Source organism: Gordionus sp. m RMFG-2023, chromosome 1 (assembly GCF_954871325.1).
Source record: "Gordionus sp. m RMFG-2023 chromosome 1, tfGorSpeb1-WG-v2, whole genome shotgun sequence".
Lineage (NCBI taxonomy): Eukaryota > Metazoa > Nematomorpha > Gordioida > Chordodea > Parachordodidae > Gordionus > Gordionus sp. m RMFG-2023.
In genome coordinates, this window is record NC_088775.1 from 27,545,166 (window position 1) to 27,617,254 (window position 72,089).

The 72,089-nt window shown below is 27.7% G+C and overlaps 2 protein-coding genes and 1 pseudogene across 2 annotated transcripts; 2 read left to right on the forward strand and 1 right to left on the reverse strand.

The window, feature by feature from the left end:
- Positions 1 to 5,594: 5,594 nt before the first annotated feature.
- LOC135931831 (N-alpha-acetyltransferase 20-like) lies at positions 5,595 to 14,013 on the forward strand. The gene is made up of 7 exons (XM_065469136.1): positions 5,595 to 5,739; positions 5,780 to 5,804; positions 5,847 to 5,937; positions 6,014 to 6,143; positions 6,294 to 6,430; positions 13,724 to 13,858; positions 13,906 to 14,013. Exons 1-6 carry the CDS (start codon positions 5,687 to 5,689, stop codon positions 13,807 to 13,809), a joined length of 522 nt encoding a protein of 173 aa, XP_065325208.1. The 5' UTR covers positions 5,595 to 5,686; the 3' UTR covers positions 13,810 to 13,858; positions 13,906 to 14,013.
- Positions 14,014 to 14,501: 488 nt separating this feature from the next.
- LOC135923728 (EH domain-containing protein 3-like) lies at positions 14,502 to 23,816 on the reverse strand (annotated as a pseudogene).
- A 1,525-nt stretch (positions 23,817 to 25,341) lies between these two features.
- LOC135923736 (uncharacterized) lies at positions 25,342 to 26,943 on the forward strand. The gene is made up of 2 exons (XM_065458652.1): positions 25,342 to 25,458; positions 25,969 to 26,943. The coding sequence occupies exons 1-2, from the start codon at positions 25,342 to 25,344 to the stop codon at positions 26,941 to 26,943; spliced, it is 1,092 nt and encodes a 363-aa protein (XP_065314724.1).
- The last annotated feature ends 45,146 nt before the right edge of the window (positions 26,944 to 72,089 follow it).

A 72,089-nucleotide genomic window follows, 5' to 3' on the forward strand; every position in this document is an offset into this window, starting at 1 on the left:
ACTTATATGCAAATTATTTATTTATTTTTTAAGATATTTTTTTTTATTGACATATAAATTTAGGATAATTTTTTTAAAAAATAATGAGGAATATTTATTATGTATTTGATAAAATTAAGAGCAAATCCTTGTTGACATTTTAATTTTTGATGGAAAAAGTGACAAAATAAATCTGGGCGGTCGTCTGGAGAGGAAATAATTAATGTATAATTTTATATCATTTAGGGTTATAGACAGAGTTGTACATTTGCTCAAAATAAAAAGATCTTCAAAGATCTAGATCTTCGAAGATCGTAAAATTTGAAGATCTTTTATTTTTTAAAAATTTTGTGTAACGATCTTCAAAGATCTTCATGATATTTATTTTTTTACCCCTTTATTAAAAGCCCAGATGTTTTTCAATTTTATTAATATAATATTTCTTTTATGTTTTATACCTCTCCTCCTGCCTTGATGAAAATTGAAAAACATCTGGGCTTTTAATAAAGGGGTAAAAAAATAAATATCATGAAGATCTTTGAAGATCGTTATACAAAATTTTTAAAAAATAAAAGATCTTCAAATTTTACGATCTTCAAAGATCTTGCTCAAATTTTTGAGCTAGATCTCGCTCAAAAATCTTCAAAGAAGATCTTTTGTACAACTCTGGTTGTAGATGAAAGTAATGACGGATTATCAAAGCAGTGTACAAAACACAATACGTCCTGATAAAGATGTTATGCATATGAACGCAAAACGATATTTCTGTCAATGTCAGCATTAGTACCCCCCCCCTCTAAAATAGAATCATGAACGACAATTTTAACTAAATCATAAAACGGTCGTAAGTATTTTTATAAAGGCCACGACAGAACTACTGCATCATTAATAAAGTTGATGAAATTGGCTGTACTGTACATTCAAGTTTAAACAGGCAAAATGATTATTTCTGTCAATGTCAGAATTGGTATCCCCTTCTAAAATAAAATCATGAACGACAATGTTAACTCAACCATAAAACGGTCATAAGTATTGTTATAAAGGCCATGACAGAAATACTGCATATTTTCCCATTAATAAAGTTGATAAATTGGCTGTACTGTACATTCAAGTTTGAACATTCCTCTAAATATTCATGAAAGTTTCTCAGAGAATCGGATAAAGTAATATTTATATTAACTCCTAGTGAAGCGAATGATAGTACAGAATTAAATGTTTATATTTGTTAAAAAATAGGCGGAGGTGGCATAGGGATTGTGGTACTATTATGATATTCTAAAAGTAAAAAAATAAGATGATGAATTTAATGTTATTAAGTATAAATAGGTTAGGATAAGAATATTTAAATATTTGAATATACTTGGTTATCTTCTTAATTATTGGTTATGAAAGAAAAATATGATTATAAAAAGATTTCATTAATGTGTAATTGATAATATGAGTTTAAAATTGATAAGGTAATCTAAAAAATAAAGAAAGGATTAAGTGAAATAAAAAGTTTCATTTATATTTACAAATTTGAGGGAAAATTGTTTTTATCAATTCATCCATGTTAGGTACGTTTACACCATCAATTCCATTCATCTGTATGAATAAAATAACAAATTAGTTGGAGGGCTATCATCAAAAAAATTTTTTGGGGGACTTATCAAGCCTATTATGATATTCTAAAAGTTAAAAAATAACATGATGAATGTAATGTTATTAAGATTAAGGTTAATTAATTGTAAGGTAATTAAAAAATAAGATTAAAAAAGGGGGGAAAAGAAGGTATAAATTATTATATTATAAAAATAATAAAAATTAAATTAATGGAATTGATAAGGTTTGGCTATCATCAGAAAAATTTTTTGGGGACTTATCAAGCCTATTATGATATTCTAAAAGTTAAAAAATAATATGATGAATGTAATGTTATTAAGTATAAATAGGTTAGGATAAGAATATTAAAATATTTGAATATACTTGGTTATCTTCTTAATTATTGGTTATGAAAGAAAAATATGAGTATAAAAAGATTTCATTAATGTGTAATTGATAATATGAGATGAAAATTGATAAGGTAATCTAAAAAATAAAGAAAGGATTAAGTGAAATAAAAAGTTACATTCTTATTTACAAATTTGAGGGAATAAATTCATCCATGGTAGGTACGTGTACACCATCAATTCCATTCATCTGTATGAATAAAATAAAATGAATAAAATCAACAAATAAAAAAAATAAAAATAAATACGTACCGATTACATGACGTAGCGATGATATGACGTAGCGATGACATGACGTCACGATGACGTAGTGAGGACATCGGAAAATTATAATATAGATTTTTACTAAGTTAAAAAAAAATATACATGAGGGAAGCAAATTTAATATTGCTTATTTTTTTAATAAATAAAGGAAAAATCATGCCATGGTATTGTATAATTTTACCATTAAAAAATAAGCATTGGGGAAGTAAATAAAAAAATGATTATTTTTTTAATAAATAAAAGAGAAAGAAATTTTTTTATATAATATTTTTTTCCTTACTTTTTGAAAATAAAAAATTTTTCGTTTTTAAAATCCTTTATTAATGTTTAATAATTGTAATTGTATTATTGAAAATTTATTAACATTATCATTTAGCTCAAGAAAGTTTGATGCTTAAAAATTGATTATTGAAATAGGAAGACCAAAACCAATTTTACAAAACTTAAAAAAGAAATCAAAACTTGCATCCGTAATTTTTCTATCGATAAATATGAAAAATATGAATGGCTCACTGGATGTAAATTTTCTAATTCTCTATATTGTTGGTCATGCCTATTATTCCCAAAAGAAAAATATGTTTGGTATAATAAAAGATTTTCGGATATGAATAATTTTTCAAAGCAGTTAAATGGCATGAAGAATCAACCGCTCATTTGCAGTCGATGATACAATTTAAAACATTTGGCAAAAATCATATTGAAAATATGATAGATTCGATGCGCAAAATATCAATCGAACAGCATAATTCTATAGTCAAATTAAATAGAGAAATATTGAAAATATTGATCAACTCTAGAAGTTTTCTTGGAATACAGGAGCTCGTATTCCGTGGTGATGATGAATCTTCCAATTCAGTAAATAGAGGAAATTATATTGAATTAATTTATTTGCTCGCGGAAGATAATTTACTATTGATACATCATTTAGAAATAGTGCAGTTTTTATTGGACTATCAAGCTATATTTAAAATGATTTGATTAATTCTATTTCATATGTATTACACAAAATATTAAATTCGTCGAATTGTTAGATATTAGTAAATTCCAAATAATCAAAATTTCCCAAAATATTTATGAGATAATGTAAACGACACTTATTCTCAATTTTTCGACATATACAAGCTGGAAACCGAATTAAAGGTAGTGTATCGGGATGTTGAATTTAGAAAGAAAAAGAATGTTAAGGAAAAACTTGAATTTTAATATGCACCGATTTGATGAAAAGTTTTAAATAGTTTTTTAAATTATGCAAATTCTTCTTAACTTTGGCTTCAACAGCAGCAAGTGCAGAACGGAGTTTTTCATCTTTAAAAAGAATCAAATCTTATTGCAGAAACAGGATGAGCCAAAATCGATTATCAAATCTATCTTTGATTTCGATTGAAAAAAAATTATTAAAAAATTTAATCTAGCAATAACTTTTATAATGCAATACTATCATTTTACTCAAAAACAAAGACGAATACCATTTATTTATAAATCTTAATGTTTTTATGGTTTGAGTTTGACCAAAATAAAAATAAAATTTTTTTATTGATTGCTTCCCTAGTAATGAACTTGACGCTTCGTCACTGATTTAATTTAAGATTATTATTACAGCTGCTGAGAGCAGATGATTGCATATTTTATAAGCACTAATGATCAACTGTGTAGTTGTTTACAGAGTTGTACATTTGCTCAAAATAAAAAGATCTTCAAAGATCTAGATCTTCGAAGATCGTAAAATTTGAAGATCTTTTATTTTTTAAAAATTTTGTGTAACGATCTTCAAAGATCTTCATGATATTTATTTTTTTACCCCTTTGTTAAAAGCCCAGATGTTTTTCAATTTTATTAATATAATATTTCTTTTATGTTTTATACCTCTCCTCCTGCCTTGATGAAAATTGAAAAACATCTGGGCTTTTAATAAAGGGGTAAAAAAAATAAATATCATGAAGATTTTTGAAGATCGTTGATCGCAGCGATAAGATCTTCAAATTTTACGATCTTCAAAGATCTTGCTCAAATTTTTGAGCTAGATCTCGCTCAAAAATCTTCAAAGAAGATCTTTTGTACAACTCTGGTTTTTTATATATCATTAAAAATGAAAGATAATATTTTAGAAATTATCTCACAATTTTTTTCTCAATTACTTATCTAGCTTTCATCATGTCATTTAAGAGGAAACTGTAACCACCATATAGTTTTATGATTTGGATTGGTCGTTTATATTATCTTCTCCGAGAATTGTTGATTTGGTTAGGCCTATAAACTTTTCTTTATTAATCCATTCTATAAAACATTGTCTAAAAATGGTAAAAGAGTGTTATATTAGTTTCTTGACCTTTTTTCAATGTAAGTTGCTAATTTTATAATATGTAGATTTTAAAAACCATTATCAATTAAGGCATATGTATGAATTAATTAACTTTTTTTATATCACCAAACGAAAATATTTTTTACTTTAATAAATAGATTTTGTATTAAAAATAATAATTTTAGAAATGTCTTATATTGTTTTAATTATTTATATGCTAATTTATTTTGTATGCATAATATAATAAATGTTAAAATATGAAATTCAGAATAATTATTCAGAGGTAGCAAATTTTTAAAAAATATAATATATTAATATAAAACCAGGCCGAAGGCCGGCAAAAGGGCAAAAGCTTCAATTTTTTTTTAGTTGAGCCCCCTGAGATTGTAAAGGCTAGTGACACCCCTGCTTAAAATGATACTCACTTTCCCCTTGTCAAAAATTTGCTATTATTGAGGCCAAAAATTTGTGTTCAAATAGAGAAGATTTCATCTTTCAGATGCACGAATTTGATGATGTATTTATGTATTCGTTTATTTATAAGCAATGTTATCCCGCACCAGCTGTTAGAAGTAATAGCCGAGCAATAAATTTTATATTCATTAAAGTTTGTAGTGTTATACCATAAAGTACGTTATACGTGATAAAAGCGTTTTCGCCCTCTGGTTGTGGATTGGATACAATAGAGCTACGCTAGTTTTTCCACAAGAACCCATCAAACTGCATAATTAATTAGAGGGGAATAAACAATGACATTGGGAATAAATGAGGAGCCCTTCACACGTTTGCGGGAAAGCCGCACGTACTTGTACTCACAACAGTCCGAGAACTGTTGTTTAAACGTATATAGGCTAATAATATAAAGAGTTAAGCAAAACAAAAGCCTATACCCGAGAACTGCAAAAATAATTTAATTAGTTTAAGGGTGGGTGGTGGCTGATTCTACGTTTAACATCTTTATTGTAAGCCTTAATGATTACTATCTATATTCCATATAATATAATTACTTGCTAAATTGATGATGATGGACGGCAACGCCTTTTAAGATTTTAGGTATTCAAAAAGCTTACCTAAATGAATTACATCAATTATTTCAAACAATCTATTTGTACTCCTCTCAGCTCACCTTCAATTTTATGAGTTGTGGAAACAAAATATGTCATACATAAGAAATTTTAGACTCGAGGATTTGTTTAAGATTAATCAAGTGTAAGCTTATTTATATTCCATGCATCTATGTATTATTTAGCAATCTAGATCCTTTGACAGAGACAGTAATGATTTATTTTTAAAGTAATGTAATGTATTTTTCATAGTATGGCTTATGTTTTTATATGAAATATATGATTCACTGGCCAAGTCTTTTCAAAGTTTCTGAACATCCTAATGGGAGAATCATGGGATATAGTAATATATTTAAATGTCATAATATATTTATTTTTATTCAAACAATCTATTTTAATCATGAAATATGAATGCTAAGTTATGGGGAAAACAGAAGGGCAAAATGAAAATTTACATGGGCATGTTACAGCATTATCAATTGCTCCAGATTATAGAAGATTAGGATTAGCGGAGTCTTTGATGAAACATTTAGAAGATTATTCTGATAGGTATATTTACCAAAATTCTTTTGATTGGGTGGTTTAATATTTTTGCTTAAAAAAAATGCCTGTTTTAATTACATTTTCATAATAGTTCGATATTTTATTGTCAAACATAAATAAACTAAAATTTAAATAATAAAAATATTTTGTTTACAGACAAAATTGCTATTTTGTTGACTTATTTGTAAGGGTGTCTAATACAGTAGCCATAACAATGTATAAGAAGCTAGGTTATACAATATATAGAAGAGTTTTGAATTATTATGCTGGAGATTTTTCTGAAGATGCCTTTGGTAATTTATTTATAAATAATATAATTTAATATTGAGGGGTTTCAATGGAAAACAGCAAAATAAACAATTTAAGAGGTGAAAACAGATCCAATCTTAACTCATATGAGTTTAGGCTTAGATTAAAATAAAGTTCCCATTCATTTTATAAAAGATAATTATATTGGTTTAGTTTGAACTTTTAAAAATTGGTTCATATCTTTTTACACACAAACTTATTAAAATTTTGTATAATTTTAATATTAATTAATTTCATTACACCAGAATTTAAAAAAAATCATCAAAAATCTTTGAAGATTTTTTTTAAGGAAGAAAGATTTTATTGAAATGCAAAATATTTTTTCTAAAAAATTTTTTATATAACTAATCAGTAAATATTCAAATAAAGTAACCCATGACCGGAAAAAAAACAAAATATTTTGTAATTTTTATTTTATGCATAAAAAAAATGTTCTATTAAATCTGATTTTTTTCAAACTCTGTCTAAAACCCATAAAGGCAACTAACCTTTACTTTAGTCTTATTTCACCTAATATTTCTTATAATTTATTAACTATATAATATAATCTCCTTAAAAATATTTTTACATAGTATACATTTAAATTATTTTCAAGATTCTTTTATGTCAATTATATTAGGAGAAGGTTAAATTTTAGGACTGTGTTTATATTATATGGGATTGAGTTCAATATTTACCATTTAAATAATATAAGATTTGACTACTTTTTAAAAGACTGATCTGATGTTTACATTGTTTTTATTATTTTATAATTGTATGTCTACATATATTTTTTTAAATATAATGTGATATATTATTTGCAACAACAGATTTAAAAATATACAAGTCACATTCATGAACATTCAGGATTGCTTTTGCCCTTTACATAAGTATGCAATGTGCCAGAGTTGGGCAGGCCCTCCAGAATAAGAATCTAGATACAGATTCTTTATTAAAAAAAGAATCTTAGATGCAGATACTAGTATCTTTTTCAAAATATCAAAAAGATATACTTGTATCTTTTTGTTAAATTAGAGTATCTTAAATACAATATACTTTTAAATTATCATTATTAATAAAATTAGAATTTTTTCTAAAATACAGTTTTATTATTTATTTGTGAAGAATATAACAAAAAATGAATATTTACTAAATGGAAGGTGATAAAAATTAAAAATTATATTTTATTAATACTTTATTAACACTTTTAACACTAAAATATTTAACATTTTGTGCTCTATATATACATTTTAAATTTACATTTTTACATATTAAAATAATAAGTTTTTTTAAAAGGTTATATAAAAAAAGAATTTCGACAAGTTCATCCTTATATTTTATAAAAAGTAAAAGAAAATTTACGAAAAGGTCTTTTAATTTAAAAAGAAAAAAAATATAAAGTTTATTCAAAATTTATATATTAACATTTCCCTCTTTTTTTAAATGTCTTCTTTCCTCAGTTTCTTATCTTCACTTCCAGTCATTCGTTTCTCAATTTCTCCATTAGCTACTTGTTCGTATATCTTGAGATTGTTTGTTTGACCATCTGATTATCGTTTGATGAATCGATTATTGAACATCTTTTGTAAACATCGTTGGTCGAACATTGCTTGTTGATTTGCTGTTTGTATTGATCATCCCATTTCTCTTTCAAAATTTTATATATATATTTTTTACAAAATTTTTATTTATTTATAACAATCATTTCTATGTCGTAAGTCATATTCTCGCTTTTGAACTTGACTTTGAATTTTGAACTTGACTTTGAATTTTCGAATTTTGATCTTGAACCTGAACTTGTTCACTTCTTCCCCCTCTAAAAATTTTTTCAGTATTATCTTTTGTTACATTCGTTGCTCTTTTCTTTATTATCCGATATTTAAAGTCCTCTAATACAGGGTTTATCGTATTTTTGAAATCAGCATATAGTTTTAGTGATCCATCACTTTTATAAACTGGAGTGAGTGGACTTGCTTATCGTACTTCATCTACTGGTTCTATTATCTTATCATCAATCCATTTTTGTAATTCTTTTATCAAGTCTTTTATATGTAACGCGTCTTGGTGGTATAATTTTTGGTTTTGCATCTTGTTTTAAATGTAATTTAACATCACTACGATATATAGGTTTTTTATTAATTTTTGAATTGCATTCTTTTATCAAATTTTCTATCATATCATTATTACTTTCCTCGATTAGATTCACAAATTTATTAAGTATGTTTCCGAAAACTTTTATCCACGTCTTTCTCCGAAGTGCAATCTTTTCACTTTGGACTACATACGCATTTAAGTTTTGAGTTTTGTCTTCATATCTCGCTTTTATTTGAACAATTCCTAACATCTATTCTTTTCCCATCATAGCCAGTGAGTCTCGTATCCGATTTATTTAAGACTTTAATTCCTTGCAATATTAATCGGCAATATTGAAAACCTCGACCCGGTGTCGATCTGCATGACTATCAGTATCTCATTAAGGTATATCATAACTTTATAAGCATCATTTGCCTTGTCATCATCTTCCATATTATTCACATCAACTTTAAATAAACTGTGTTCCTTTTTATCATTATTATCCTCTTTTATTTCTTCTATATCGACGGTATTTATATTATTCGAATATCTGGATAGATTATTATTATTGTCTCTATATCTGTTGTTGTATGACTGATTATTGTTTCGATTATTATTGTATCTTGGTATGTATCTTGATTCGTTTTGATGTCTACAATATCTATAATTATTTTCATTATATTTATAATTATCATCATTATTATATCAATAGTTATTGTAGTTGTTATTATAATTATTTTTATTGTTAAATCTTGTAAAATTATTATACGGTCCTGGCCCATTATACCCCCTATCATTATCGTAAACTCCAGGATTATAATTGTTTCGATATCTTGGTTCATAATTATTTGAATGTCTCGAATTAAAATTGTTTTGATATCGTGGATTGAAATTGTTTTGAAAACGCGGATTAAAATTATTCCCTTGATAATTATTTCTTTGATAATTGTCGTATCTAGGCTTCCATTGACTTCTGTATACGTTATTCGTTTGCGCATCTATTCCTCTATTGCGATCATCGTATTTTATAATCCTTCTATCCGTATTCGCTTGATTATCTTTCTGCATTTCTATTTGTTTTATTTCCGTTATGTCTCCTTCTATTTTTATGTTATCAATTTTATTAATTCTTTTATCATATGCTTCTTCTTCCTCAATCTCCTTTTCTATTTTCATTATCTCTGATATATCTATACTTTCTATATGTGAAATTTTCTGACGTATCTCTTTATTAGTTGAAAATATTTTTATTCTCTCGATTGTTCTACTATAATTACTGAATCTGCATTTATTACTTAATATACATAATCTACCCAATTACTGAATGTTTCATTTTTATCTTGTACCACTTCACTAAATTCTTTTAGATACGTTATATACGATTTGTCTGGGTGTAATAGTTTGAATCTTTCAAGAACGATTGGCGGATTGCAAAATTCTATTGAAGTACATATTGCTTCTAGCTTAAAATATTGATCTTCAGGTAATTTTTGCGCAAATGCGTAAGCTTTTTCTGCATCAGAATATTGTGGATCCTTTAAAATATTATCAAATTTTTTTTAAAAAGCTTCAACATTATTATTATAATTTGGACATTCAATAATAGTATTTTTACTAAAGGTTTCATTATGCTTTTATTATATCACATCAATATTTTATAACTATAATTTATTATATATATATTTATTTAAATACAATACGATTAATATTGATAATTTCTTTAACGTCTCTGATATCGTTTGGCCTTCAGTATAAACAATCTCCCGTTGACATCAATATATTCCTTTCCATTTATAAGTCCATAGGCCTGTTGCATGTCGTCAAGTCTATCATATCGTATTAGAATTATAGTTTTGCTTTCATGTAATTTATATGTCCAATCTCTTTTGTTATTATCAAAAATTCTTTTTATGCTTATTTCAATTGGTAGCGTAATGATTATCAAGTATACTGTCACCATAGAAAACAGAATAATAATACCGATGAACATGAAAGGAGATCTTATATGAATTACACAAGGGACATCATATTATTAGGAGACATTTGGATCAAATAAAGAAAAGAGCAACGAATGTAACAAAAGATAATACTGAAAAAATTTCTAGAGGGGGGAGAAGTGAACAAGTTCAGGTTCAAGTTCAAAATTCAAAGTCAAGTTCAAAAGCGAGAATATGACTTACGACATAGAAATGATTGTTATAAATAAATAAAAATTTTGTAAAAAATACATATATAAAATTTTGAAAGAGAAATGGGATGATCAATACAAATAGCAAATCAACAAGCAATGTTCGACCAACGATGTTTCACAAAAGAATTACAAAAATGAATTGATGATAAGGTAATAGAACTAGTAGATGAAGTACGATGGGCAGGTCCACTCACTCCAGTTTATAAAAGTGATGGATCACTAAGGCTATGTGCTGATTTTAAAAATACGATAAACCCTGTATTAGAGGACTTTAAATATCCAATACCACTATGATTTAATTTCAAAATTATCGAAAGGAGAAAAATTTACAAAAATTGACTTCAAAAACGCGTTTCTTCAAATACCAATACATAAAGAATCTAGAGATTTACTTACAATATCAACGCACAAAGGTTATTATAGATTTACGAGACTACCTTTTGGTTTAAAAACGTCATCAGCAATTTCCCAATGTACCATGGATAAAATTTTTGGAGATATGAAAGATGTCATATTTTACATAGATGATTTATTGATAACTGGTGATAATGATACAATACATCTGAACAACATAAAAAAAGTCTTCGACAAAATAACAAATATGGACTTACACCAAACTTTAACAAGAGTGTGTTTATGAAGAAGGAGATAAGATTTTTGGGACATGATATAAACGAAAAAGGCATACATCCGAATGAAGATAAAATCAAAGCTATTACAAACATGCCAAAACCAACAACAAAAGAGGAGTTAGCAACATTTTTAGGCATGGCCAGTTATTACAGAAAATTTTTGTGTAACCTTGCAGACAACAGACCAGCTGAACAAAATTGTTAGCAAGAGATTAAGAGATTGGACATATTAATTACATGAAAGCAAAACTATAATTCTAATACGATATGATAGACTTGACGACATGCAACAGGCCTATGGAATTATAAATGGAAAGGAATATATTGATGCCAATGGGAGATTGTTTATACTGAAGGCAAAACGATATCAGAGACGTTAAAGAAATTATCAATATTAATCGTATTGTATTTAAAGAAATATATATATATAATAAATTATCATGGTGGCAGCGGTGTTTATAAAAAGTAAGAGAAAATTTACGAAAAGGTCATTTAATTTAAAAAGAAAAAAATATAAACTTTATTCAAAATTTATATATTAACATTTACAATAATTAATAAAATATTTAATGATGATTTAATTATAATAATCAGGCATTTTAATATAAGTATTAGCCTATTCTTAGCATAAATAGAAAAGGGAGACTAGTATTATTAATGAGTTAAAATATTAATTAGCAAAAGATTATTTAAAATAGAATAAATATTTTTCAAATAATTTATCAGACCTTTGCCTTTGGGCATACTTAACATTGTGCCAAAACTAAATAACCTTTCAATTATAGCTGATTAAGGTATTGAATTATTATATTTTAAAAAATTCCTTAATGGAAGGATAATAATTAAGCGTTTATAATGTATTTCGACTTTCTTTTTAAAACCTCCAGTTTAATTTTATTTGTATTATTTAACTCCCCAACATTTGTTTCACCAAAATTACATTTTCTTTATTAGATGTGAAATCTATTAATGTTATATTATAGTTTGAGCTTGATTATATACTCTGGTACTACATTTAGGGCTTCTTTTAATAATATATTTTGAAAGTATTTTTTTTTACTATCTGACTCAATATAATTTCTTAAAATTGGATGTGATTTGATGCCAAAAAGCCTCATTATATTCATATTATAGGAAAATATTTTCTTTTGCCCATACCATCTGGGCAGTTTTTAATTTAATGTAGATAATATTGTAAACTTGAATTTTTAAAATAACCTATGTCTCTTTTAACCACATATAATATGTTTAACAAAATTTATGTTGAACCCTTTATCATTTTTTTGTTTATACAGGTTTTACATTCAGCCTGTGCATTGTCTTTTTTAACTTTTATTTAAAAAAAATTTCCTACTGAAAATTTTAAGATTGGGATTATTCAGGGGAACTTAATTCCATAATTTAAATTTCACTACCTTATTCTTCACTACCATGAGTGTTAATCATCCTATGAATTAAAAAATATTAGAAAAAATTGGTAATTATATTATATCGAATTACATTTATATATAAAATATAATCTTTACTTATTTTGTTTGGTGTTATTATTTTTTTATTCATCTATCTTAATATGAGTTGTAAATTTTCAGCTAATTTTGATTGTCAATATATTAAAATAGCGGAAAAAAATAAGGAAATTAATACAAGATTTCAGATGAAAATAAGATGTATACTGTGATATGTAAATTTTGAACATTAATATTAAAAAGAATCTGTATCTATCTTGTCAAGAAAATGAAAAAGATACAGGATTCTTTTCAGAATAAAGGATCTTAGATACAGATACTAGTATTTTATTAAAAATGTCTAAAAGTTACTAATTACAAGATATAAAAGGATCTTGTATCTTAGATACAAGTATACGAGGTACTGCCCAACTATGCAGTGTGCATATTGGCATCAAAATCTGATTTTTAAGGGCTTCCGAAAATAATTTTTGTTTAAAAATTATTATTTAAAACCATTTTCTAATAATTTTCTAGGAATGACTATCTATCAACTCCAAAAACTACATATTCGTTTTTATGTTAAATTATTAAACTTAATTTTTAAAATATTTTTTCTCCATATTATCATTAGAAGTTAAGTTTCTGGTGTCACAATTTTTGACCCTTCAGGTTTGGTTCTATAAAATACATGTTTAAGGGCTTGGCTTGGATCTCTGGCTAAAAATACTTTTAACCAAAGGATGGGCAAGTTGATACAAGATGTTAATCAATGGGTGGGCAGGTTAGTAAAAATATTAATCAATGGGTGTGGCAAGTTGGTGCAAAATATTAATCAATGGATGGGCATGAGAAATTTGTTTCCAGGAACATAAGGGGTCTTATTTATAAAATTTTAAACAATGTAGTGTCAGACTTATTATAAACCTTTACTAATGCTTTGATAATATTACTTAGATATGAGGAAAGCATTATCAAGAGATGTTGAAAAGAAGTCTATTATACCCTTACCACATCCGGTTACCCCTGATGAAGTTGATTAAACAAATTCTTATGAATGAATGCCTTTTAAAAATTATTTGTTGAGTAAAAGTAAATTTATTTGATGATTATAGAAATTACTATTTCATAACTTATAGATTACATGGGAAATATAATGAATGGTTATTTTAGGTGAATATAAATAATTGAACTTGCCACATTATCTGTGATATATATTATATGAAATAATATGATTTAAATTTGCATAAAAAATAGAAATAAATAGTTATATTTTTATTTGTTCATTTGTTTATCTGTATAATAATAGCTAATATATATTATTATGAAAAGGTGATGGCATTTAACTATTTTTTGCGACAAAATTAATAAAAGCGATAAATATAAAAATAGAATTAATGGGATAAGGAATTGAAAGAGGATGTCTAAAAAAGAAAATATAAGAGAAACTAGTAAGAAAAAGGAAAGAATGTTTGAGGAGACATGGAAGAGATAAAACTTAGAACAAATAATGGTGGTAGTAGGACATTGTTGTTAGAAAAGGGATTCCATAGGCTGATCGGTCTTTTCGCGAATCCATCTCCAATTCTTTAAAAAAACATTGAGCTTTGCTACCAAAGGGAGTAAGAATGGAACAGGAATGGGTATAAATAAGTAGAGGACGAGAGCATGGACTTTATGGTTGAATGATGCTTTCAATTCAGTTATAGTCCCAATCCAGGAGCTGACCTTTTGATCAAGGAATTAAGGACATTCTATTAAAACTTTTTCCATTAGTTCCAAACATGCCGGTTGGTTCAAATCTGGATGAAATACCTGCGGATTTAAGTGCACACAAAATGATGTCATTACATTTTATGTGTAATGGGAAACGGCCTCGACAAAAGCGGCAGTGTCTACCCTTGCTATCAACTCTGATTTCGCAATGTTTACATTGGTACGGTAGAACAATTGAGCTGTCCAATAATCTTAGCTTGTCGGCGGAAAGCAGAAAATCGAGGTTGTTGGAAGGTATGGTTTCCAGAAACTTGTAACCTGTTCCTTGGTTCAATTTATGAAAATCTGTGAAATCACCATTGTGAAGACTCAATTTTATAAGTGACGGAGCCTTTTTTAAGTGAATGTCTCAATCTTTCTGTGAACACTAGGAGGGTCATTAGTTTGGGACAATGGAATTTGTTAAATTCCTTATTTGTTGAATTTCTAAGTCGCCGAATTTCTAAGTCGAGATTTACGTAATCTTAAATAATGTTAGATTTCCTTAATGCTAAATGGATTTTCTTTTTTCAATTTTATTATTTTTCATACAACTTTTTTATTTTTCATACAACTTTTTTATTTTCATTTTCCAAGGAAAAAACAAAATCTTTTTTCAAAAAAATACAATAGTCACAATTCAAAAAAATCGATAAAAGAAAATAAAAAATAATAACAATCCAAAAAATCGATAAAAGAAATAAAAATAATAATATCTCCCTAAGATTTCATAACATCTCCCTTTTTTAAAAAGATTTTCTAATTTGATCCTTATGTCTCTTCCACTGGCCCTTAGCGGTATCCACAGTATATATGAACTTCCCCGATCGGCCCACTATAGCCCCCTTGATCCACTTTACTTTGTCACTATAAGTTTTCGTCCATACTGATTGTCCTATCTTGAAAAATATACCTCTTTGATCTGCGTGCGTATCGTCTTGTTTGCTCTCATGGGTTTCTTTAATCATTTCAAGATGATTCCGAGCATTCCGTCCAAACATCATATGTACTGGGGTTTGTCACGTAGTCGTAGGCTGGGTGTTTCTATAAGCTAATAAGAATTCATTTAGTATTTTTTTTTATTTTCGTATCCTGCTTCCATTTCCTTCCTCTTCCGAAGTTGTTGATCTTGGATGTGAGTTTAGTCTTGTTGGAATTCGTAAATTTTCCCCTCTTCGGTAGCTCTGTTTGTTGAATTCTTTTGATCGTGAGTCTCTTAATCTTTTTGTTGCCGATTTCTTTTAATTTTATCTGAGGTGCTGATACATTGTCGTCCCAGATGTTATATTGAAATATTTTTAATTTACATATATCGAATTTGTATTTTTTGATTTTGGGTGAATATTTTACCTTATTTTTGTCCTTTGAAATATTTTTCACTTTTATATTGTCATTATTTGATTTGATTTTTTTCACTATTTTTATCTTTTAAAATATTTTAAATTTTTATATCTTGATAATGTCTAGTTGAAGACTTGGGTGTTACATCAATTTTATTACACTCATGTAAAATTTTAGTGGTTTTAACGTATAATTTATCCTTTAATAAATACTTTGAACATTTCTTTCTTTTTGACGTGACTTGCTCTTTTTTCTCTTTACTTGAAAGTGCTAAACTGTAAGAATTTACAGAATCGTTAATGGAAGTCATATGATAAGGCATAAAATCTGGTAATTTTTTTGAGTGGGGTGCTTTATCCCTGAATTTTTTGTTTCCTTTATCCATTTCGTTGACATTATCCTTTTTGTATTCGTGTTTTATTTTATCAATAATTTTGTTTTCTTCAAATTTTTGAGAATAAATTTCTTGGTCTATCGCGGGAATATAACATGCTTCCTTCCCCTTTAAAATATTTAACATATAATAGTTTAGATCCATCATATTTTTCGGCACAGCTTTTTGGGCTAGAATATATATATCGCTGGATTGTAATGAGAGAATAATTATCGCTTTTTTCTTTTTTTCATCTGTAATATTGTTCAATATGAAATATGCCTTTAATTTAATAAGAAATGTTGAGAAAGAATCACTGTTTTTTTTAATGGGAATCGAAGGGGTCATCTTATTTACTTTTATATCGAATTTTAGTTTTTCCCATCGTCGCCACTGATCGATTTACGTTAATCTTAAATAATGTTAGATTTCCTTAATGCTGAATTGATTTTCTTTTTTCAACTTTATTATTTTTCATACAACTTTTTTATTTTCATTTTCCAAGAAAAAAACAAAATTTTCAAAAAAATACAATTTTTTTTTTTATTTTCTAAGAAAAAAAACAAAAATCTTTTTATAAAAATACAATAGGCGGGTTCGGTTCGATTTAGGGAAACTTCTCTTCTCTTTTGAACCAGGGCTTGGTTACGGGTTCAGCTCAGGTTTAAGAATTTTTGAATTGATAAAATAAAATCTATATTTAAATCATAATTAAAAAACTAGGCATAAATTTGGTATAAAAAATAAATTTCTTATTTTATTTATAATATACTTAAAAAATGCAAAGCATACTCATGTATCAATTTTTAGAATTTTATTTATACGTATTAACATAATACAACCGTTGTTCACTCATCCTCGATCTTTGAGGTGAAAGAATGAATTTCAAATGTGAAAAGATTTTTCAACGTTAACCTATATTAAATATATTCGTGAAAATATGATGAATTAACTTGGATTGCAAAGAGCAGCAAATATGATTTTGGATAAAATATATAAATCAGGGTGCTCCAGCTAGCAGACTCCCAAAAATGCAAAGTATTTTATTTATCTAATATTTTAAAATCGCTAAATCCGGCAATTATAGTTAATACTTTTCTCTGCAATCGTTGGCCCTCTTTTAAGTATTTTCTCCTGCCTTTCCTTAGTTGTATCAATTTTAAAAACGGCTAACTCAATATTTTATTCAGAAAAATATTACGAAATCATGAAGATTTTGTTCATGGAAGTAACAAAGGTTAGACATATATTACCGAAATCTCGAGGCTTAGAAATTTTTCTGGCTAAAATATTGAGTTAGTTTTTAGAAATCGGCTCAAAACAAGCCTAACGTTAGAAAGGCAAACGTTCTTTCCAACTCAGCCCCCTTCTATCTTAAATTTTGTAATAAAATTCTTCTTATATATGAAAATATATTTTGATAAAGTAATTTAATTATATCATTGTTTATTTTTTTTGGAAAAAAATTTCCAAATTATTATCGGCCAGGTTTGAGAAAAATTTTATAAAATTATAATGGGTCGGGTTGGGCTTGGAAAATATTTTTATAAATTGGCTTGGGGAAAATTTTTTCAAATTATTATCACTTGGACGGTTGGGAATTTTTTTATTATTAACTATGGATCAGATATTGACCTAAAACAAATTATTTTTGCAGGCCTGGGCTCGGCCTGATCAAAAAACCAAGGCCAATTCATTTTACAACTACCAAAATTATTATGATCTTTGGTTGGGGTTGGGGAAATTTTTTCTTAATTATGTAGGACTTGGACCTTGCTTAGGAATTTTTTCAATATTAAATATTAGTAGGGGATCAGTATAATAATGATATGGGTATCAAGTTAAAGCTTTAAATATATTTTGACTCGAAACATAGTATTTAAACTTGGTTTTAATGGATTCTGGCCTGAAGGGGGGAGTGGGTTATAAAGAATAAAAATTGATATTATTTTCAAATAACAGGTAACAACTATCATAGGAGTAAGGAGAAAATTCTCATTCCCCGTCAATGCTGACTAACTGGAGCTCTGGTACTCTTAGTTATATATTTTTCGTTTTGCCCATCAAGAAAGATGGGTCATCATCATACTTTAAATTAGGAATATCTTATGAGGTGTGATTCACAAGTTTACCCTATTTTCTCCTAAATTTTAATATTTTTATAAAATATATTAATAAAGTATATTTAGTACTATATACATAAACTAATTACCCCTCAACCCCGTCATTCTTGAAGGGTTATTAGCCAATATATAAATAAATAGCAATTCCATAAAATAACAATTTTAATATAAATTAAATCCAAAATAATTAATTTACTAAGCTTTTAATTAACCTTGTATCTTGTGTCCAAGAGTCATTCTTTATAAACCTTTCTTCTCTGTTCTTAAGACAAATATAGTAATTGAAAATGGCTTAATTTTTTTCTAGTTAAATGCAGTATCTTAACCATTCTGCATAAAAATCTATCAGTATTTACTGTTCAGATTGGAATCGGTTGGTTGTGATTTTTAGTGGTTTTGAAATTTCAAATATCGTTATTATCTCTTTCCAATTTTCAGTCAATAAATAATCAAATTGTTCTGAAAAGAAATCTTCGATATTGGGTTTGAGTAAAATCAGCCTTTCTAACATATCATGGGTTGAATGCCATCGGTGGCAATCTAACATAGGCTTAGGTAGTTTCATATTTTTCATTAACATTTGATAAGTGTGATGTCTTAATTTTAGATGTAAGCTCTTAGTCTTTGAAAGAGTATCCCCAATGGGTGATAATTTTATTGCATCTTGAAGTACAAGCTGAAATGTATTATTCTGTATGTCATCGATTTCAAATTTATATACATTCACATTCATATTTTCATCATCTGTTGATTCACTCCTTATATAATAATCAATTTCAGGCTGCAAGAGCTTTATAGCTTTGATACAGAAGTAATTGTTTATATTTGTTTAATATTAATTTTAAATTTTTGTAAAGTTTTTAGTATTCGTTCATAAATTCTTCTGTACTTTTTTCGTTCAGCTCTACAATTCCAAGAGTTCTCAAAATTATATTGGACTTTGATACAATTTGAATATTTATACCAAGAATTTATTGTCGTTGAACTGCATTAACGTTTAAACTTATTAGTTTTCCTTCTATCTCTCTTGATATTTTGTCTCTAATAGATTGGGCTGTTCTATTAATAGTTCATGATAAATTTTTTTTGTTAATAACTAAATTGAATCCAGATAAAAATGGATTTAAAATTCTTTGAAATCCTGAACTTCAATAATTGATAGAGGCTGATCATTTATAGTAACAAGTTCTATGTTAGAACTCTTCGAATCATTAGATGTTAGATTTATATTTATAGATGCTTTTGGAAAAAGGTTTCTATATTAATTTTGGGTATTTTTGCAAATAACACTTCCTGATATTTTGTTTTTTCATTCAAATAATTTAGATATTCATAGTTGTGATTTCTTTCCAGATGTCTTTCTAAATTTGACAAATGATTACCAGACATTTTTAATTTGCAATATGAGCATGCTGATTTATTTTCTATTTTATCAGAGTAAAATGCTTCTTAAATATGATTTTATCTTTGATCTTAAATCTATATAAAAAATTGATCCATTGAGGAACATTTATTAAACTTTCAAATAAAAGAGTTAAATAGAATAAATTTTTTAAATAGCGATGATTTCATAGAATTAAAAAACAGATATATAAATTCAATTATTTATAATATGCACTTCATTAATATAAGGTAAAAATTAATCTGAACAAAAAATAAATGATTAGCATAATTTTATAAGTTTAACTGCCCTACATCTTTGTTTAACAAATTTTACGTTAGATTTTGAGAATTCTTTAAATTGCCAATATCCAATTTAATAATTTATACTTTGACTTGTTCACTTTCATTTTCCTCTAATTCATCTTTAAGAATAAGTTAAAAATTAAAAATATATGGCGTAAATGAATTTAGTTATTTAAAATTAACACTCCAATAGGAATCTTTGAGAATGAATTTAAAAAATGGCGTAAATTAATTAAGGTGTTTAAAATTTATTAACACTTCACTTAATTTGAAATTAAAAAATATTATAAAATCTCAATTAATTATTATTTGTATTTACAATTATGCTTAATATCTTAATATATGATTTTAAACAATAAGTGAACCCGGTTGAACCCCGGTTCAAAAAAATTCCTGGGTTCGGTTCTAGGTTATGAAAATTTTATAAACGGGGTACAGATTCGGTTCGGGCTAAGATTTTTTTTCAAAAACCAGGGTTCGGTTCTAGGTTTTGAAAATTTTATAAACGGGGTACAGATTCGGTTCGGGCTCAGATTTTTTTCAAAAATCAGGGTTTTCTTTTCCCGGTTCGGTTCAAATTCCTGGTTTCAAATGATTTTAATGAATCAGAAAATTTGAAAATTGATATGGATCGAAGATGTAAGGAATTTTAGGAATGTAATAAAAGTTCTTGAGAAGTAAAAAAGCTAGATGAGGAGGTAAATGTTTTTAAAAGGATGTAAGTTATGCGTCAGTGAAGAATTGATTGATGGATTCCAAACCGCAAACTATGGGGACGAAACGGTTGTATGAAAGTTATGGGTGAATGAGATGGAACAATATATTGGGTAGATCTCAATTTTTTTCTAGCAAATAAAAGTCCAATTCTGAAAGTGTTCTAATGATGGCCAGTGCCTTTGCGGATCCCTTTTAGGGGCTCGTAGAATATTCTTTCATCAATGTACCAATTGTGCAATGGAAGATTACAATCGGCTGAAATGTTTTTGACCAATTTATTGATATTTAAATTAGTATATAGATATTGCTTACGTGCATCCTCTCACTTTCTCTTCTCACCCCTGGAGGCGGTTGCCTCTTTTTGCTGGGTTTTTGGACCTCTAAAAGTGAACTTACCTCGTGTGGCACGTCTTTTCTCCCGAAAGGGTCGGTCTGGGATGATCTTAATCTCTTCTGCCAACATGTAATGTTATTGGTAGGATAAATCTATGGCTTTCGCGGTTTGCTAGTTTCAGTTAATCGTGAGCGTTAGTATTCTAACTCGTTCTGTAATGCGCATGTCGCATGTCCGCTCCTTCATGCATGCGTTTTACTATCATTTGTAGGTGTTTCATTTCGTATCTGTATCTTTCATTTGCACGTTCGCTGACTTGTTTGGGGTGCCGATACGGGACCCATGATGGACCGTGCGATTGAGACTGATCGTAGGGGCCCTAGCGCACCTTGTAGTTGTCTCCGGGGGGACGGTTATTTTATTGATTTGTAAGGATAAAATGACGTTATTGCCGTCATTGGCATGACATGTCTATTCGATCAGATGGTCCTGCCGGTTGGTTTTCCATTTGTATTTCACTCACGGAAGGGCCCGTACCTGATACATCTGCCGGGAGTGATTAATTGTGAAGGGGAGCTTACATTGGTTGGTTCCCTTCCAGTGGGTGACTCTTCCTCGACGTCTGGACTTTTGTGGATGTTGATTTGACTATTAAAAATTCATGAATTTTTAAAGTGTTCACAAGATTTGTTAAAAAAAGGATGGAGCATATTGCTATAATATTTTCATCTTCAAATATTGTCCCAATAAACCAAGAATTATTAAATATTGATGTGGTAAACAAAATCTCATGTTCATTTGTTTAAAATTCTTCAATTTGATAATCAGCTGTAAAATGGTTGAATAGTAATAAGCTGTGTACATATGTTTATCTTCCTGCAAAATATCAAGCAACAATTGAAAATGCCTGAATGCCAGCTATAATAAAATCAATTATTAAATCATCTAAAGTGGTTGAGGTTAAAGTCTGAGGTCTCTTGGCAAAAATATCAGTAGGCGATGAGCCTAGTTTAATATTTTCTTTAATAGTTTTATTCCCCTTCCCCTATTTTATTTTCATTAACAGTGTTAAATTACAATAGTAAATATTTATATAGTATCTATACCCTTAAATTTTTTACAATGTTGCAAGTTGGGGTAATGCTAACTGAAATTTTTGTATTTTTTGGTAGACATGGCAAACATTTTACTATCAAAGATTTGTTTTCTTTATTTTGAGACATATTTAAAAATATGCTTTATAAATTGACCATGGAGAAACAATGTCTGAACTTGTTCATTGATTATTACTTCTTCCTCTTCATCACTATTATGTAAAATAAAATTTTAAAATAGGTATAATAAAATAAAATTAACCAATTCCATTGAAAATAAAAATGGCAAATTCCTTGGATTGTAATATCAAAATTTATCTGGTTTATTGAAAACTCGGACATAATATTTAATGAATATTTATATATATTTTTGTTTTATATAAGTTTTAATATTATATATATATATATATATTTAATTTTTAATCATAGTAGTCTTAATATTTTTTAATATATATATATTTAAATTATATGCTCATATGAAATAAAATAAATTTTGCATTCAAGTATTTTTATTTATAATATAAAAGAGCGTTGAATATAAGTATATCAAAATGTATCTTAAAAAGTATCTAAAAATAGATACAGATAAAATAATATCTAGATACAGATACTTAACAAAAAATCGATCTAAATACTGATAACACATTTTTATATCTAGATACATTAACAACTCTTTAATAATGTTTAAAAAATCAAAATATAGCTACACAAATATGAATGTAAAATGATTTATTAAACTATATTTTTTTAACCAGGTCATTCAATTTCCTGACTGCAGCCGTTTTTGACAAATTTTGAAGATCAGCAAATAAATCATATGCTTCAGCATCAAATAATGGTCTATTAACATGAATCAAGGGTTGATCCCAAAATGATCCAATATATACTCTGGGAAGTTCTGGTGTGTTAAGAACTTTACCCATACTCCACATCAAAGCTCTATTCCATAAACTCTCATTAATTGTTGTGCATCTACTCCATCTACTTTATTTAAAACTATTTGATTTTATCACCATAAGCCCATATAGACTCAATTCCACGTTTAGACTCATCTGATATATCTAATTTATGAGCATCAAATAAAAGAATAATGTGATCATAACATTCAGCAAACTATTCCCAAAATACCAGTAAAGTCTTAACCTCTGTCTACCCTTTTTTTACCTAATAATATACCAGGTGTAAATAATTGTTAAGGCTCTTAAGTACAGAATTATCAACAAGTGAACGAAATCGATTAAGAAATCCATTTCCAAACTTTGATAAAGGGCGAAATTGACGTTTAGAATCAACAACCAGGGCATTACCTGAGATAAGTCTGAAATTCTCCATGCATTATGGCGATAAAAGAATCTGTTGTAGTTTCTGAACCTATTCTAATACCAGGAAAATCCTGCTCTAGAATGTACCTGATAAATGTTGTTTTACCAGTTGAGTATTGTCCAACTAATAAGACTATAGGTATAGCGTCAAAATCTGCATCTTCTGATGCCGACGAATGGAATTCATTAAATTGATATTCCTTCTCGAGTGGGAAAATTTTTTGTTTATATAATAATTTTAAACCTTCTGAGATACTTTCAAAAACTTCAGTATTCTTTTTCTTCTTTTCATCACGGGGCAAATATTTGTTAAAACATTTATAAAGTAAAAAATATTTATTATTTACAATAAAATAGAGGGATAAAAATATGGTTTGAATTTTTTGAAATTAATCAATAAGTGGGATAATATTAGAAAATAAATTTTATTTAAATGATTTTTTTGAAATAAATTTATTTCACTTATATAACCGAATTTAATTGGCCCATTTAATTGGCGATTGCACAACTTCCAACCCAGGAAGATGGTTTATCTTAATTTAGTTTCTTTATCATAAAAAAATATCCCACTTAGTTCGCTCTCCACACCCTGTTCCTCAAAAATATATGCGTATAACTTAAAAAATAATTTGAAAAAAAGAATGTAAAAGTTAATAATTTTTTTAACTAAAACTATTGACTATAATCCACATTTTTTTGGAAAAAAACCACAAATGTTTTCCAAAAATGAAATATAATCCAAAGTCTTAAAACAGAAGTGAAATTTTATATAATTACTATTAACAGATCCATAAAATTACTAAATAATATAATATATTAAATAATTTTATAAAGTGAATTACTTTCATTTATTCTTCTTAATAAAAGTAAAATTTAATTATATAAATATTAATAAAAGTAAAATTTTTAATAAAATTAAGTTATAAATTTAATAAAATATAAATTGAACACACAACTACAAACAGTGGAATATTATGTGTTGTTATATCTAATTTTATATAATAATGTATAACAATCAAATAATTTTATCAAATAGTAAATATATATTGATATAAACATTAGAAAGTATTTTTTAAGTATTATAAATGAAAAAGATAATATTTGTTAAATTACTAAACATATCTATTAATATTTAATTTTCTATTGAGATCATCCTAAAAAAATTGATTCAATATCAAGTGAAAATAGAATATTAGAAATAGTAAGTAACAATCATGAAAATTTATCAAAAGGGAAGGAAATTAGAAATAATTTGAAAAGAATTTATGAAGGTACAATCTATATTTATAATGGGTTTAATATTTATCTATAAAGGTTAGCAGGGATCAAGGCAAGATTAAACAAAATTGTTTTATTATATAAATGTATTTAAAAATATTAAACTATAATTTAACTAAAAAACTATAATAAATTTATTCTTTATATATACAAAAAATCTATTAAACAATTAAATGAAAAATGGTGTTAATTTAATGAATGTAAGATACAAAAATTTGCGCTAAATAGACACCATTATAATAAAATATTAATCCATGTTCAACATTATCTTTAGTGGATAAAAAACTTTTCGTCTCTTTCTGAAAAAATATTATATACTCTCTCAATCACATTTTAATATGAAAATAGTTGATACCATTATATTCATTGAATTAAATATATATCTCTATAAAATCTATTTATTTTTATAATTTTTATAACACGTATATATTCAATTTAACATCGTGTGTGTTCTCTATTCTTATAAGGCGGATTCTCTGTAAGATAGAGAATCTCACGATAATCATAAGAAATAAGAAATATTTTTTACAATGAAAAGACCATAGTATTAGAATGATTTCTTTAAATATAAGATCGCTAAGTGACAAATTGACTATTCTTAGGCAAACTATAAATGATCAAAGATACGACATCCTCCTTTTACAAGAAACTCCTCTGAAAGAGACGGAAGTACGAAATCTTTAATGATACACCTTATACTGCAGCTCGAATGCTGGACATTTATGGGCAGGCGTGGCAATTTTAATCCATAACAAACTAATTAAATTTGTAAGCTTTAATCTAATTTCCAGTTGCATTTGCTGCCTTACCTTGAATATAGGTTACAAGAAAATTCATCTATTCAATATTTATGCACCGCACAATGGTAAAGTATTTTACATTGAGCTGGAAAATATCTTAAAAGAACTGCCTCATCGAGAGAGTATTATATTTTCAGGCGATTTCAATGCCTCGGTTGGAAGGCCTAACAATTCTACTTGCCTCGGGAACGCCACACTAATACAAAGTACAAACACTAATGACAAGAAATTAATAGAAATCTGTGAACACTTCAATTTGAAAATAGTAAATACGTTCTTCAATCATCCTAGCCATCACACCATGACCTACAGAAGTCCTTCCTTTGGCACTACCTCACAAATTGATTTCTTTGTAATTTCCACCAATATCTTCAAGTAGGTGAAAGACATCAAAGTCGTCAGCAAATTCAACTTCACTTTATTTACGGACCATTATCCACTAAGATGCGAGCTAAGGATAATCAATAGCATTTTTCCGAACCATAATCAACAGAACCACCTTAACGCTACACGCTTCATAGCGAGGAAAGACTTGGCACAGCTGAACGATCCGGATATAAAAGAAGAGTTCATCACAAAGCTAACAACATGGAGAAACACCCTAAATGGCATGATCAACCCTAATATAACCTGGAAAGATATGAAACTAAATTTATCAAGCTGTATGACTTCATGCTTAAGACCGCGAATTAAATGTAAAGAGTGGCTCTCCCCTTCAACAATACAGATAATTAAAAAAACAACTAATATCTCCTATAACCAATATACTATACACCACAGAAGGTTCATAACTCGCTGCATAAGTACAGACAAAATATATTTTATTGCCAACATATCTAGATCCATACAATATAATTTTGACAACAATAATATTTACAAAGCTTTCCAATCTCTCAAATTTCTCACAACCTTTAAATCAAATCCTCTTCCAAGATTACACATTGAAAACAATAAAATTATAACGGACCCCAAGGAACAATTAGCTATATGGACAGACCATTACATGAATCTTTACAGGACGAGGCGGCCTAAACCAACGTGTGATTATCCTTTCCAACCACCCAATCGGAACCTGAACAAAATAGATATAATCAATGCCATTAAAAGACTAAAAACCCATAAATCTGCAGGAATCGATGGGATCTTTGCGGAACTATGGAAGATAGATGCGGATCTAAGTTCAGGTCTACTGCTTCCCCTCTTGAATGAAATATGGAATACGGGCAACTTACCAGAGGAATGGATGACCTCGATAATACTGAATTTTCCCAAAAATAAGAACCCGACTACCCTGAAGGACTACAGAGGGATTGCACTGATCCCAGTTACCCTAAAAATGTTCACGATATTATAGCAGTCAGGATCAAACCAATCATCGATAGGAACCTCTCAAACGCCATCACATCGTATAGGAAGGGTAGAACACGACGGAACTAACCATGGCGCTTAAGGTTATTCTGGAGAAAGGTAGAATGCATAAGTCCCCAATATTTGCCCTAATGATTGATTTAAGTCAAGCCTTTGACTCCATTATACAGCATAAGATCTGGCCCTTTCTGGAAGGTATAGGAATAGATAAACATCTGATTTCGCTAATAAAAATAATGTACGACAGTCATAACGTGGTACCACAACTTTGAACATAAAATCACAACCATTTAAGGCCAACAGAGGGCTGAAATAAGGTCGCATTCTATCACCTATGTTATTTAATGTAATAATGAACGATATTCTGAATAAATCTTTCAAACAAAAATATGCCCTTAACCCTCGATATCTGAATCAACAACGCGATAATAACATACACAACTCTCTTAATTTTCTATGCTATGCCGATGATGTATGCATTCTAGCGAACTCTGAGTACAAACTAAGAAAGTTACTGTCTTTGTTTGTTAATAATTGCTATAAATACGGATTAAAAGTCAATTACTCGAAGACAAGGGTAATCGCGTCCAATACATTTGCATCTACAGACCTATTTAACTTTGATAATAATGTGGTAGAAACGGTTTCAGATTTTAAATACCTAGGAACCAGGATAATGTCGTTAGGCACCACAATATTGGATACTAAGTCGAGGACAAACAAAGCCAGATCCCGATACCATCAGCTAACGAAATTAGGGTCGTCCAACCAGATATCCACGAACCAAAAGATAAGACTCTTAAATCCCTTATTCTACCCATCTTAACATTACGATTAGAAACATGGCAGGACACTAAAAGCAATATCAACACATCCCAGACCTCTATAAACAAATGTCTAAGAAAAATCACTAAAACATACTACACGTACAACACCTCAAACTCAACTCTCTGGAATAGGTCGACATCCTACCTATCAATCGACTCATTCCTCTGAGGAGATTAGAATTCTCGGTCAATGCTTAAGACATTCACAAGAAAATATGATATTTTCGTCCATGAAGTGGGCCCCAGATTATGGGAGGCAGAGAACTCCCAAATACTATTGATTGGCAAAATGTCTGAAGCAGGGGCGTCGCTAGCCTTCACAATCTCAGGGGGCTCAACTAAAAAAAATTTTATGGGGGGCTTCACCCCCAAACTTTCCAATTTGCGGGCCTTCGGCCCGCTTTTATATAAATATATTATACTTTTTTAAGTAGTGTTAACACTGAACAATTATTCTGATTTTCATATTTTGTCATTTATTATATTATGCATACATAATAAACTGGCATATAAAAAATCACATAATACAATAATATAATTCTTAGCAACTTACATTGACAAAAGGTTATCAAACTAGTATAATTTTCTGTAACCATTTTAGACAATGTTTTATAGAATGAACTAATAAGGAAAAATTTATAGGCCTAAACCAAATCAACAATTTTTGTAGGAGAGAGTATAAACGACTAATCCAAATCATAAAACTATATTGTGGTTAGAGCTTGCTCTTAGATGACATTACGGAAGCTAGATAAGTAATCGAGAAAATTATTGTGAGATATTAAATTTCTAAAAGATTATCTTCCATTTTAAATGATATATAAACGACTCCAAAATATGCAATTATATGTTTTCAGCCGTTATAGTAATTATCTTAAATTACATAGCAACACAAATAATAGATGCTGGTTAATTTGCAATAATAGACATGACACTTACGATGTAAACTAATATCAGAATTTATTATGTTGAATAAATTGATAAAATAAAAACACTAAAAATCTTTGGAAGAAATAATTATTCAAATATATTTGAAGCCTGGAGTTATTTACACGGCAATGTCATATTAGAAATGAAACATTTTTTAACTATAAATAAGGACCAGAATGATATGATGAAACAATTAAGATTTTATATATTGTCGCACCACTGGTATATTATATTTAAAATAATAGTAGTTTGTAATAATATCAAAAATATACTTGTATTAAAAATTTAACTCAAGACTGTTTTTCGAAAAAGAAAAAAATAGCTTTCCTAAAAACACGTAAAAAAAGAGAAGAAAAGATATCAAATTTATTACATCTATTGCAGGAAAATTTAAAAATTATTTATTATTAAATAGATGGGGTTAAATACTTAAATGCAATTTCTTATTATATTTATTATCAAAACCATTTATTAGTAAAATTTATTATAATATTAACTGTAATATATTATATAACTGTCAAATACGTCTATAAAAGTGGCATTGTATCTAATATTTTATAAACAACTGTATATAGTAGAGGATTATAAACTATATGTTTACTTACTTTTTATAAAGAAATCTCTTATACTTATTTGGACTTTGAAAATATTTTTAAGGTATGATAAAAAAATTTCAAAATAAATATACAGTTGATTAGTCATTTTGAACTCGGCTAATTACAATATCAAATTTGTTAATTTTTAAATAATATATGATTATATTTATTTAATTAGGGTTAAATAATCATTTAAATAATAAAAGTCAATTAAACTTCAACAGTTTAAATTATTTAGTGAGTTATTGATATTATATTTTTAATACAGAATTTGATTGCAAGCTGACATAGTGAAAATATAATTTATATGTATTAATCTAATCTAATAAATAAAATAATATTCATTTAATATTTAAATAGTCTTATTAATTTCTAAAGAATAAAATTATATCTATATATTACTTAATGGAATTATAAAAGAAATCATTCAGTTGGCAATCAAAAAAATTTATTTTTAGTTCAAAGGGATATTAAGGAGCCATTAAAAAAAAATTTTTTGATTCAGGGGGCTATTCAAATTTTTCAGGGGGCTCGAGCCCCTGCACCCCCCCCCCCCCCTAGCGACGCCACTGGTCTGAAGGATATGGACTTGATCAACCTTTCGTTTACAGATTTTTTGGCACTCAGCAAAAACAAAAAACAATTAAAGGGACATCTACAATACATGCTTAAATATGGTCTAAACTAGAACAGCAATCGTGGAAATATTGGACTATTCTCGCACCGTCTTATTTCCAACCTCTTCCCCCGGGTTGAATGACAATTTATGCATCGGCACGGCACGGGTTATATTGGAATTATGGATTGAATGAAATAGGATGAGGATGATGATAATTAGTATTTTATTAAATTGACCCCTCCCCTTTATAACTCCTTCCCTGTCTTTTTCCTTTCCTTACTGGATTTGACGAAGGCAATGATGATCTCAAGACCGTGAATAATATTAATAATAATAACCAGGGTTGTGCATTTGACCGGTCAAATACAATTCGGTCAATTGATCGATATTTGACCGGTCAAATATGGTCAAATTCAAATAAATGTTTTTTACACCAATATTAACTTTATTTTGCATTTATATAATATTATAATAAATCTATGTATAATAATAAATATCATAATATTTTTTAATTCATTCTATAGTCAATGTTTCACCCTCCGTGGCAGAGTCTTGTTCCGATTCATATTCAATATCATTATTTTCTTTAATATTTTTAATCAATCTTAAATTATGATACACTCTTACTAATTTTCCTGCTGTAGAAGCCTTTAATATATTTCTGTTTTTCGTGTGAATATTTCCCCAAACCGACCAATTTCTTTCAGAAGAAGAAGTCGAACTAGGAAATGTTAGTAAAATATTAGCGATTTCTCTTAATGGGCAAGGTGGGCAAAATGCATTCCACCAACTTGAGGCCGAAATTTGATTGTTTCTTATGGAAGTTACAACTTTCCACATATTATGGCTATTAAATATACCGCTTTTGCTTCTGAAATTTACTATATTACTCAAAATATTTTGATGATCACCACCTTGTAAAATACCCAATTCTTGTATTATATTACATGCTTCATCAAATTCAGTATTAGTAAGATGCTCCCCTTGATATTGGGGGTCCAATAAATAAGCAGTATTGTGAGCACATGTATTTAGATCAGTTTTTCTCTTTTCAAACATAACCTTAATTTTTTTTTCTTGAGATGGAGAAAATATAGAATCATGGCATGATTGTATTATGTGTTTTTCCAAATTAAGCATCTCGTTTTTTACTTGGGCCAAAGTACATTTATCCCCTTGCACTTTCAACAATGAGATAGCTAAAGGTTGGAGTATAGCTAAAAATTTTAAATTTTTCGTCCAAAATTCTTCGTTTAATATAATTGGTAATTTCTATGGGACAAATATCACAAACAGCTTCTTCAACAACTGATGCTTTTAGAGCTTTCTTGCATATTTGAATTTGCTCCATACATTTTATTGACGATGCCCATCTTGTTTGGCTAATTGTACTTAATGTAGATGGTATGCCATGAAGATTCTTATTACGGGAAAATACTGCAGCTGGTATGTGTTTATTCTTGAAAAATTTAACAATTTTTTTAATTATTGAAATATGGTCCCTGAAGGCGTTCAATAGTTCAAAATCGTGAAAGAATAACTGCAATGTATGCGCTGCACAACCATAACATTGTATATGATTATAAAAAGATTCAGATTTTAGAATTCTCCAGGCTGCTTTCATGTTAGCGGCATTAACAGTAACTAAAGAATATACTTTTACCGGATTCAATTCATGAATTGCATTTTTAAATTCCTGGGCAATATAATCTGCCGTATGGCGATTTTCCTCAGTATTTAGAAATTTGTAGAACACTGGAACAGGCGTCATCACCATAAAATTAATAATACTCTCGTTTCTAATGTTGCTCCAGCCATCTGATACAATTGATAAGTAAGGAACTTTATCTATTATATCTGCAACTCTCACCTCCATATCACCTGACGCTTTGTCTAGAAGATATCCAGCCAGCTGCCTTCTCCTGGGTAATGTGTAAATAGGACGTATTTTTTTAAAAAATTCTTGGATGTAGGGATTTTCAGTGATGTGGAAAGGTAAATTGCTCGCATATACAGCCTTTGCAAACAATTGATCCAGCTCATTTTTTTCTTTGGAATTAATTCTATCTATGAAACCGGTTATACAAGATTGAGATTTATAATTAATCGCCTTGCTTGTAGATTGATTAGAAATAATGGAATCAAATTCTCCTGAGTCACAAGACAAAATATTGTTCATTTGATAATCATTCTCACTAATTTCACCCAATTCTTCATTAGAGTTAGACTTAGAAGTATTACAAATTACATTTGTGATATTTTTTGTAGAGGTTAATATTTTGGAATTTGAATAAAAATTTTCCTTAATTATAACAGTGCACATAGTACAGCTGCTTAATAAATGTTTGACCATTCTATCAACGTGGGTGATATAGGACATCTTGCAAAACTTGCACACCGCTTTAACTGATTTACCATCGCGTACTTCTTGAAAATGTTTCCAAACATGATGCTTTGGTTTGACCATAATCCCTAATATATTAAAATTTAACAAAAAATGATTTTGATTATTGTAAAGTTAATCAATCTTAACTATTTTATAATTATCGACCAGTTATTCCAATAATTTCTTAATATTATAAATATAATATAATATATATAACTTTTTACCAGAATTGAATAATATTCCGTAAATCTGACCAGAACAATTAAAATGAAAATTAATTTTAAAAACCAAATATAGCAAGTGTAAGTAAAACAAATGAGAATTAATATAATTTATACTCGGCTAAATATTAAATAAAATTTAAATTTATTAAAAAATAAGAATGAAAAAATTATATTATGATTATAATAAATCGGGTATTTTTATTTTTTTTAAGAAAAATGAATTGAAAAAAATAAAGAAGGCGAGAAACGGCAATGATTAGGCAGAAAAATAACTAAAAATATTACTATATTTAGAAAAATTACATATTTATATTTTAACAATAAAAAAATTCTTTTGTTTTTAACAATTCATGATACAAATAATTTTTTAAATAATTGTAACCTAATAAGATTGATAAACATGCTTTTAATGCATACTAGTTAATTATATCAAAATATTTATTCGCCATTAATATTTTAAATCCTGATAATAACTATTCCGGGTTCACTATAATAATGATAATGTGGTAAATAATGAGGATCCCGAGCATCGCTTGCTTAATACAAACAAGGATTTATGGGGACGCTATTGACTCTAGAATGACAAAGATAATGAAGGTAAAAAGAAGGAAAAAATCAGACAAAGATAGTAAGTTCTTTAGAATAATTGGTTTCAGGGATTGAGATTACAATTACAGGGAAGTTGGATGCCTCCGGAATAGGACACGCTATATAGACATAACGTTATCTTCCAAGGATATACTTACCTAACATAAGAATTACTTTTTTTCCATCTCTTAAATATCTAACCAAGCGTCAGGTACATTATTATTAATATTAGTTACAATTTCTTAACACTATCTTGCCAGTAACGGAACTAATAGATCCACTCTTTCTTACTCCTCTTTTCTTTACTATGCTAGCTGACTACATAGTGGTATGTCCACTATAATAAAACGGGTATACATCATGTATAGGATCTATATACTAGTGAATATACTTGGTGTACGCTACAACTCCTGGTGGGTGATGAAATTGCACTTGTGCAATTTCTGGCGTGGTAATGAATGAATAATTTATCTTTAGTGATGATGCTAGGAGATAATAATTCTATAAAATTAAGAGGTCTTGATTCAAGTAAAAACTATATATAATTTACATTTTTATTTCTGACTGTTACTCAATTCCCTTTATTCGTTGTACCATGGGTTTATTAACTTTAATCATATATTTGAAAAGGCACAATAGGCAAAGTCTATGATATGTTCAAGTATCCAAAGAGATCAAATGTCTCCAAGAATTGTCAGGCAAAGGAAGAATTTGGGAATAGTTATCAAAAACTTGTCCAAATGTGCCCAACAAAATGGATTTTACGACATGGATCACTTGCAATTTTTCTTGACTTAATAGATCCGATAATTGTTGCATTAGAGGAAATACAAGAATGGACCGATATGTCAGTGCTGGCAGAAGCTAATGGGATATTGAAAGCGATTCAAGATCCTGGGGTTTTATTAGCTGTACATTGCATTAACACTCTTCTGTCACACAATGTTAATACGCAGAGCCTTGCGAAAGGTGAACCAAGATATAATTCAAGCATTGATCTTAGCAGAGGATACACATGATGCTATTTTACAAGTAAGAAAATCTGTTTATGAATTTAGCAAGGTTCAAATAAGGTGCATTCATATGATAGGATAATAAACATGCCAAGAATTGTATCGAGACAAGTGCATAGGAATAATATTTTTACACAATCGAGGAGTATTACAAAATAACGATTTTTATACCACTTATGGATACATTTTTAAGTAAATTAGAGAACGCTTATTAAACTATAAACTATTGCTCAATAACTTTCAAATTTTGTTATCCTCTAATTCATCAGTGAGCATCTTGGATGGATTAGAAATAAAATTCGCTATATACGTTTTATGTGCAAGATATGGTAGGGAGCGAATTGGAAGTAATAACTGTTAAATATTGTATGCAATAAAAAGAATGGACATAATGCCTGATAATGCATTAAGTGCACTCAATATTTGTAAACACACACCAATAGACATTACGAACATTACAAAATTCTTTCAAATTTTAATTTTAGCATGCCTCCCTATTATGACATGTACTAATGAAAGAACTTTCTAAAATTTACGAAGGCTAAAAATATAATTGATACTAAATAGATCAAATAGTGCTCTTAAATATTCATGAGGAATTAACACCAGTTAATTCTAAAATAATTAATTTCTTTCATTAGTACATGTCGTAATAGTGAGGCATGCTAAAATTGAAATAAATTTGTAATGTTTGGAAAAGTTAATTAATATGTTAGTGCACTTATTACATTCTCAGGTTTAATATCTATTCTTTTTAAGTTTGCATGCCAATATTTAAATTCAGTAATTACTTCAAAATTGGTCCCTACCATATTTTTATTATATTATATATAAAAATCTCTATTTGTTTCAGGCTTATTTTGATATAATCTCTTAATCAATTTCGTATATTTTAAAAGATAATATTTTTTGTTAAAATTAACCTTCTATCTTGTAAAAATATTTCATAACTATTTATAGACTAAGGAAACCCTGACGAAAGCCTGGCAAAAGAAAACCGAAGACTTTTCTTTTGTTCCGATTGATAAAAATTATTTTACATTATATTATTTTACTTTCCCATTTGCCTTTTCATTATTATACGATATCTTAGTTTCGAAAATTAGTATTGTAAAATAAATCCAAAAACCAGACACACAACCCAAAGAAGACCCAATCGCTAACATCCTTACCCCGGATAAATCTAAAGTAATTATCACAGACCAAGATTCCCAAGAACCCGTGTTAGGACCTTCAACGAGTCAACCTAGCACGTCACAACAAAACCCGAACCAAATGAACACGGTGTTACAAGCTATATCTGCGATCACGTCGTATGGACGACTTATCCGCTAATGTCCAAAAATGCAAATCTTTAAACCCAACTCTATTGCCAGATAAACCATGATCAAATTCGACGTATCTCCATCGTCGGAAGAATCGGCAAACGAACGAGACATACTTGAAAACATGCCACAAGCACGTTTCCTAGCAGCACAACCACCAACACTGATAAACCCAATAACGACTCTGCAACAAAGAATCAATAAATTGAAGCTGATATGGAAAGGGCTAAAGAAAGATCTCATGCAGTCATAATGCAAAGCAAATTAAAGGGACCTCCATGCAATTTAGTTCCTAGCCAGGGTAGTCAAACGAATAAACGAAACTATTGATGCGGGCATTTGCGACGCAGTAACTGAAAGTGTCCGTATATTGACTCTAGCAATACACTGGAATTGGCAAACTGCCAATGTCAACTGCCAGTATGAATGCTTAAGAGATAAAAATTGTCCCCGATAGACCCTTTCGGAAAGAGGGACGTACCGCCAGGGGTACGTCAACATATAGATCACCACAAAAGGAGGCGGCCGCCTCCAGGTGAAAGAAGAGAAAATAGATGCTTCATTGGATCGTCACTCACTACTGCTCTTCCTTTCTCCGCTACAACTACCTTCACTATTTCTTCCCCTCCTATTCCCAATACCCAACGGCCCTTTTATGGGCCAAATACCCAGTAGCGAGAATAAGAAAAACTAAATAGAACAACGAAAAAGTAAAAAGTAAGAAAAAAAAATAGAAAGTATAAAAAAGAAGCCAATATATATATACATTTCGATAAACCAAAACCCCGATTCCCTTCAGAAAGAAGTAAGAAAAACCCTCAACTGAGTAGTTTTAAAATATTTACTATTAAGTATTGTTGTAATATTCGTTAAATTTGTACTTTATATTTAATTTGCATAAAGAGTTCTTTTGGATTTATTATTATAACGCGTGATAAAAATATTATATTTGAATAGTGGAGAACTAAAATAATTTAAGTTATGAATATTATTTATAAAGAAGATTGAAAAGAGTATAAAAACTCCAATTTTTACCATTCGTGAAGATCTTTTATAATTATTAACTTTTTTGTTTTTTATTTTTTATTTTTTATTTTTTATTTTTTATTTTTTATTTTTTATTTTTTATTTTTTATTTTTTATTTTTTATTTTTTATTTTTTATTTTTTATTTTTTATTTTTTATTTTTTATTTTTTATTTTTATTTTTATTAATCTTTTTTTATTATTTTTACTTTTATAATTTTGTTAATTTGATAATGTTATAATTTTGAATAAAGAATTAATTTGATTTCATGATTTCGTGATTCCTAATTATTATTAATTTCTTTTTTATATATATATTTATTTTCTATTTTTATTTTTAGGTCTCAAAAGCCTCACTTTCAACATTGGTGCCGAATATTTTTAGGTTTTAAACTAGCTGCTTACAACAGTATTACCTAAAATAAAGACCCAGGGGATTTAGATCTTCAGTATAATGCCAACCAAACTCCATACAAAAGAAAGAAATTCAAAACGGAAAAGTGGTAAGAAAAATATGAATTTGACAAGATGATATTTAAAATGTAGGTTGAAAAAGAGAAATTATTTTGATAAGATTAGGTTTATGTAGGAATATAAAATCTAAAATTAAAGACAAAGGTAACATTCATAGTAGATAAGATATAATTGTGTTTAGTTATTTAAAGGTGATAATAAGGAATTTTATATTTAGAAGTTACTGGTAAACTAAAAACCATTGGAATTTTGAAACTAATAGAGACTATGATATTTTAGATTTTAGAATTATTATTAATTGATCACTAGAAATAACCATGACAAAGAAAAAGAAACATAAATTGCGAAAGTTAATATTTAACTAATAGTTTGCTAAGATATAATAATTAAAAAATTCGGTGAATAAGATTAGAATATAACTTTATTGTTAGGAAATAGTTGATTAAATTCTTATTGAAGATTTACGTTTAACTTTTATTTTAAGGGCTGCGAGAGATAAAACAGCCTCAAGGATTAATGTGAATGTAGTATATTAGGTTGTAGATTAACCAAAAATCTTCATAAAGAGAAACAGCTTTCGTCATTAGAAAATTTATGCCGCAATCGAGCTCAATTAGAGATCGGATTTTTATTTTTTTGAATCAGAAATAAGATTTGAGATCAATTATGCAACATTATTCTAATAATAACAGAAAGAAAAACATGCCTTAGAAATATACATATCAGTTTTCAACAACGGTTGTGCGAAAAATTATAATGATTAGATTTCACAAGTTCTTCAAAGACGTGGGGTGAAAACCATAGTTAGAGTTAAAGGGTTGTTCATAAACGTTAGTATGAAAACTGTTATGATTAGATGTCATTGATTTCTCAAACGTATATATGAAAAGAGATTTATATATTTCAGCAGTTTTTTTTTTAAAGACTTGAGTGTCAAAGAGTACATGAGGAAATAAATACACAATGATAATTTTTTTTTAAAAAAAAGATTTTGATATATATTTTAGAATAGGATGTTTAGATATAAATTTAGTATAGACATGGCTGAAAAGAAGATGAGGATCAATAGCTAAAGGATGAGTACAAGTAAATTGTTCAATGAAAATATGGGTCTAGGCTTCATTAAGGGGAAAGGGGTGATAGAATTTGATATATTTATATAATTTATTATATATATTTTTGCTACGTATTATAAATGTAAGATTTAGTATAATTTACGTCATTTATTAAAGGCAGAATTAGATTAGAGGAGATAAATGTAGACATTAGGATGAAGTTGGTATATTTATATATTTTATTAGTATATTTGAATTAGTTATTATATATTTGAGAATAAATATAAAAAAAGGATAAAATATTTCAGAAGTTATTTAAATAGATTATTTTAGGTAGAAGTAGATTAGATGTGATTACCTGAAACCTTAAGATAAAGTCGATATCGCAGCAAAGGCAGACTGTCGTAGAAGACCCGGAAGTCTAAAAGATGGATACGATTACAAGAATTAGAGGCAACAACCAATCAATTACAAGAGAAACTAGAAAACAAGCGAATTGATAAAAAGTATGGTCAAGACGTTATGCTGCAATCGTTAATCGCTGACCAATAATAGCCAATTATTACCGAGACTTTAGTCTAAGATACGGAAATCGACAATCATAGGAACAAGAATTCGTGAAAACCATCGTTTATCGCAGACCAATCAATTGTTTATCGAGATAAAGAGCTAATCGTGGATTACATGATAGAAAACAAGCTACGATAAATTGTAAAAAAAATTAAGACAGACTAGAAAAAAGCAAAAGTTGAAAAAGAAACTGGATGTCATCGATAATCGTTCATCAAGCGTGGATCGTGGAAAACAGGCGTTTATCAAGTTCTTCAGTCGCCTACAGAGATAAAAAGCTGATCGTTTCCCAGGGTGACAAGCGACAGAAGATAGAATTCAAAAATTTCAAGCGATGATCGAATACAAACGGTCGTTCGAAACCAAGAATACTAGACAAGAGTCAGCTTTCGTTAGAACTTAGAAGACAGCAAAGATTAAGAAGATAGATATGGTGTATATATGAGGTCAGTAAAGTCGAAACCGAAAGAAGATTGATTATTCGCAGAATGTTGGGTCTAATTTAAGTGGGGAGTTGTTGTAATATTCGTTAAATTTGTACTTTATATTTAATTTGCATAAAGAGTTCTTTTGTATTTATTATTACGTGATAAAAATATTATATTTGAATAGTGAGAACTGAAAATAATTTAAGTTATGAATATTATTTATAAAGAAGATTGAAAAGAGTATAAAAACTCCAATTTTTACCATTCGTGAAGATCTTTTATAATTATTAACTTTTGTATTTTATTTTTTATTTTTATTTTTATTAATCTTTTTTTATTATTTTTACTTTTATAATTTTGTTAATTTGATAATGTTATAATTTTGAATAAGGAATTAATTTGATTTCATGATTTCGTGATTCCTAATTATTATTAAATTCTTTTTTATATATATATTTATTTTCTATTTTTATTTTTAGGTCTCAAAAGCCTCACTTTCAACAAGTATTTTTATAAAAAAAAATATTATCAGCATTAGAGCTATGCGAATCCACTTTTTTATGCTCGATACCGATCGGATATTTTTGGATCAGAGCCTAATTTAAATTGGTACCAATTCTTATATTGATTTATTATTTTACTTAAATCTTAACCTTATTTTACTCCCAAATTAATGGGCATTTTATAATTTTTTTATGTAAAATTGTTTAATTAAACAACCATTGATTTTATACATATTTTGAATTTAATTTCATAAATGTGTGTATTTTATTATTATTAATAGGTTGTTATTATATTTAAAAAAACAGTTATTACATACTATTACCACATTGTTAAAAAAATACCTATAAAATATTTAAACGGTTTTATAAAACTTTGAAGTGTATATTGGTTTCTATTCGATACCAATATTAAAACCTGTCCAGCCCTAGTTAAAATAATAAAAATGTTGCGCGCAAAGCTTATTTATTAGGGTTGAACTAAATCTAATAAATTAATATATTTTTCATCCTTGTAATCTTGTTTTTTTAAAGGTATACATTCCTATCTTGAATCATTTTTATAAGTGCATTTATAATTTATCAAAACAAAGTATGCAATATTTTGATAAAGGATACACACATAACTAGAACCTTTTGCTTAGAAAAACTAAGGGTAGAATCTGTTCATATGAGTGACCGTGTGGAGGGAGGCGGGTGATTTCTCCCCCCTTACAAAATTTGTTTGTTCTGTAAATGTCATTTTAGGTTAACCCCCCCCCCCCCCCACCCTTCTCTCTCTCCGAAAAATGTAAATAATATATATATATATAACTATAAAGAAGAATTTGAAAGAAAAATTAGTAAAAATTAATGTCAAATACGTGTATTGAAAACTAAAAGTTATTTATAATTTTAAAGATAAACAGTTAATTTGAATATAAAATTTGTAAGGATAATTGAAAGTTAGAATTGTAAAGGTAGTTGAAAGGTTTAAATTGTAAGCAAATTAAATGACAATTATATGAAATAATTATTGATTGTATGTAGTCCAAAATGTAATTAATTCAAGAAAAGGGAAAGTTTTATAATTTTTACTTTATATTTTGATTTATATTTTAACGTTTTAGAATGATTTTGATTAACTATATTATTTTAATAAATTAATTTATCATCTATTCTTGTTCATAATAATCACGACTTGTTCTAAACAATTATTAAATAACTTTTAAAATAACGAATTTTATATAAAAAAAAGCATTTTTAAATTTAAAAAAAAGTAGTAAACTTAAAATTATTTATTATAAAAATCTTTTATAGCTAAAGGCCAAGTAGACCTAAAGACCTCCAATAAAATTTATGGGGAAAACCCCGCCTAATAGTGCTTTCTCATCCCTCCCCTCCCCTCAACAAAATTTGTGTTACACTTATGGATCTGCAAAATTCAACTCAAGAATCGGGTCAGAATTTGTTATTTTTTATTTACATGTTGATGATTCTTCATACTGGTCGGGTTCGAACAAATTGGTCTCTTACATATCTCTACTAGAAGCCACAATTTACAAAAAAATGCATATCTAGGGAGAATATTTTTTTTCCTGATATTTTTTTATACGTCAATTTCATAATATATTTGGTTAGTCATTTTTAAGATGGTTCGCGAATATGAAGCTTAGAATATTTATAATTAGTAGAAATCGCCTTGATATATTATATAAGTAATTGCAGGCGCGTACGCAGGAATTTGGTCTGGGGGAGGGGGGTAGGGATAATAAATTTTTTTGAGAAATATTATTTTTTTTAAAAAATATCAAGCATAAATTTATTAGGACTAATAACTATTCCTAATACACAATTTTAAATTAATGTGAATTATAAAAAAATTATATGTATAGAATCACTTAAATGACCCAAAATAGAAATTTGAATTTTTTGAGCCTTTGCACAAAATGTTTCTTAGGAATGATTGTATTTTGTATGTTATATATTTACAATGTAAAATCCAATCTTCGTTGGGATTGAGCTAATTTTTCAATTATCTCATCCTTGCTTGTCGTCAAATGCCTATGAATATTCAAAAGATCCAAACCTTTCAAGCTACTTTCACATGTTGTAGGTATGTTTTTCAGAGACCTGCAGGCCAGGCCCCTGGGCCGGACAGTATTTTAATTTTTTTAAATATACCCGGGCTGGGCCCGAAATTTTTTTAAAAAAACACCGGGGCCGGACCTGAATTATTTTAAAAAAAACACCCAGGCTGGCCTGTATTTTTTAAAAAAGCTTATATTTGAAATCGTTATTATTAGCTAAAAAAAATCAAAAATAAATTTAATTTAAATCCGGGCCGGGCCTGAAAATTTTATTTAAAAAAAAGCCGGGCCGAGCCTGAAAATTAAAAAAAAAAGCCGAGCCGGGTCTAAAAATTTTTTAAAAAAAAGCTGGGCCTGGCCTGAAAATTTTTAAAAAAAAAGCCGGGCCGGGCCTGAAAATTTTTTAAAAAAAACCCAGGCCGGGCCGTAAAAAATCTTTAAAAAAAATCCAGGCCGTGCCCTGCAAATAGTACTTCTGCAAGCCTCTGTTAATCTTCTTAAAAAAGAGTGTTCTCACATTAGTATACTAATTGGAAGAGTTTATAAACCCTTTTAATACATTGGAAATTTAATCTAAAATGTGTTTGAAATAATGCAGAGCATCCATAGCATTTTTTGGGACTATATCAACCATAGTTAATCTTATAAACATAGTTATTTAGCTAGTAAGGCATCATAAGATACTTTAACATCTTCATAATATAAATCTAACAAATATTTTTTTTTCTATCACCAACTGAAAAAGGTTGGGAAGGCTTTTGTGGAAGTAATATTTGCAGATGTAAGTGCTGCATGATGAATTAAAAATTCATTTATTTGGGTTATAAATGTATCTGCATCTAAGATATACTCTTCTACTGATCCTATATTAATGTTTTAACGATGAGCTTGCCTTGCTACAAGTCGAGGGAGACATATATTAAACACGTATAGCTCTGCTTTTGACTCAACAATAAAATATATAATATGAAATTCTTCATCAACGCCCTAATTTCCTTGAGTTCTGATAAAATGCTTTCCGCTATTCTCATCTTCTTAATCAAATCAATGTCATGTTTTTGAAAAGTAATACTTAAAATAGTTGTATAATTAAATAATACATTCTAATGAGAAATAAAATTTGGTATAAGCATTCAATCCAATAATTTTCTTGCTTCTGAGGAAATATTTCTTTCAGACCATTGTGATATTTCAGTAATAGCAAATAATTGGCTCTTCTAACTCCTTAATAGCTGTTAGTGCTTGATGGAAGAGGCTCTATCTCGTTGGACAAGGTTGCAATTTCTTTTTCCCTGTTGGAACAGAAGTTTCAGAAATAATTATTATTTGACTAGAAATTTGAAAATGGTAGATAAATATTACGCCACTAAAAATTTGAAAATAATAAGTCCAGAAAACTTGAAATCGTATTAATTGATAAAATAACTTATGAATGTGATAATAAATGTAATAAAATATATATTTAATATGAGATACAAATAAATATTAACAAATATAAATTAATATAAACAATAATATTTTTGAAAAATATATCCAGCATCTGCATTTTTTGGCTTTGGGGGTGGGGGGGGGGGTGGGGGGGGATTTGTCCCCCTGCCCCCCCCCCTGCTGCATACGCCAATGAGTAATTGTAATAGGAGACCGTTTTAAATTATATGTTCACTTTTAAATGAATAAGCTAAATAGCATAAAACACAAAAATGACAATTATGCAAAAATTTTGTTTCGAGGTTCAGAAAATTTTCTCAGAGTAGGGCCACCAAATGCCTCCCTGTAATTATGGCCCTGAACATACTGCTCTTGTAAAAGTATCTAGAATATAAATATACAAGATCAGAGAAGTTAATTAAAGATTATAGAAATTATCTTAGACACTCATCCAATATTGATTATAAGGCAGGTTTCATAATTCTATCAAAAATCCTTATCCAAATTTGTATTAAAGATTGGTATATGAATTTATACTAATATCTTATAATGAATTTAGATAAAATATCATAGAAGTATAATAAAATTGGCCCATAGTAAAACCCTTATCATATTTATTTTTCATCAGATCAATTGAGTTCGCTTGCCAATTAAAGCCACGAGTAAGATTTGACGCAGTGGCAAAAAATAGAATTAGAAAGCCAAATTAAAAAATAGTTAGTGGTTTTGGTAATACAAATAGTGGAAATATTTAGGGTTCCTTTCTTTTCTTTTTGTTAATATTAATAATTGATTTTATTCGATAGCAACGGTACCTAAAAATATTAAAAAAAAACTAATTCTATTACTATTTTGTAGATAACTTAATTGTGCTGCACGAAAGGTTTAAATAAAAGATTTGAAATGGTATTATATTTTTCCACCTTTATAAAGGAAAAAATTTTTTTTTAATATCTGGTAAACCAGTTTAATTTCACTCTTGAAAAATCCGGCAACTCCCTAATTTTACCAAAATTTTGAGCCCCATTTAAACAAATTCTTATATCTATAAAAATCATAATGATTTTTGATCTAAGCGGTGCCCAAATTAAACACTTTTTACTGTATTACAATAATATTATAAGTACGCATAAGTTTATTGTTATTTATATTTAATAAATGGTTTTTTTAAATTTGTAAATATGGTTTATTATGTTAGCCATAATATATATGGTTTAAAAATTAACTCAATTTCGATATTTATAAAATAAAATAATAATTATTAAAAAATATCCATTATTTGGGAGGAGGGGGGTGGGGTAATTTGGGTACGTGTCGCCTCTTTTATTGAATCATTCTACCATTCGAAACAGATGTTTCCTTCTCGAAAAGCTTCACATTTTTCCTGTACTTGCTTTCTTCCTTTCCGCACATTTTGTTAAGATTTTCGGCCTTTTCGTAATTTTCACTCAACCAACCCTCCAATTTTTTATTGTAATACCTAAGAGCATCTATTCTTTTCTGCAATTCATCAGCGTCCAGGCAAGTATCATCCGGAGACTCCACCACTGACGCGTATTTCGACATTTCGATCTATAAAGTTTGTTGACATTAACGATAAAATACTATATGTATATATATATATAAACTTAACATCTTAAATATAGACTTCTACCTAAATATCCTAGTAGTTTTGTGGATAATAAATCAAAATACACCTTTTTTGAAACTATATTTTTTTTTAAAAAAGAAAGGCATATAATTATTTTACCAATCAATTGCAAAGATCCGAGTGAAATCTTTACGACTCAACTTTTCTGATCATAACACATCTTTCCCACAGGAAAAAAGTACTAAAAAATAATTGTTAAGTTTAATACGGGAGCCTGTTATGTATATACTACACCAAGTTGATAGTATTTTAATATTTTATAAAGGTTAAAAAATCATACAATTCCTATACTCTAAATATATAGTATATCATTTTTTTTAATTAAATAAATTTTCTCAAAAATTTTACGTATGATTAACGAATTCGTAGAATGGCAGTAATCTCTCATAAGTTTAGTTGGTGCCAAAAGTCACTAAGCCAAATAAAAAAGTATCGGGAGGGGCAATAAAAGATTTATATTTATGATTATTATATGATCACAATTAAAGAAACGAGAAATAGCCGACAAAGCAAACATTAGGCTAATTAATTTCATATTCTAATAAAATATTAAATTTTTAATAATTTAACATTGACCTGATTACACTCATTGTCAATAGCATCCAGCGTTTATCTTAAACAGACTTATTTCTCAGTAGAACTATTTACCACCATCTTGCCCATGTTTTTAAAAGGCTCGATTGAAAACGCCTAACTCATTATTTTAAGCAAAATATATTACCAAAGCCTTGCTCATAGAAGGCAGAATGGTTTGGACATCTATTAATGAAAATCACGAGGTTTACGTAATATTATTTTGGCTGAAATCTTGATTTTAAAAATTGGCCAAATTAAGCCGTCTAATAACATTAGTTGTAATCTTAGTCTTGCTTCTGTGTTAATGATTAATCAATGATTGAAGAAAAGAAATTTATTTACATTTACGAGCACTTAAAAAATCTATCGATTACTTCGCGAGCTATGTATATAATATTTAATATCGGTATTGATGGTCACTTTAAATTTATCTTTAACAACTTTAATATTATCTTATTTTTGTATATATACCTCTAATATATAAAGTAGATTTAGAAAAATTGAAACCCATTTACAAATACGCAGATAATTTTTAAAAAAATAACTCATTTAGACTATTGCCCGTCATTTTTCCTTTCAAAATTCTAATTAGCTATTTTGAATAGTGATTTTTGGGTTTAAATAAACACATTTAAACCTATTTAAAAATAATTTTATCACCTTCAGTATATCAAAATCTACAATTTGAAAAAAATAGTATTTCTGCTTCTTTTCCCAATATAATTCAGAATGCAAAATGAAAATTAAGTTTAGCTGACGTGGCCTTATCCCTTTGACCTAATAAGTAAGGACTTAATAATTTTGAAAGTTTTTAAAAAATCTAATTATTATGAATGAAAACTAACTTGAAAAGGTGCTTCTAGATTTTTTTGGCGGGCATTATTGATAAATGTCGGTTGCGGTCGGTTGGTCTCGTAAGAGCTTGTAGGTGAAGAGTATCCTTCCTTCCCCAACGAGTTATTTCGCCAACCGGATAGCAAATTTCTTTCCAACCTTGCAAAAAACGAATTCAGGGGATCCTCCCATTCTTCTGCCAAATCTTTGGACAAAGATGAATCTTTCTTTTTTATGATGATTTTGTCTAAGGATTCGATCCGCTTTGGGACAATTTTGCTCAAGGAATTTATGTTGTTTTTGTTGAAGCATTCCATCCTCTTAGCGACGTCTGTACTCAAGGTCTCTTTCCTAGTTGATGCTTCCGGGAAGATGGGAAGATACATGTCACTATCTTGCAGCTTGTTTTGAATTGGTTTGTGGATCATTTTTTCTTTATAAAATTCTGATGTTGTTTGACTCGAATTATCGACCATGACACTTTTTTTGTCTCTCTCATTTCGCGTGGAAATTATCAGATTCCTCGATGGTGACACTCCGGAAGTACTAGACCCTTGACTTATTTCCTCAACCACGAGTCCGCTTTGGTTATTCGGATCTTTGACGTACTTTTGCAGTTTATCGATCGAACCCATCGAAAATTTTTTCTTCAAATTTTCGAAAAAGGTGCCAACGGAGGATTTTTTTTTGCAAAGGGTATTTTCTATCTCCCTCGGCTTCAATTCGAGAGCTTTAAAAGTGTCTTTGGAACCCTTGTATACTACCTTTATATCCTCCGATTTTTTCATTACAGGTGGCAGCTTCCTTACAAAGGAAATTCCACGAGAATGACCAACGACTATGAGATCATCTTTGCTTTTATTGTAATTAGAATTTTCTAGGGTAGAAAATTTGCTAAATGATTTCGAAAATACAACAGGTTCCTAATAATTTTTTTTTTTGCAAATTATTTCACAGATAAAATTTAATGTTGAACCGATGACATTAACACCAGCCTAGATTGTCGTTTCATGCATTAAAATGCGTTAAAAGGTGTACATACTTTTATGTTAGCAATTGAAAATAATTTAGACAAAAAAGGAATTTAAACAAAATACCTTTTAATGGCGGAATTGACTATAGCTGACTTCAATAAATGTACCCTTATAATAATATTAATGTCAATCGTGTTTCCCTATTAAAGTTTAAATAACAGTCACGCGATAAAATTGTTTATAAATTACCTCATACAAACTAGAATCCGCCTTTCTGTCAATGCTAATGGATTGAGATCTCAGACTCTTGGATCTCTGTTGTTTGGAGGTTTCATAATATTCTATAGGGCTGGGAGTACGATTCATCTAAGTAATGAGAAAGCTTAAGGAAAAAGATAGAACTGTGCAAAACTTACCATATAACAGAAACATTAGAAATTAGATTTTATTAGTAGCAAAAAAATATATGAGAAATCAATGACGCTGCAAATCAAGAAAATACAAGAAACGTGTCAATTTGATATTTGGAAAAATGACAAATACATTTTAAAATTGAAAACAATCATCGAAGCAAAATATTATAATTATATAATATATAATGCCCATCACAAATCGAATGCGAAATTGGGAATATCATTTATTCCTTTAACTCAAGACCTAACAAGCCTAAAAATTGAACTAAATTCCCGGCTTGTTGAGAAATATCATTTCGTTCAGGTTGTACGAGGGTCTAGCTAGCTCTTCGTTCTATTCCTCCATCAGGGATTTTTTTCTGTTCTTGATATCGAATATTATGTTACCTCCCTTCTTTGTTTCTAGAAAAAAATGGTTTTTAAATCCAATATTAAAAATTTTAGAAAGGGTTTTCACATTTATCGATTGCTACCGAGTAGATTTTGGAAAATAAAATAACTAGATTTTCCTTGTTTTTAAAACCTGATTTGAATTCACTAAATTTATTTTAAATATTTTTTTGCTTGGCCTGGAGCAAGTCCTGAGAAATGGCCCGAAAATATTTATTGAGCTTTTTTCAGAATTTGCTTACAGTCCTATTCACTATTTTTATATCGATCTTTGATTCGGTCACATCCTAAAAAATATATAATTTTTTTTTAAATGAAACTTGAAATTTATTGCCTCTGGTCATGCAGGAGTCTAATTATTTTGTAGATTATTATTTCTTTTTTTTGAAGATTATCACGTTATATGTGTTACGTTGCATTTATAGTAAACACGTAATCTTCAAGCGTTGCGTTATTTAACGCAGGGTTATTCCAGTAGATTCCGTTTTAAAAACTAATTTAAGATAAGGCTAAGTAGAGATAATTATTATATATAATATTTAAGAAAAATCATAAACCTTTTTATCGAATTTGCGATTATTTTTATTATCGTATAGCATATTTTTTATCAACGCAGCTTAACATATGTTTTTCAAATTTTATCATAGCAATATCATCATAACACTACATATTATTAAATTTTTACCTATTTATTGGCTTTATTTTGTAATAATGCTGCGATAAATAATGCAACGCTTGAACAAAACGCGTTTACTATAAATGCGGCCTTAGCGTCAATCTATTATTTTTAAATTTTAATAAACTTTTTGAGAGCGTTTATTAAATTATTTTAAGAAATCTGGTTTTGCCGGAAATGTATTCCATCATATTTAGAATACCTTACCTTATGAAATTTAAGAAAATTTAGCCGCTAAATTTTGAGTGATTTTATACAAAGATTGATTGAAAAAACTAATGTAAATTGTTTTAAATATTTATAAATATTTTTTTTGAAAAATCAGAGTAGATTTGTTTTTAAAACATACTGGAATAAGGCTAATAAAACAATTATTTTATGATAGTCTAATAAGATCTTGTAAAGAATTTACATATTTAATCTGAGTAGTCTATTTTAGACCTTATAATGTGTTGAAATTATCATTTTATTAAATTTATATGTTATTATTGTGAAAATTGTCGATTTATTATTATACATAGATGACCAGGGGATATTTTTTTTTAATATTTAATTATGTAAATTAGAGATAATTTTATTCACTAATCATTATATATTTTTGGGACTTTTAATTTGTTAGTTTTTTAAAAAATTTTCATTTTTTTTACTTTTATTTTTTTTTAATTTATAATTTTAAGTTGCTTTTAAATTTGTCGTATTATGAAATCAATGCACATGTGATTTGTGGATCATTTGGATCCCAAAACTTAAAATTATTCAAAATAATAGGGCAAAGGCAAAGTTAATGTTTAATAATAGGTGATCCAAAAGAGGGCTTTTACTTACAATAAAGAATATCTATCGAAATTTTCCTATTCAATTGTATATTTATATATGGGCTATTAAGCTCCACCGACTTTAAATATTTATTTTTTTAAATAGTCTTCTCTTACAAGATTGTTTTAAAAAAAAAAATTTTTTATGGATATGGTATGTATATTTTTAATATTTATAATCAAAAATTTATCTTATTGTGATCTTTTTTAATACTGAATATATTCGAAATTTAATTCAACCTAATGGTTATTTTTAAAGCCTCTAATAAATCATCTATTTCCATCACTTCAATTTTTCGATTTAAGGGAGACCGGGATAGGCATTTTGAAAATTTACCTTACATTATTGTTATTTGGCTTCCAAAATTAAATACATCCTTTTAGTATATTGTAACTTTAATGATATTTTATCTCTCTAAATTAGTAATTTTTGTTTAAGCATCATATTAATTTGCATGGTATCTTAATTAACTTATATCCTTTCTTAATTAGGGATACTCATTGTCCTTTCAACATCATATATTAGCCAAATTTTATATTTTTTAGTTTATAATGTCTTTCACTTTTACTTGACTAATATATTACATTTACATATATTATATATCAGATTTTTTAACATTTTATATTTTTTAGTTTATAATGTCTTTCACTTTTACTTGACTAATATATTACATTTACATATATTATATATCAGATTTTTTAACTTGCAACATTAATACAGATGATGTTAAATATATAGTTTTTGTCTCTAAATTAAGAACTTTTCTGTTTAAACATTATCTATTTACATGGTAACTTAATTAATTTAGGTCCCTTTTTAATTAAAGATACTCTTTTGTCCCCTCAACATAATATGTATTACATTATATTGTATAGTTGAAATTTAATATTATTCAGTAGCTTTTAAGGCTATTGATTTCACATTAGCTAAATTTTGTTATTTTTAGCTCTTAATGTCTTGTATACCTTTATAGAACTAATATATTACATTTACATTCATTTATTGGTTTTTTTGACCTGATAACTTTTAAACAGATTATGTTTCATATACAGTCAAATTCAACATTTATTAAATTATAACATTTTTAGCTCTTTGAAAGGTTAATTTCACATAAGTTTATATCTTGATTCTTAGCTTATTAACTTTTAACTTAACTTAAAAATACTATATCTGCATTATTACTTTTAATTATTTTTTGGTTATTTTACATTATGTATATATGACTGTATTAGTATAATCATATTTTCTTATGTTCAGGTATCAATCTATTTATATATCAACCTATTTATATATTATATAATATATATTACTTAGTTTTAACATCATTAGGTTAAGCTTAAAATCTCTAGGTTCCCCTACATAAGGTTGGAATATTGGAATCCTTAATAATGTTATAAGTATACTATTCTTTGAATATTATAATGTGAATAAGTGTTAATTTTTATTTCTAGTTCTCTCAGATAAGATATTACTATTTTATTTAGTTGCTCACTAAATGCTCTAATACATATTTAGGAAGCATGACCTTAACCCTCGCTCAGTTATCTATTATGCATAAACTATTTGTCAATATACAGTACTTTCTCCCTTATTACTTTGGAATCGGTTCCTTGGTAGTATCGGTGATATTATTAGTTTTAGGTTTAACTCTCCTGAGTGGCAATTACTGTATATGTAACTAGTTAACAATATGTTAGTCCAATTATAATTTTAGCTTCTCCTAGTTGAATATTACTTCATATACATATGTTTGTTTCATTCCCGAAATTGGCTATTACCTTGTATTAATTGATACTATATCTTTCTTATCATTCTCGCCAAATTTGATATATAAAAAATTAAATTTATAAAAAAATATAAATTCTTTAATTTTTCGGCGCCTATGTTATTCGTGATATTTTTTTCTTTTCTCTTTTAAGGCGCCGTTTTTGATTTATGTTCTCTGTTTCATGTAAAATATTTTTTTCGTTCTTGGCTCATTATGTCTCTCTCCCTCGTTTTTGTTATTTTTTGTCTTAATAAGGATATTTTTGTTCATGAAATATATATATATAATTATTTTTCTTTATCTTATTAGGCTCCCCTTGTCTCAGTTTTTTGAAAAAATTTAATACTAGTTTATTAATGAAATATGAATGTGCAGTTCTATAATATTATTGTTTTATTTCTGTAGTTTTCTTCTTTCGAAAAATCCTACCTAGTGTCTTTCCCCTTGTTACTATGTTTCTCTTCCCCATGATGTATTTTTAACTAATAGTTTTGTTATTTAATTATAAACCTTTAATAAACAAATTTTTTCTTGTAAATCTATTTTAAATAAGCAATAATTTAAAGGTTCATTACCTTCTTTTCATTTATTATATATTTGTATATTACTGTCCTTTTAAATTCCTATTGCGCCAATACAACTTTTTGGATTCAAGTGAGTACACTGTTATGGAGGTAAAACTATCAATGTTATAATTTTTTCTAAAAGTAAGTTTAATGAAATAATTTTTTTGTATATTTTCTTTTTATTAGTCTGTCCTTAATTTATTTTCTTAGATTTATCTTTCTGGAAATTTCTCTATTATAAAAACAACATCTTCTTATGTAATGCTATACACCTATATTCTGTTTTAGGCAATAAATGATAGTAACATTGTCAGAAGATGCTAGGAAAACGCCTTACGTTAATTTCTTATTTTTGTTCTGTATTCCTTTTTAAACTGCAGTTTCAGAAGTTGTATTCTAAATTAAGTCCATCTTCGGTTTTTTTAACTTTTAAATCCGGGTCCTTTTGCCCCACTAAACCGGTTTCTTTCTAATTGGTGACCAACTTATAATAATAATATAATTCAAAAATTGTGCTCTCTAGTTTGTATTCTAATTTAACTGTTCCTGATTTCTCACCATAACAGCTATTAGTGAAATTATGCAAAATTAGCTTACTCTAAATAGTAAAATTCATCCTTTTTATACTAATTTCAAGTTTACTTAAATGATAAAATCCTACAAATAAATTTGCACTAAAATCGTAGTAGTCCCAAACCAATCTAACGCAGTCATATTGTAAAACCACCTTTCGGTTACTATTTCTTATATTCTCCATGATTTCTCTTCATCTTACAATGATATAGTTTGAACACTACCACTTGTTATGTACAGTCTCCTCTTACCCTTTATACTTTATAAATCCTAGAGGTTTCTGACTACCCTCTATAATGTTATTCTAGTAGGAAGGTTTTTTCTAGTCTTACTAAGATCTAATCTTAAATAATATGTTAGAGATGTATGTACAAAAATTTTAAGAAATAGAAATCTATCGACTACAAGAAGAGTGGTTTTTGAAATAAATTTCTATTTATGAATTATCTAAGTATTGTAGTAAAAAAATAGCTGACAGAGTATATTGTTTTAGTCCTAAATTTATTTTAAGGAATGATACTAGTTTAATAGGTATCCAGGTAACTCACTGCCCAGGTAATAGTATGGCGAATTTTAAAGAATATAAGATGTTTTGCTCGGGGACCACTTTAAATGGTTGGGCCTGAATCGCCTTTCTGACAAAGAAGCGTTTACATAAATACATAATAAAATTTGTACGCGTGTCGGAGAGGTGCGGACTTCTATATCTAAACACCAAGTTTAGACCTACTTTTGTTGCGAACTTCTACGCTCCACCAAATAGGAATATGAGGACAACTTTTTTAGACATAATGATAAATATATTAAACTCACTCTCTAATAGATATAACATAATAATCCTGGGGGATCTTAATATGAAAATTGGTAAAGACAGTGAATATATCAGTAGAGGGGTTATCGGGCAGGCTGCCATCCAACAATCAAATGATGTAGATAGTACAAAATTCATAGATTATTGTAGTAATAAAAATTTCAAGGTCGAAAACACCTTTTTTTGCCATCGCGAAATTAACAAGTATACCTTTATGAAAGGTAGGCAGAAATCTCAAATTGACTTTTTTATCTCTAATATTCACAGTTGGTTTGAAGATGTTAAAGCATCTACCAAGATCAACATATCAGATCATAAGATGGTTACTGCAAATATCAAAATAAAAAACATTTGGGGATATCATAATAATAGCATTCCTAACTCAATGGCTACCAACTTAAACTCTCCTAACATAAATTTTCCACGTAAGCTAAATAAGTTTCTATTGCAGAGAAATAAAACACTCTTTGAACAGTCACTTATTTCGAAAAAAGTAAACTTTATTAATGTTACCAGAAATGGAAATTTTCAAAAAGGAACTGGCGGAATCTTATGAAAGACTACCAAATGTAAATCTTGTGTCAAGGAAAGAATGGATGTCTGGTGAGACCCTTGAAAAAATATATTAACTAAGAACAATGAACGGCTCAAACAGCGATTTATGGAAAGAAATTCAAAGGTTATTACGGAAAGTAGGAGAATTTTTATAGCAAAAAAAGCGGCAGACATTGATAAAGACATGAAAGAGAACAGTATCTAAGACGGTATGACTAAATACTGAATTTCTAAAATGAATTGCTAAAATGAATTGCTAAAAAGCAATTAATCATAATCAATCAAAATTTTATTATGTATATTTTATTTAAAGAAAATTTTTAAAACTTTTTTTTAAAATATACTTAAATTATTTTTTTATTAAATGAAGGATACTGATTAAATATCATATAATATATAATTTTATTTTGAATTATATTATTATAAAAGAAATATTTTCATAGCTTATTAAAACATAAATAAATTTTTTTCAATTTTAAAAATTAACAAATATATATCCGTAAGAGGGCGTTATATGCGTAAATATGTAAGTATCATTTTAGGCTACCGGAATGATGATTGGATAGCGCCTTTTTTATATTTGGGTATATATACATATGAAAAACCTAAAAATTAAAAAAAAAATAGGTTTCTTTGATGTTTAATTTATGAGTAGGTTTAGAGTAAAATAATGGAAATTTTCTAAGGTAAATATTACTGGCGTTATTTATCAAAATATCTTAATTTTTGTTTTATATGTGTATATTTACGTGCTAAGCATTATCCTAAAAAATTTTTTGAAAATATTATGATTTGACCGAATGCCGAGCTTAAAACCGACCACTTACTAAATATTCGATTGACCAAATTTACTAGTAATACAATTTGAAAAATGTTGATTTTCGTTTTATATATCTATAAATACGTATAAAACATAATCCCAAAAAATATTTTTAAAATATCGCTATTTGGCGGATAACCGACTCGTAACCGACCCAATGACTAAATACTGAATTGCTGGCGTTTTAAATCAAAATATCTTAATTTTTGTTTTATATGTGTATATTTACGTGCTAAGCATTATCCTAAAATTTTTTTTGAAAATAATAGATTTGCCCGATTGCCGAGCTTAAAACCGACCACTTATTAAATATTCGATTGACCAAATTTACTAGTAATATAATTTTAAAAATATTTTTTGGGATTATGTTTTATACGTATTTATAGATATATAAAACGAAAATCAACATTTTTCAAATTGTATTACTAGTAAATTTGGTCAATCGAATATTTAGTAAGTGGTCGGTTTTAAGCTCGGCAATCGGGCAAATCAAATTATTTTCAAAAAATTTTTTAGGATAATGCTTAGCACGTAAATTTACACATATAAAACAAAAATTAAGATATTTTGATTTAAAACGCCAGCAATTCAGTATTTAGTCATTGGGTGGGCTACGAGTCGGTTATCCGCCAAATAGCGATATTTTAAAAATATTTTTTGGGATTATGTTTTATACGTATTTATAGATATATAATTAGATCAATCGAATATTTAGTAAGTGGTCGGTTTTAAGCTCGGCAATCGGTCAAATCAAATTATTTTCAAAAAATTTTTTAGGATAATGCTTAGCACGTAAATATACACATATAAAACAAAAATTAAGATATTTTGATTTAAAACGCCAGCAATTCAGTCATTGGGTCGGTTACGAGTCGGTTATCCGCCAAATAGCGATATTTTAAAAATATTTTTTGGGATTATGTTTTATACGTATTTATAGATATATTAAACGAAAATCAACATTTTTCAAATTGTATTACTAGTAAATTTGGTCAATCGAATATTTAGTAAGTGGTCGCTTTTAAGCTCGGCATTCGGTCAAATCATAATATTTTCAAAAAATTTTTTAGGATAATGCTTAGCACGTAAATATACACATATAAAACAAAAATTAAGATATTTTGATAAATAACGCCAGCAATATTTACCTTAGAAAATTTCCATTATTTTACTATTCTAAACCTACTCATAAATTAAACATCAAAGAAACCTAAATTTATTTTTTAATTTTTAGGTTTTTCATATGTATATATACCCAAATATAAAAAAGCGCTATCCAATCATCATTCCGGTTTCCTAAAATGATACTTACATATTTGCGCATATAACCCCCCTTTACGGATATATATTTGTTAATTTTTAAAATTGAAAAAAATTTATTTATGTTTTAATAAGCTATGAAAATATTTCTTTTATAATAATATTAACTCAAAATAAAATTATATATTATATGATATTTAATCAGTATCCTTCATTTAATAAAAAAATAATTTAAGTATATTTTAAAAAAAGTTTTAAAAATTTTCATTAAATAAAATATACATAATTTTGATTGATTATGATTAATTGCTTTTTAGCAATTCATTTTAGCAATTCAGTATTTAGTCATACCCTATCTATGATGCGTATAAAAAATTGAAGTATTTCTGCAAACCTCGTTGCTTCACGAAACTCCCTATGATCGTCTTAGAGAATGGGAAAATCATAATAGACCAAGACGAGCAAATGGCACTTTGGCTTGATCATTATATGTCGGTCTTCGACTCCCGTAAGGCAACTCCTCTAACCACAATGAATACTCACACAATCCTATCCCCGGCTAGTTTTTCTTCTAATGAAATTTTAAATATTGTAGAGAAATAACGGAACAATAGGCTTCGGATTTAGACAACATCACGGCTGAATATTTAAAGATATTCCCGAACACAATCTCTTCTTTCCTCCTACTCTTTAATAAAATTGGGAAAGTGGTAAAACTACGGTAGAATGGAATAAATCCCTTCTGCGCAACTTCCCGAAATCAAGGAACCAAAGAAATTTGCGGACTATCGGGCAGTAGCTCTCACCTCCTATATTTCAAAAGTCTTTATGGCACTTATCAAAAATAGAATTTTAACATCAACGCCCCACCTTCTCCCTAAATATATCTGCGCATATCGGCCTAATAAAAACATTTTAGAACCCATTTTATCACTAAAAATAATGCAAAAGTGCTGGAAATATAAGATACCTTCTTATTACACTTTCATTGATTTTAGCAGGGCCTTTGATAATGTAGACCATAACGCCTTATGGGAAGCACTATCAGAGGGTGGCATCGAACCAAACATTATCTACATCTTAAAGAACCATTATTCCAAATTAACGTCATGCTTTAAAACAAATGATAAAATATCACCCTATTTCAAAATAAAAAAAGGGGTAAAACAGGGTTGCACTCTATCACCGCTTCTTTTCAACATCATAATAAATAAAGTCATAAAAGAGGTAAATGCCGCAGCTGACTTGGCAGACTTTGTTTTAAACGAAAACTTTCACTTTGCTAATAGGATCGTTTCGTAGGCCGACGATATTGTCGTAATATCCAAAAACATTGAAGAGATTGAAAGACTGATTTATCTTATTAAAACCCTAAGCCTTAGAGTTGGTCTTAAGATAAATTTCAAAAAAACTGTTATCCTTCCCTCGCCTAATACACCACCACTCCAAAATCTTTTGGTAGGTGAAAACGTATCAAAAAGGTAGGCAAAATCCAATACCTGGGTGTGACGCTCAACAAAGGTGAGTGCAAGGAGGAAATGAAGATTAGAACGCAAAAAGCGAAAAGGGCGTTCTATATGTACATGAAAATTTGCAAGTCTAAGGAAATATCGGTTTTTACGAGATTGAAGCTATTCAACTCAACGATCATTCCCATTTTATTATACGGAGGTCACATATGGGAAGCTAACAAGACTGACTTAAGATGTATCCAATCTTTTATAAACAATTGCCTGATAACGATTAATGGTATTTTTTACCCCAAAGTCATCTCTAACTCTAGGAAATCTAGCCACACTCCGATAAATATTACATTAAAAAAACGTCGGATACAGTTCCTAGCCCATATAATAAGGAATTCCGATCACCACCTCGCACATGATGCTATTGTCTGGCTATACACACAAAGGGAAACAGTATACTAAATATAAATCGTTATGGTATATAAAGCTATAAAATACGCGATGGAGCTAAATGTAAACATGAAACAATTTATAAAGCTTAATAATTGCAAAAGGTCAATCAGAAAACTCTTTCGCATCAAAGATAGATATTTCAGATGAAAACGTTCCTGGGGATCTCTCGTTCACACATCTTTTCCTTACTTTTCTATTTTGATTCTTATGTGGATTTATTCCTTAAAGTATTCTTCTTTAATTTCCCTCAAAAAATAAATAAACTAGCATTAATACAGTAACTCTTTTTAAAATAAATTACCCACCTCCCACCTTTAAAGTAATTAAATTTAAATGCAGTTCTTGGGTATAGGCTCTTTTTTGGTCCCGCTCTTTTCCTTAAAGCCAAACGTGTGGAAGGCTCCTCATATTTTTCTTTTCCCCCAAATTAATCAATTCCAATTAGATGGAAATGAGGAAAACCTAGCGTAGCTCTGTTGTGTATTCAACGATAGAGGGCGATGCGCTATATATCACGTATCACCTATTTAAAAAATAAGCAATATTAAATTTGCTTCCCTCATGTATATTTTTTTAACGAAGTAAAAAATAATAGTAAATTTTCGTAGTAAAAATAATAGTAACTTTTTTAACGTAGTAAAAATAATAGTATTTCTTAATATAGTAAAAATAATATTAATTTTTCAACGTTATAAAATATATATTAATGTTTTTAACGAAGTCAGTTTAGTTTATTTAACATAGTTACAAAGGGTACAAAGATTATATTAAGTTTATTTAAAAATTTTGTAAGAAAAATTTCAAGGGAAGCAATGCTTCCCTTGCTTCTATGGACGCTTCGTCACTGGGGCAAAGTTAATGTTTAATAATAAGTGATCCAAAAGAGGGTTTTTACTTGCAATAAAAAATATCTATCGAAATTTTCCTATTCAATTGTATATTTATATATGGGCTATTAAGCTCCACCGACTTTAAATATTTATTTTTTTAAATAGTCTTCTCTTTCAAGATTGTTTTTTAAAAAAAAATTTTTTTTATGGACATGGTATGTATATTTTTAATATTTATAATCAAAAATTTATCTTATTGTGATCTTTTTTAATACTGAATATATTCGAAATTTAATTCAACCTAATGGTTATTTTTAAATCCTCTAATAAATCATCTATTTCCATCACTTCAATTTTTCGATTTAATGGAGACCGGGATAAAACGATAGGCATTTTGAAAATTTACCATAAAAATTTTAAACAAAAGTCAAAAACACAACAAATTATAGATCAATGTGTAGCCCCATCCCTCATTTACAAGATAAAAAAAAGTGTAGCCCGCTGCCTATAATATTTTAGGAGCTATGATTTTATGTCAAATTACTCATTTTCGCCATTTTACCCTGGGTTCAGGGTAAAATGGATGTGCACTAGGGTAAAGTGGTTAAAATAATATTTAACATATTTATTGTTTTATTTTACAAATATTACAAATTAAAGATATATTTATGATTTTTATTTACAAACTAATCAATACAATAAGGACATGTAAAGTAATTATCATAATTAGCACATTTAGAATGCGCCTATTCAAGGCACATTGTACATTTTAACCATTCATAGCCCTCGCGACTATTTTTATAGTTTTTTTTGCAAATAACACTAAACAATTCTTTTTTGATATAGATTTGTTATATTCCTAAGCTGATATGCAAATCCTCTTATCTTGTTTATTTATAAAATAAAACAATTTCATTTTAGTAATTACCAATATTATAAAAAGTAAGTAAACATATAGTTTATAATCCTTTATTATATAAAAATGGTTATAAAATATTAGGTAAAATCTAAAATGCCACTTTTTCAGACGTATTTGACAATTATATAATATATTACAGTTTATATTTTTTTACTAATAAATGCTTTTGATAATATAAGTAACAATTTGCATTCAATTCTTTAACGTCATCTATTTATTTAAAAATATAATTAAAAATTAAACATTTTATTATTCATCCCTCATTGGATGTAATAAATTAGATATCTTTTCTTCTCTTATTTTACGTGTTTTTAGGAAAGCTATTTTTTTCTTCTTTGAAAAACAGTTTTGAGTTAAATTTTTAATACGAGTATATCTTTGATATTATTACAAACTACCATTATTTTAAGATATAATATACCAACTAGAGGTGGTGCGACAATAATATATAAAATTTTAATTGCTTTCATCATATTACTCTGCCAGGCGCGTACGCAGCGGGAGGGGCAGGAAGACAAACCCCCCCCCCCCCCCCCCTCCCCAAGTCAAAAAATGCAGATGCCAAATTATATTTTCAAAAATATTATTGTTAATATTAATTTATATTTTATTTATTAATATTTATTCCTATCTCATGTATATATTTAATTACATTTATTTATCACATTCATCTACTAAGTTATTTTATCAATTAATTTCGATTTCAAGTTTTCCTTGGCGTAATTTACCTATTATTTTCAAATTTTAGTGGCGTATTATTTATCTAAATTTCTAGTCAAATAATAATTATCTCTGAAACTCCTTGTCCAACAAGGAGAAAATGCTATTACTGAAATATCACAATGGCTTGAAAGAAATATTTCCTCAGAAGCAAGAAATATATTGGATTCAATACTTATTCCAAATTTTTTTTCTAATTAGAATGTATTATTTAGTTATACAACTATTTTATGTAATACTTTTCAAAAACATGACATTGACTTGATTAAGAAGATGAGAATAGCAGAGAGCATTTTATTAGAATTCAAGGAAATTAGATCTAATGTTGATGAAGAATTTTATATTTTATATGTTATTGTTAAGTCAAAAGCAGAGCTATACATTTTTAATATTTGTCCCCCACGACTTGCAGCAAGCAAGCTTATCGTCAAAAGATTAATATAGGATCAGTAGAAGAGTATTATAAAACAAATGTCCCCTCTCTTAGATACATTTATAACCCAAATAAATGAATGTTTTTTAATTCATCATGCAACACTTACAAATCCCCAGATATTACTTCCACAAAAGCCTTTCCAACCTTGTTCAGATGGTGATAGAAAGAAAAAAAAATATTTGTTAGATTTTTATCACGAAGATGAGTATCTAATGATGCCTTATTAGCTAATTAACTATGATTAAAAGGTTAACTATGGTTGATACAATCCCAAAAAATGCTATTGATGCTTTGCATTATTTCAAGCACATTTTAGATTATATTCCCAATGTATTAAAATGGTTATATATATATATTACCAACTCTTCCCATTAGTAAACAAATGAGAGAATAATCTCTTTTTTAAGAAGAATAACAGAGCCCTGCATAGATATCATTTGCAGGGCACGGCCTTTAAAAAATTTTTTTCGGATCGGGTTTTTTTAAAAAAATTTTTTAGACCCGGCCCGGCTTTTTTGAAAATATAATTTTCAGGCCCGGCCCGAATTTTTTACAAATAAATTATGTTTATTTTTGATTTTTATAGCTAATAATGGCGATTTCAAATATTTGGTTTTAAAATATACAGCTCGGGATATTTTTTTAAAAAAATTTCAGGCCCAGCCCGGGTATGTTTAAAAAAAATTAAAATACAGTCCGGCCCGGGGGCCGGGCCTGCCAGTCTCTGAAAAACATACCTATGAAATACAACTTCTGAAATAGATTGAATGATTTCGATCTTTTGAATATTCATAGGCATTTAACACCAAGCAAGGATAGATAATTGAAAAATTAGCTCAAGACATACAAAATACAATTATTCCTAAGAAACTTTTTGATTAATTTATATTTCCAAAATTTAAATTTTTTATACTTTATATATAAATTTTAAAGACTCAAAAAATTCAAATTTCAATTTTGGGTCATTAATATTCACTTTATATTTTATAATTCACATTTATTTTATAGTTTTTCGATGGCGGTTTATATATATAATTTTTTTGTAATTCACATTAATTTAAAATTTTGTATTATAAAAGTTATTAGTCCTAATAAATTTATGCTTAATATTTTTAAATAAAAAAAAATTTTCCCCCAGACCAAATTCCTGCTTACACGCCTTTACTCTGGTTCTTATTTTATAGTTAAAAAATGTTTGATTTCTAATATGGCATCCTTGCCGTGTAAATAACTCAAGGCTTCAATATATTTGCACAATTTCTTCTAAAGATTTTTAGTATTTTTGTTTTATCAATTTATCTAAGATAATAAATTCTGATATGAGTTAACATCGTGAGTGTCATGGCTATGACCAAATTAACGCATCTATTATTTGTGTGGCTATGCAATTTAAGAATATTACTACAACTGCTGAAAGCATTAAATAAGCAATAATGGTCAACTGTGTAGTCGTTTTTATATCATTAAAAATGGAAGATAATCTTTTTAATATCTCACAATAATTTTCTCGATTACTTATCTAGCTACCATTATGTCATCTAAGAGGAAGCTCTAACCACCAGGATTGGTCGTTTACATTCTCTTCTATTGTTGATTTAGTTAAGCACCTATAAATTTTTCCTTATTAGCTCATTCCATAAAACATTGAAAATGATAACAGAATCGAAAATATTTTATACTGTAATAAATAGATTTTGTATTAAAAAATATTATTTGTATTGGTTTAATTATATATGCTAGTTTATTTTGTATGCATAATATAATAAATGACAAAATATGAAATTCAGAATAATTTTTCAGAGTTAGCAAATTTTAAAAAATATAATATATTAATCGCAAATTAATTTTTTTTAGTTAAGCCCCCTGAGATTGAAAAGGCTAGCGATGCCCCTAAATATATACTTATTTTTCATACCTCATATACCAATGAACATAATAAAATAATTGAAATGAAGAAGCATTCGTTAATAACTTTTACCAATGATATCCCTTTGCTGGGTTCAGCTAAGAAAGGTTTAGGGAAGTTGTTAAGTGATGGAGAATTAAGAATTGTTTAACTAGTCGTGTCTTGCGACATAGAACAATCAATACATGAATCTGGATAAAGCTGTCTTTCTAGCTAATATTGAACCTATAGGTCTTTCACATCTGAATAATTTACGTTCAGGTGATGTTCACTTCTAAATAATTTACGTTCAGGTGATGGTCTCTTGGCATTGAGGGAAACCATTTGTTTTGGATTTTCTGCATTACTGAATTTTTTTTCACATTAAATATGGATCTTATCTACTAAACCCAGAATCTCAACATAAATAAATATTCTTTTTATCAAGACAATTTCAAATGACATTAATTTTAATTAAAACAGAAATTTTAACAACATTATAAAAAATATATTTATATTATATGATTGTCAAAAAAAATTAATTTGAATTATTTCAAATGTGAATTTATTCTATAGATATTTATATGAATTTGAATAATTAATAGAATTTATGTCACATTTTTATTCTTTATGTCTTTTTTATCCGATAGATCTCACATTTTCTATATTAATTATATATTTTAAATCGGCATTTGCAGGATTCTTATTTTGTTTACCAAAAGTAATTTTATTAAAATAAAAATTAATTTCAATTTCAATAGTTATTTATCTTTATATATTTATAGCGCCACCTCTTTTTAAATGTAATTTTTTTACCTTATAAATTATTTATTAATTATTTTAGTTGGGACAACTGATAGTTGCCTCTCTTCCTACCTTCTTTCTTTCTTTCCTTGAAATATTTTATTTTAGTTTTGCAGTAAAAATGTTTCAAATTTTGGAAATTATATGTCTTTGAATTTTGGTCGGAAATTTTAAAATGGTATATAAATATAACACCAAGGAGAATCTGAAATCGATATTAATTTATTGAATAAAATAGTTGAGTATTTATTTCTGTTGAGTGTGCTAAATAAATGTAAATTGCAATATAAATGTATAAGAGGTAAGAAGAATTATTATGAAATATAAATTAATCATAGACTGTAATATTTCTAAAAAACATTTTAGCCGGCATCTAAAAAAATTTTTTTTTGTACTGCATACACGCTGTATTATTATAATATTACTTATTTTGTTGATTATTTTAATGTTTTTTTGTAGGGGGGGGGGGCTAATTGATTTTTATTTGCAATGTTTTCAAGGAAAAACTAGGTCATTTTTATTTTCGCATAAAAAAATATTTTTAAAATATGTATTATTTTTCCGAAAAATTATAACAAATATATTTGTGTTTTGAATTTAAAGACAAAAAATGTTTTGAGAAAAAATATTTGTGCAAAAATTCCTTATTATTACTAATGCTGGTGCCGTCCGAAGAAACCGAAAAGAAGATTAGACGAATTAACTAACTATTACCTATATGAGCACAAATTTAGTAGATGAAATTTCAAATATAAAAATAAGTATTAAAATTAAAATATAAAAATTATATAAATATCAATTAAAAAAGAATCGCTACGAAAATTGAATAAAAATAAATATTAAAATTTTTTTTTTAAAATTAACTATGTTTAACCCAGGGATGCGAACCGGCAAAATTTTTGCCCGGATTCGGTTTAAGGTTTAAAAAAATAGGTGGGTTTGGTTCGGGTTCTGTTCAGGGAAATATTTTTGAACCCGAGGTTTGGTCCCGAGTTGAGCTCGGGTTTAAGAATTTTTCAATTGATAAAAATTTTTTTTATATATTAAATATAATTAAAGAACTAGACATAAATTTGGCAAAAAAATAAATTTTTTATTATATTTATAGGCAAAACATAGTAAAAATATAAAGCATAGTCATGCATCAATTTTAAAAATTTTATTTAGACGTATTAGTATAATACCTTCCAAAGGTTGTTCACACATCCTCGATCTATGTGGTGAAAGAATAAATTTCAAATGTGAAAAAATCTTTCAACACCTATATTAAATACATTTTGAAAATATGATAAATTAACTTGGGTTGCAGGAACAAATAAGATTTTGGATAAAATATATAAATCAGGGTGCTCCAGCTTAGTGGACTTCCAAAAATGCAAAATATTTTTCTTCTTATCTAATCTTTTAAAATCGCTAAATCCGGTAATATAGTTCCAATACTTTTCTCTGCAATTGTTAGCCCTCTTTTAAGTATTTTCTCCTGCCTTTCTTTAAGTTGTATCAATTTCTCTAGATCATCTTCTTGTTCATCGAAACAAATCTCAGATAAAATAGGCGTTGTTATGCTTCTAATCCCACCTCCATAAATTGACAAGATCCCTTTTCGCACAAATCTTACCGTCATCACTAAGTAATACCTGCAATATTTAAGGATTTATACTGTTTATATTTAAATAATTAATTCCATAAAATAACAATTTTAATTTAAATAAAATAATTAATTTACTATTAATTAACCTTGTATTATGGGTTCAGGTATATGGCAGCTAAGAAAATTTCATTCTTTATAAACCTTTCTTTTCTGCTATTAAGACAAAAATATAGTAATTGAGAAAAATGGTTAGAATTTTTTTCTAGTTCAATGCAGTATCTTAACCATTCTGCATAAAAATCTATCAGTATTTACTGTTCAGATTGGAATCGGTTGGTTGTGATTTTTAGTGGTTTGAAATTTCAAATATCTTTATTATCTCTTTCCAATCTTCAGTCAATAAATAATCAAATTGTTCTGAAAAGAAATCTTCGATATTGGGTTTGAGTAAAATCAGCCTTTATAACATATCATGGGTTGAATGCCATCGGTGGCAATCTAACGCAAATTTAGGTAGTTTCATATTTTTTATTAACATTTGATAAGTGTGATGTCTTAATTTTAGATGTAAGCTCTTAGCCTTTGAAAGAGTATCCCCAATGGGTGATAATTTTATTGCATCTTGAAGTACAAGCTGAAATGTATTATTCTGCATATCATCGATTTCAAATTTATATACATTCACATCCATATTTTCATCATCTGTTGATTCACTCCTTATATAATAATCAATTTCAGGCTGCAAGAGCTTTATAGCTTTGATACAGAAGTAATTGTTTATATTTGTTTAATATTAATTTTAAATTTTTGTAAAGTTTTTAGTATATTCTCGTTTATATATTCTCGTTTATATATTCTCGTTTATATATTCTCCTGTACTTTTTTCGTTCAGCTCTACAATTCCAAGAGTTCTCAAAATTATATTGGACTTTGATACAATTTGAATATTTATACCAAGAATTTATAATCGTTGAACTGCATCAACTTTTAAACTTATTAGTTTTCCTTGTACCTCTCTTGAAATTTTGTCTTTAATAGATTGGGCTGTTCTATTAATAGTTCGTGATAAATTTTCTTTGTTAATAACTAAATTGACTCCAGATAAAAATGTATTTAAAATTCATTGAAATCCCGAATCTTCAATAATTGATAGAGGCCGAATTACAGTAACAAGTTCTATGATAGAACTCATCAAATCAAGATGCTAAATTTATATTTATATATTTTTAAAAGGTTTTTATTTGTTTTTTCATTCAAATGATTTACATATTTATTGTTGTGATTTCTTTCTAGATGTCTTTCTAAATTTGACAAAGGATTACCAGACATTTTTAATTTGCAATATGAGCATACTGATTTATTCTAAAAGAGTAAAATACTTCTCAAATATAATTTTATCTTTGATCTTGAATCTAAATAATAAAATGAATTGAGAACATTTCTTAAACTTTCAAATAAAAAAGTGAAATAGAATAAATTTTTTCAATAGCAATGATTTCATAGAATTCAAAAACAGGTGTATAAATTTAATTTCATTTATAATATGCACTTCATTAATATATGGTTAAAATTAATCTGAACAAAAAATAAATGATCAGCATATATAAGTTATAAAATGAATTTTATAAGTTTACAAAATCTGCCCTACATCTTTGTTTAACAATTTATAAGTTAGATTTTGAGAATTCTTTATTAACAATATCCAATATAATAATTTTTACTTTGACTTGTTCACTTGCATTTTCCTCTAATTAATAATCTTTGAGAATAAGTTAAAAATTAAAAATAATGGCCTAAATTAATAATTGTTTAAAATTTATTAACACTCCTATAGGAATCTCTGAGAAGAAATTCTAAAAATTCTAAAAATGGCGTTAATAAATTAAGTTCATTTAATTGGAAATTTGAAAATATTATAAAATCTAAATTAAATTATTAATATTTGTATTTACAATTATACATATATCTTAATATATGATTTTAAATAATACATTGAACCCGGTTGAACCCGAGTTCAAATAAAATTCCTGGGTTCGGTTAGGAGTTTTAAAAATTTTATAAACGGGGTTCAGGTTCGGTTCAGGTTCAGATTTTTTCCAAAAAACCCGGGTTTTTTCTCAGGGTTCGGTTTAGGTTTGAATCCCTGGTTTAACCGTAAACAAACAATAAAAACTTTTAAATATGTTGTATATAATATTTTTTTTTAGGATTGATATTAATTGTACTTATTGGAGTAATTTATAATATATGGAGAAAAGTAAATAATATTGGAAAAAAATAATTAATGGTTGATGAAAAGGAAAATAGTTAATGGTATAAATAAATTTAAAGGAGAATTAATGGAAATTGGAGAAAAAATATCATTAATGGTATTTTTAAAAAAATGATTATCGTTAGAAATAATGAAAGAGAAATAAAGGATAATAAATTTAATAAATTAAAAATTGAATTGGAGAAAATTAGAAAAATAGAAAGAAAATAAGACAAAGGGTTAGAAATAAGAAAAATGGGAATAGAAAAAATCTGAAGGGAAAATTTTAAAATAGAAGAAAAGGAATAATAGAGAAATTGAAAAAATTAAAATGGAAAATAGAAAGAAACGTAAGGGAAAATGGAGAAATTAGAAAAGGGCAAATTTAAGAAATAAGAAAGGGAATAAGGGATAAAATGGAACTAGAAAAAAAATAGAAGAAATTGAAAATAAAAAAAGATAGAAGAAATTGAAAATAAGAAATGGGAAAAAATGGAAAGAGTTGAAGCAGAATGGATAAGGAAATAATTTTTAGATTAGATGTGGAGAAAATGAAAATAAAAAAAATAGAAGGGCAGATAATAAGAGAAAAAAATGAAATTGAACTTAATTATCAATATAATAGAGGGCAAAATATATATCGAGGAGAAGATCATAGAAATCGGCAGATGATGATGGGGCCCAATGGACCGTGGTTTATTTGTGGAAAATATAGTCATATTAGCAGAGATTGTAATGATAATGCAGAGTGCTCTACCAAATGTCTATGGAAATGTGGAAATACTGAGTATAATGTCGAAAAATATTATATGTCAGTCTTCAAAATTGAAGAAAATTTATGAAAAGTAATGTCGTGTTCAAATTGTGGGAGACAAGGACATACTTCGAATAGATATTTCAGAATAGAACAAACAGGTTTCGGCTTTTTTCCACCTATTGTTTTTCCACTCAAAGATGGGTTACCAGGAGTGAACATTAAAAATAAGTATGATAATATAATAACGAAAAATGAAGGAAATGATGCCCAGTAATAACATATTTCCGATGTAGAAATATTGGTAATTATGCGAGGGATTGTCCTGTAGCATGCATGACTGTATGAAGCCAAAGGGCAATATTTGGGTTTATTACATCGGAAAACCCATTGAATCAAAAAATATTTAATACCAGAAAATAAATTAAATTTTGAAAATTAAATAGGGATCAAAAGAAGAGAAGAAGAAAGTAGTAATGATTTAGTCGTTAAAAATAAGTTAGATGAGCTGCCCAAATAAACATACAAATTTGTAATATACCAATTTTAGTGGAGGAAAGTAATATTAAATATGATGAATGTTCACATGTAAAAATTAATGTATAAAATAAAAAAATTACAACCTTATGAATTCAGAAGTTACTATATCCGTCATGGGGTTTGAGGAATTCTATATATTATGGCCGAATAAGCATATAATAAAAGATAAAATGACAATAAAACAGTTAAATGGAGGAAGGGTATATTTGCCAGTGTTAATAAAAAAGGCAGTACATTTTTTGGATCTTTGGATACTAAAAGAAGATATTGGTATGGTTATGGAATAGATGGATATCGAAAATTGGACCGGAGAATAATTTTTGGAACATTTTTAAAGAAAAGAGTAAAACTGAAAATCTTTCAAGTTATGTTTCATACAGAAAATGTGAAATTTGTGGGTAGGAAAATATTCCAGATGTGCATAAAATTTTCGATAACAAAAATTTTGTAAATAATCAAGAAATAGGAAAAATTCGTAATTCGGGACTAGATATTGTTTTAGAAACTGATATGAATGTTCCAAATTTAGAAATGGAAAAGAAATGATGAAAGAAGAAATTAAATTAAAATGAAAAAATCGGTTTTGTGGAAAATAACGTTCAGGAGAATGATAAAATTGAGAATTTGGTAATTTATATTTTGGATGTTATGGAGAATAAAAATTAGGTTGGGGATATATGTCAGGGCATGCCTGAAAATTTAGATATCTAATGTGACTAAGATATGTTAAATATTAAGGAAATCGATTCTTGATTTGGAAGTCGATAATATTGCGGAAACTAATAATGAGAATCTTAATTTGGAAATGGGCAATAAAATAACTGAAGAAAAATCTGGGTTGAAAAATAATATTGTTATAGGATGTGGTAAAATTTATAAGGAATCAAACTTGTAGAAGGAAAAGTACCAAAGTTTCACCATGAAGTTTGTGAGGAAAAAAAAATGGAAAATGAGTTTTTGATAGAAGAAGGGGAATCACATAAGAAACATTGCGGAATGCAGTGATTATTTTAAGGGATAATTATGAATAAATTTTTGAGAAAAATTTGGATGTTTGGTGAATTATGAAGTGGATATACGTTTAAAAGAGGGATTTACCATAGTATTGTGCTGTTAGCAGCACTTCATTCGAATGGAGGGCAGAAATGGAAAAAAAATTAGATAATTGGTTATGTGATTGAATTATTTGTTCTATTAGATATATTGAATGGGCAACCCTTTGGTTTCCGTGAGGAAGGCCAATGGAAAATTAAGAATTGTGCGGATTTTCGTGAACTCCTAATCTGTGGGTATTAAAAGTAAAATACCCGTTATCACGAATTGAAATTTTTTTTGGCAAACATAAAGGGGGCCCATCTTATTTTACTAAAATAGATTATCTTTCGCATAGGCGTAGCCAGGGGGGGGCAAGGGGAAATCACCCCCCTTCAGAAATATATCACTTTTCGTAAATATCATTTTAAACTAATAAAAAATACATTCCTTGGTCCCCTCCCCACTCCCTGTCTCTCAAATATGTATGCATATATCTTCTTAAACAATAATGAAAGAAATAATGAGAGTTAATAATTTTTTAAACTTAAACTATTGACTATAATTTATATTTTTTAAAAAGATTTATATATAAATATATATAAAAAAAGTGATACCAAAAATGTATTTTAAAAAATGAAATATAAGCCATATATAAGTCATAAGACAAAAGTCAATTTTATATAATTACTATTAATAGATCTATAAAAATACTAAGTAAAATAATATTTAAATATGATTTTTTATAATTTTATATAGTGAATTATTTTAATTTATTTTTCTTAATAAAAGTAAAATTTAATTACAAAATTATTAATAAATTTAATTTATAAATTTAATAAAAAATTAACATAACCATATTCCCATTTTTTTTAAATTTCCTTCCAATTTATTTAAAATATATTTTGCAATTTTTTGACCAAGCAACAAGCATTATATTTGTTTTAAGATTGATATGGACATCAGAAAATATCTTTTAAAGAATGTAAATGAATAAGGTAATTCTATATTTATTATAATAAACATTAATTTCCTATCAAGATCATCATCGCAAGAAAATTGATTCAATTTCAAGTGAAAATAGGGTATCAGAAATATTATGTAACAATCATGAAAATATATCAAAAAAGAAGGTAATTAGAATAAATTTAACAAGGATTGATGAACGTATATTTTATATTTATAATGAATTTATATATCTTTTTTAAGTGATGTTGCTGGGAGATAATAATTCTCTAAATATAAGAGACTTTGATTCAAGTAAGAACTATTTGAATATTAACATAATTATTATTATTAGTTGTTATTGATTCTCAAAAAGATGATCAAATATTAGAGATTGTGCTAGAGAATGAGAAAAGTAATCCTATCATCCAGGTAGTCCCTCCCAATAGGTATTTTATTTTAATATCATTATGTAATTTGCATTTTTTTAAGTTAATGTTGTTGATGAAAGATCTGAAGTAAATCTTATACAGTCAAGAGTTCAAAATATGGATAGTAAAATTTCTATTTTAAAAATATGTAAATAGTTTATTTAGGTACTTTACCATTTGACATATATATACTAGAGAGTATATATAGGCCACCCAATATTTATAAATTTCTAAGAGATTTTTCTAGAAGGAAATTAAAATTTCAATTTAATTGGTCTACCACCTGGCCTTGGTTGGCTTACTCACCTTCACAAAATGGGGCTTATTGTAAATAATGTGTTCTATTTGAACTAAAATATGCTGGTAAAGGTGAACAAAAATTAAAGCGACTTGTGAATCGCCCATATAGACGTTGGAAAGATGCATGAGAGAATTTTGAAAATCATCAAAACAATATATAGCATAAAAATACACAAAATATTATATCATCTCTTAGAGCAATTAATGATAATGATAGAGATTCTATCATTCATATAATAGGTAAATTATTTAAAATTATTATAAGAGACCCACAAAGGTACCAGTTTAATTGGCCAACCTTTTGGGTTTCATATTTTATGGCCTTATAATTATTTATTTTTTATAAAGACCAAGGTAAAACGAAAATAGCAAATGAAAATAGACGAAAATTATCTCCTATAATAGATGCAATAATTACATGTGGAAATCAATGTATGGCATTAAGAGGTCATCGAGATTCAGGTTGTATATTTAAGGATGATACAAATGAAAATGATGGGAACTTTAGAGCTATTCTCAGAAACCGAGCAGATGATGAGCTCAGGATTAACTTGTTAAATGCACCGAAAAATGCTACGTATTTAAGCCCCACCATTCAAAACGAAATCATTGATGTGTGTAATGATTTAATATTAAGAAAGGTAGTTGCCAACATTAACAGGTCACCATTCTTTTCAGTCTTGGCAGATGAATCAACTGACATATCTGGCATAGAGCAAATAATCTTGTGTGCTTGATATTTATATTCTGAAAATGGTAAAATTTATATTTATTTTATATAAATTATTATCATTTATATAGATGAAGTTCAAATGCGATTTATTTCGATTCAAGATATGAGAGGTGAATGTCTTGATAACACAATTGATGTTCATCTTAAAATTAATGTTAATTTTATGCGGGGACAAGGATATGATGGTGCCCCTGCTATGAGTGGACATTTAAATGGTGTTCAATCACATTTATTAAAAAAATATCCTACTGCAATTTATGTACATTGTGCATCGCATTCCCTAAATCTAGCCATTTCTGATTGTT

Excerpts from the sequence above, each read along its gene's own strand:
- LOC135931831 (XM_065469136.1), top strand. The coding sequence starts at position 5,687 with ATGTCATACATAAGAAATTTTAGACTCGAGGATTTGTTTAAGATTAAT. Across the intron at positions 5,740-5,779 it reads TTGTTTAAGATTAATCAAGT|CAATCTAGATCCTTTGACAG; the intron begins GTAAGCTTATTT and ends TGTATTATTTAG. Across the intron at positions 5,805-5,846 it reads TAGATCCTTTGACAGAGACA|TATGGCTTATGTTTTTATAT; the intron begins GTAATGATTTAT and ends TATTTTTCATAG.
- LOC135923736 (XM_065458652.1), top strand. The coding sequence starts at position 25,342 with ATGATTTCTTTAAATATAAGATCGCTAAGTGACAAATTGACTATTCTT. Across the intron at positions 25,459-25,968 it reads CTCCTCTGAAAGAGACGGAA|GTGAAAGACATCAAAGTCGT; the intron begins GTACGAAATCTT and ends ATCTTCAAGTAG.